Raw genomic sequence first — 72,089 nt, 5'->3', positions numbered from 1 at the left:
GACTCGTACCGCGAGAGCTTCTGAAGGGTCAAAGATTCTCATTAAGACTCGGCAATAAGTTTTAAGTATTGTGTAAATCTGGTTTTAAAAGCACAATGCTAAGAATATTAATAGATTCTGCGCATGTGCGGGAACTTGACTTAAAATTTCGATAAAGTATAGAAATATTTTAAATTTATAATATTGTTTTGAAATATATGATTTGGAATGATTCATAGTAACTCTATGAATAATGGAGAAATAAAGATAAAATTTATTTAAAAAAAAGAAAAATTATAAATTATTTGTCGATCTCGAGATTCGAACAGAAGAGCAGCAAAATACAATGACACACCCTGCCGATCTAGCCACCAAGACTCGTACCTCGAGAGCTTCTGAAGGGTCAATGATTCTCATTAAGACTCGGCAATAAATTTTAAGTATTGTGTAAATCTAGTTTTAAAAGCACAATGCTAAGAATAATAATAGATTCTGCGCATGTGCGCGAACTTGACTCTTAAAATTCCGATAAAATATAGAAATATTTTAAATTTATAATATTGTTTTAAAATATATGATTTGGAATGATTCATAGTAACTCTATGAATGTTGGAAAAATATAGATAAAATTTATTTAAAAAAAAGAAAATTTATAAATTATTTTTCGATCTCGAGATTCGAACAGAAGACCAGCAAAACACAATGACACACCCTGCGATCTAGCCACCAAGACTATACCGCGAGAGCTTCTGAAGGGTCAAAGATTCTCATTAAGACTCGGCAATAAGTTTTAAGTATTGTGTAAATCTGGTTTTAAAAGCACAATGCTAAGAATATTAATAGATTCTGTGCATGTGCGGGAACATGACTCTTAAAATTCCGATAAAGTATAGAAATATTTTAAATTTATAATATTGTTTTGAAATATATGATTTGGAATGATTCATAGTAACTCTATGAATAATGGAGAAATAATGATAAAATTTATTTAAAAAAAAGAAAAATTATAAATTATTTGTCGATCTCGAGATTCGAACAGAAGACCAGCAAAATACAATGACACACCCTGCCGATCTAGCCACCAAGACTCGTACCCCGAGAGCTTCTGAAGGGTCAATGATTCTCATTAAGACTCGGCAATAAATTTTAAGTATTGTGTAAATCTAGTTTTAAAAGCACAATGCTAAGAATAATAATAGATTCTGCGCATGTGCGCGAACTTGACTCTTAAAATTCCGATAAAATATAGAAATATTTTAAATTTATAATATTGTTTTAAATTTTTTATTTGGAATGATTCATAGTAACTCTATGAATGTTGGAAAAATATAGATAAAATTTATTTAAAAAAAAAGAAAATTTATAAATTATTTTTCGATCTCGAGATTCGAACAGAAGACCAGCAAAACACAATGACACACCCTGCCGATCTAGCCACCAAGACTCGTACCGCGAGAGCTTCTGAAGGGTCAAAGATTCTCATTAAGACTCGGCAATAAGTTTTAAGTATTGTGTAAATCTGGTTTTAAAAGCACAATGCTAAGAATATTAATAGATTCTACGCATGTGCGGGAACTTGACTTAAAATTTCGATAAAGTATAGAAATATTTTAAAGTTATAATATTGTTTTGAAATATATGATTTGGAATGATTCATAGTAACTCTATGAATAATGGAGAAATAAAGATAAAATTTATTTAAAAAAAAGAAAAATTATAAATTATTTGTCGATCTCGAGATTCGAACAGAAGACCAGCAAAATACAATGACACACCCTGCCGATCGAGCCACCAAGACTCGTACCGCGAGAGCTTCTGAAGGGTCAAAGACTCTTATTACGACTCGGCAATAAGTTTCAAGTATTGTGTAAATCTGGTTTTAAAAGCACAAATCTAAGAATATTAATAGATTCTGCGCATGTGCGGGAACTTGACTCTTAAAATTCCGATAAATTATAGAAATATTTTAAATTTATAATATTGTTTTGAAATATATGATTTTTAATGATTCATAGTAACTCTATGAATAATGGAGAAATATAGATAAAATTTATTTAGAAAAAAGAAAAATTATAAATTATTTGTCGATCTCTAGATTCGAACAGAAGACCAGCAAAATACAATGACACACCCTGCCGATCTCGCCACCAAGACTCGTACCTCGAGAGCTTCTGAAGGGTCAAAGATTCTCATTAAGAGTCGGCAATAAATTTTAAGTATTGTGTAAATCTGGTTTTAAAAGCACAATGCTAAGAATATTAATAGATTCTGCGCATGTGCGGGAACTTGACTTAAAATTTCGATAAAGTATAGAAATATTTTAAATTTATAATATTGTTTTGAAATATATGATTTGGAATGATTCATAGTAACTCTATGAATAATGGAGAAATAAAGATAAAATTTATTTAAAAAAAAGAAAAATTATAAATTATTTGTCGATCTCGAGATTCGAACAGAAGACCAGCAAAATACAATGACACACCCTGCCGATCGAGCCACCAAGACTCGTACCGCGAGAGCTTCTGAAGGGTCAAAGACTCTTATTACGACTCGGCAATAAGTTTCAAGTATTGTGTAAATCTGGATTTAAAAGCACAATGCTAAGAATATTAATAGATTCTGCGCATGTGCGGGAACTTGACTCTTAAAATTCCGATAAATTATAGAAATATTTTAAATTTATAATATTGTTTTGAAATATATGATTTGGAATGATTCATAGTAACTCTATGAATGTTGGAAAAATATAGATAAAATTTATTTAAAAAAAAGAAAATTTATAAATTATTTTTCGATCTCGAGATTCGAACAGAAGACCAGCAAAACACAATGACACACCCTGCCGATCTAGCCACCAAGACTCGTACCGCGAGAGCTTCTGAAGGGTCAAAGATTCTCATTAAGACTCGGCAATAAGTTTTAATTATTGTGTAAATCTGGTTTTAAAAGCACAATGCTAAGAATATTAATAGATTCTGCGCATGTGCGGGAACTTGACTTAAAATTTCGATAAAGTATAGAAATATTTTAAATTTATAATATTGTTTTGAAATATATGATTTGGAATGATTCATAGTAACTCTATGAATAATGGAGAAATAAAGATAAAATTTATTTAAAAAAAAGAAAAATTATAAATTATTTGTCGATCTCGAGATTCGAACAGAAGACCAGCAAAATACAATGACACACCCTGCCGATCGAGCCACCAAGACTCGTACCGCGAGAGCTTCTGAAGGGTCAAAGACTCTTATTACGACTCGGCAATAAGTTTCAAGTATTGTGTAAATCTGGATTTAAAAGCACAATGCTAAGAATATTAATAGATTCTGCGCATGTGCGGGAACTTGACTCTTTAAATTCCGATAAAGAATAGAAATATTTTAAATTTATAATATTGTTTTGAAATTTATGATTTGTTATGTTTCATAGTAACTTTATGAATAATGTAGAAATAAAGATAAAATTTATTTAAAAAAAAGAAAAATTATAAATTATTTGTCGATCTCGAGATTCGAACAGAAGAGCAGCAAAATACAATGACACACCCCTCCGATCTAGCCACCAAGACTCGTACTGCGAGAGCTTCTGAATGGTCAAAGATTCTCATTAAGACTCGGCAATAAGTTTTAAGTATTGTGTAAATCTGGTTTTAAAAGCACAATGCTAAGAATATTAATAGATTCTGCGCATGTGCGGGAACTTGACTCTTAAAATTCCGATAAATTATAGAAATATTTTAAATTTATCATATTGTTTTGAAATATATGATTTGGAATGATTCATAGTAACTCTATGAATAATGGAGAAATATAGATAAAATTTATTTAAAAAAAAGAAAAATTATAAATTATTTGTCGATCTCGAGATTCGAACAGAAGAGCAGCAAAATACAATGACACACCCTGCCGATCTAGCCACCAAGACTCGTACCCCGAGAGCTTCTGAAGGGTCAATAATTCTCATTAAGACTCGGCAATAAATTTTAAGTATTGTGTAAATCTAGTTTTAAAAGCACAATGCTAAGAATAATAATAGATTCTGCGCATGTGCGCGAACTTGACTCTTAAAATTCCGATAAAATATAGAAATATTTTAAATTTATAATATTGTTTTAAAATATATGATTTGGAATGATTCATAGTAACTCTATGAATGTTGGAAAAATATAGATAAAATTTATTTAAAAAAAAGAAAATTTATAAATTATTTGTCGATCTCGAGATTCGAACAGAAGACCAGCAAAATACAATGACACACCCTGCCGATCGAGCCACCAAGACTCGTACCGCGAGAGCTTCTGAAGGGTCAAAGACTCTTATTACGACTCGGCAATAAGTTTAAAGTATTGTGTAAATCTGGATTTAAAAGCACAATGCTAAGAATATTAATAGATTCTGCGCATGTGCGGGAACTTGACTCTTTAAATTCCGATAAAGAATAGAAATATTTTAAATTTATAATATTGTTTTGAAATTTATGATTTGTTATGTTTCATAGTAACTTTATGAATAATGTAGAAATAAAGATAAAATTTATTTAAAAAAAAGAAAAATTATAAATTATTTGTCGATCTCGAGATTCGAACAGAAGAGCAGCAAAATACAATGACACCCCCTGCCGATCTAGCCACCAAGACTCGTACTGCGAGAGCTTCTGAATGGTCAAAGATTCTCATTAAGACTCTGCAATAAGTTTTAAGTATTGTGTAAATCTGGTTTTAAAAGCACAAATCTAAGAATATTAATAGATTCTGCGCATGTGCGGGAACTTGACTCTTAAAATTCCGATAAATTATAGAAATATTTTAAATTTATAATATTGTTTTGAAATATATGATTTGGAATGATTCATAGTAACTCTATGAATAATGGAGAAATATAGATAAAATTTATTTAGAAAAAAGAAAAATTATAAATTATTTGTCGATCTCTAGATTCGAACAGAAGACCAGCAAAATACAATGACACACCCTGCCGATCTCGCCACCAAGACTCGTACCTCGAGAGCTTCTGAAGGGTCAAAGATTCTCATTAAGACTCGGCAATAAATTTTAAGTATTGTGTAAATCTGGTTTTAAAAGCACAATGCTAAGAATATTAATAGATTCTGCGCATGTGCGGGAACTTGACTTAAAATTTCGATAAAGTATAGAAATATTTTAAATTTATAATATTGTTTTGAAATATATGATTTGGAATGATTCATAGTAACTCTATGAATAATGGAGAAATAAAGATAAAATTTATTTAAAAAAAAGAAAAATTATAAATTATTTGTCGATCTCGAGATTCGAACAGAAGACCAGCAAAATACAATGACACACCCTGCCGATCGAGCCACCAAGACTCGTACCGCGAGAGCTTCTGAAGGGTCAAAGACTCTTATTACGACTCGGCAATAAGTTTCAAGTATTGTGTAAATCTGGATTTAAAAGCACAATGCTAAGAATATTAATAGATTCTGCGCATGTGCGGGAACTTGACTCTTAAAATTCCGATAAATTATAGAAATATTTTAAATTTATAATATTGTTTTGAAATATATGATTTGGAATGATTCATAGTAACTCTATGAATGTTGGAAAAATATAGATAAAATTTATTTAAAAAAAAGAAAATTTATAAATTATTTTTCGATCTCGAGATTCGAACAGAAGACCAGCAAAACACAATGACACACCCTGCCGATCTAGCCACCAAGACTCGTACCGCGAGAGCTTCTGAAGGGTCAAAGATTCTCATTAAGACTCGGCAATAAGTTTTAATTATTGTGTAAATCTGGTTTTAAAAGCACAATGCTAAGAATATTAATAGATTCTGCGCATGTGCGGGAACTTGACTTAAAATTTCGATAAAGTATAGAAATATTTTAAATTTATAATATTGTTTTGAAATATATGATTTGGAATGATTCATAGTAACTCTATGAATAATGGAGAAATAAAGATAAAATTTATTTAAAAAAAAGAAAAATTATAAATTATTTGTCGATCTCGAGATTCGAACAGAAGACCAGCAAAATACAATGACACACCCTGCCGATCGAGCCACCAAGACTCGTACCGCGAGAGCTTCTGAAGGGTCAAAGACTCTTATTACGACTCGGCAATAAGTTTCAAGTATTGTGTAAATCTGGATTTAAAAGCACAATGCTAAGAATATTAATAGATTCTGCGCATGTGCGGGAACTTGACTCTTAAAATTCCGATAAAATATAGAAATATTTTAAATTTATAATATTGTTTTAAAATATATGATTTGGAATGATTCATAGTAACTCTATGAATGTTGGAAAAATATAGATAAAATTTATTTTAAAAAAAGAAAATTTATAAATTATTTTTCGATCTCGAGATTCGAACAGAAGACCAGCAAAACACAATGACACACCCTGCCGATCTAGCCACCAAGACTCGTACCGCGAGAGCTTCTGAAGGGTCAAATATTCTCATTAAGACTCGGCAATAAGTTTTAAGTATTGTGTAAATCTGGTTTTAAAAGCACAATGCTAAGAATATTAATAGATTCTGCGCATGTGCGGGAACTTGACTTAAAATTTCGATAAAGTATAGAAATATTTTAAATTTATAATATTGTTTTGAAATATATGATTTGGAATGATTCATAGTAACTCTATGAATAATGGAGAAATAAAGATAAAATTTATTTAAAAAAAAGAAAAATTATAAATTATTTGTCGATCTCGAGATTCGAACAGAAGACCAGCAAAATACAATGACACCCCCTGCCGATCTAGCCACCAAGACTCGTACTGCGAGAGCTTCTGAATGGTCAAAGATTCTCATTAAGACTCTGCAATAAGTTTTAAGTATTGTGTAAATCTGGTTTTAAAAGCACAAATCTAAGAATATTAATAGATTCTGCGCATGTGCGGGAACTTGACTCTTAAAATTCCGATAAATTATAGAAATATTTTAAATTTATAATATTGTTTTGAAATATATGATTTGGAATGATTCATAGTAACTCTATGAATAATGGAGAAATATAGATAAAATTTATTTAGAAAAAAGAAAAATTATAAATTATTTGTCGATCTCTAGATTCGAACAGAAGACCAGCAAAATACAATGACACACCCTGCCGATCTCGCCACCAAGACTCGTACCTCGAGAGCTTCTGAAGGGTCAATAATTCTCATTAAGACTCGGCAATAAGTTTTAAGTATTGTGTAAATCTGGTTTTAAAAGCACAATGCTAAGAATATTAATAGATTCTGCGCATGTGCGGGAACTTGACTCTTAAAATTCCGATAAATTATAGAAATATTTTAAATTTATCATATTGTTTTGAAATATATGATTTGGAATGATTCATAGTAACTCTATGAATAATGGAGAAATATAGATAAAATTTATTTAAAAAAAAGAAAAATTATAAATTATTTGTCGATCTCGAGATTCGAACAGAAGAGCAGCAAAATACAATGACACACCCTGCCGATCTAGCCACCAAGACTCGTACCCCGAGAGCTTCTGAAGAGTCAATGATTCTCATTAAGACTCGGCAATAAATTTTAAGTATTGTGTAAATCTAGTTTTAAAAGCACAATGCTAAGAATAATAATAGATTCTGCGCATGTGCGCGAACTTGACTCTTAAAATTCCGATAAAATATAGAAATATTTTAAATTTATAATATTGTTTTAAAATATATGATTTGGAATGATTCATAGTAACTCTATGAATGTTGGAAAAATATAGATAAAATTTATTTAAAAAAAAGAAAATTTATAAATTATTTTTCGATCTCGAGATTCGAACAGAAGACCAGCAAAACACAATGACACACCCTGCCGATCTAGCCACCAAGACTCGTCCCGCGAGAGCTTCTGAAGGGTCAAAGATTCTCATTAAGACTCGGCAATAAGTTTTAAGTATTGTGTAAATCTGGTTTTAAAAGCACAATGCTAAGAATATTAATAGATTCTGCGCATGTGCGGGAACTTGACTTAAAATTTCGATAAAGTATAGAAATATTTTAAATTTATAATATTGTTTTGAAATATATGATTTGGAATGATTCATAGTAACTCTATGAATAATGGAGAAATAAAGATAAAATTTATTTAAAAAAAAGAAAAATTATAAATTATTTGTCGATCTCGAGATTCGAACAGAAGACCAGCAAAATACAATGACACACCCTGCCGATCGAGCCACCAAGACTCGTACCGCGAGAGCTTCTGAAGGGTCAAAGACTCTTATTACGACTCGGCAATAAGTTTAAAGTATTGTGTAAATCTGGATTTAAAAGCACAATGCTAAGAATATTAATAGATTCTGCGCATGTGCGGGAACTTGAGTCTTTAAATTCCGATAAAGAATAGAAATATTTTAAATTTATAATATTGTTTTGAAATTTATGATTTGTTATGTTTCATAGTAACTTTATGAATAATGTAGAAATAAAGATAAAATTTATTTAAAAAAAAGAAAAATTATAAATTATTTGTCGATCTCGAGATTCGAACAGAAGAGCAGCAAAATACAATGACACCCCCTGCCGATCTAGCCACCAAGACTCGTACTGCGAGAGCTTCTGAATGGTCAAAGATTCTCATTAAGACTCTGCAATAAGTTTTAAGTATTGTGTAAATCTGGTTTTAAAAGCACAAATCTAAGAATATTAATAGATTCTGCGCATGTGCGGGAACTTGACTCTTAAAATTCCGATAAATTATAGAAATATTTTAAATTTATAATATTGTTTTGAAATATATGATTTGGAATGATTCATAGTAACTCTATGAATAATGGAGAAATATAGATAAAATTTATTTAGAAAAAAGAAAAATTATAAATTATTTGTCGATCTCTAGATTCGAACAGAAGACCAGCAAAATACAATGACACACCCTGCCGATCTCGCCACCAAGACTCATACCTCGAGAGCTTCTGAAGGGTCAATAATTCTCATTAAGACTCGGCAATAAGTTTTAAGTATTGTGTAAATCTGGTTTTAAAAGCACAATGCTAAGAATATTAATAGATTCTGCGCATGTGCGGGAACTTGACTCTTAAAATTCCGATAAATTATAGAAATATTTTAAATTTATCATATTGTTTTGAAATATATGATTTGGAATGATTCATAGTAACTCTATGAATAATGGAGAAATATAGATAAAATTTATTTAAAAAAAAGAAAAATTATAAATTATTTGTCGATCTCGAGATTCGAACAGAAGAGCAGCAAAATACAATGACACACCCTGCCGATCTAGCCACCAAGACTCGTACCCCGAGAGCTTCTGAAGGGTCAATGATTCTCATTAAGACTCGGCAATAAATTTTAAGTATTGTGTAAATCTAGTTTTAAAAGCACAATGCTAAGAATAATAATAGATTCTGCGCATGTGCGCGAACTTGACTCTTAAAATTCCGATAAAATATAGAAATATTTTAAATTTATAATATTGTTTTAAAATATATGATTTGGAATGATTCATAGTAACTCTATGAATGTTGGAAAAATATAGATAAAATTTATTTAAAAAAAAAGAAAATTTATAAATTATTTTTCGATCTCGAGATTCGAACAGAAGACCAGCAAAACACAATAACACACCCTGCCGATCTAGCCACCAAGACTCGTACCGCGAGAGCTTCTGAAGGGTCAAAGATTCTCATTAAGACTCGGCAATAAGTTTTAAGTATTGTGTAAATCTGGTTTTAAAAGCACAATGCTAAGAATATTAATAGATTCTGCGCATGTGCGGGAACTTGACTTAAAATTTCGATAAAGTATAGAAATATTTTAAATTTATAATATTGTTTTGAAATTTATGATTTGTTATGTTTCATAGTAACTTTATGAATAATGTAGAAATAAAGATAAAATTTATTTAAAAAAAAAGAAAAATTATAAATTATTTGTCGATCTCGAGATTCGAACAGAAGAGCAGCAAAATACAATGACACACCCTGCCGATCTAGCCACCAAGACTCGTACTGCGAGAGCTTCTGAATGGTCAAAGATTCTCATTAAGACTCTGCAATAAGTTTTAAGTATTGTGTAAATCTGGTTTTAAAAGCACAAATCTAAGAATATTAATAGATTCTGCGCATGTGCGGGAACTTGACTCTTAAAATTCCGATAAATTATAGAAATATTTTAAATTTATAATATTGTTTTGAAATATATGATTTGGAATGATTCATAGTAACTCTATGAATAATGGAGAAATATAGATAAAATTTATTTAGAAAAAAGAAAAATTATAAATTAATTGTCGATCTCTAGATTCGAACAGAAGACCAGCAAAATACAATGACACACCCTGCCGATCGAGCCCCCAAGACTCGTACCCCGAGAGCTTCTGAAGGGTCAATGATTCTCATTAAGACTCGGCAATAAATTTTAAGTATTGTGTAAATCTAGTTTTAAAAGCACAATGCTAAGAATAATAATAGATTCTGCGCATGTGCGCGAACTTGACTCTTAAAATTCCGATAAAATATAGAAATATTTTAAATTTATAATATTGTTTTAAAATATATGATTTGGAATGATTCATAGTAACTCTATGAATGTTGGAAAAATATAGATAAAATTTATTTAAAAAAAAAGAAAATTTATAAATTATTTTTCGATCTCGAGATTCGAACAGAAGACCAGCAAAACACAATGACACACCCTGCCGATCTAGCCACCAAGACTCGTACCGCGAGAGCTTCTGAAGGGTCAAAGATTCTCATTAAGACTCGGCAATAAGTTTTAAGTATTGTGTAAATCTGGTTTTAAAAGCACAATGCTAAGAATATTAATAGATTCTGCGCATGTGCGGGAACTTGACTTAAAATTTCGATAAAGTATAGAAATATTTTAAATTTATAATATTGTTTTGAAATTTATGATTTGTTATGTTTCATAGTAACTTTATGAATAATGTAGAAATAAAGATAAAATTTATTTAAAAAAAAAGAAAAATTATAAATTATTTGTCGATCTCGAGATTCGAACAGAAGAGCAGCAAAATACAATGACACACCCTGCCGATCTAGCCACCAAGACTCGTACTGCGAGAGCTTCTGAATGGTCAAAGATTCTCATTAAGACTCTGCAATAAGTTTTAAGTATTGTGTAAATCTGGTTTTAAAAGCACAAATCTAAGAATATTAATAGATTCTGCGCATGTGCGGGAACTTGACTCTTAAAATTCCGATAAATTATAGAAATATTTTAAATTTATAATATTGTTTTGAAATATATGATTTGGAATGATTCATAGTAACTCTATGAATAATGGAGAAATATAGATAAAATTTATTTAGAAAAAAGAAAAATTATAAATTATTTGTCGATCTCTAGATTCGAACAGAAGACCAGCAAAATACAATGACACACCCTGCCGATCGAGCCCCCAAGACTCGTACCCCGAGAGCTTCTGAAGGGTCAATGATTCTCATTAAGACTCGGCAATAAATTTTAAGTATTGTGTAAATCTAGTTTTAAAAGCACAATGCTAAGAATAATAATAGATTATGCGCATGTGCGCGAACTTGACTCTTAAAATTCCGATAAAATATAGAAATATTTTAAATTTATAATATTGTTTTAAAATATATGATTTGGAATGATTCATAGTAACTCTATGAATGTTGGAAAAATATAGATAAAATTTATTTAAAAAAAAAGAAAATTTTTAAATTATTTTTCGATCTCGAGATTCGAACAGAAGACCAGCAAAACACAATGACACACCCTGCCGATCTAGCCACCAAGACTCGTACCGCGAGAGCTTCTGAAGGGTCAAAGATTCTCATTAAGACTCGGCAATAAGTTTTAAGTATTGTGTAAATCTGGTTTTAAAAGCACAATGCTAAGAATATTAATAGATTCTGCGCATGTGCGGGAACTTGACTTAAAATTTCGATAAAGTATAGAAATATTTTAAATTTATAATATTGTTTTGAAATTTATGATTTGTTATGTTTCATAGTAACTTTATGAATAATGTAGAAATAAAGATAAAATTTATTTAAAAAAAAAGAAAAATTATAAATTATTTGTCGATCTCGAGATTCGAACAGAAGAGCAGCAAAATACAATGACACACCCTGCCGATCTAGCCACCAAGACTCGTACTGCGAGAGCTTCTGAATGGTCAAAGATTCTCATTAAGACTCTGCAATAAGTTTTAAGTATTGTGTAAATCTGGTTTTAAAAGCACAAATCTAAGAATATTAATAGATTCTGCGCATGTGCGGGAACTTGACTCTTAAAATTCCGATAAATTATAGAAATATTTTAAATTTATAATATTGTTTTGAAATATATGATTTGGAATGATTCATAGTAACTCTATGAATAATGGAGAAATATAGATAAAATTTATTTAGAAAAAAGAAAAATTATAAATTAATTGTCGATCTCTAGATTCGAACAGAAGACCAGCAAAATACAATGACACACCCTGCCGATCGAGCCCCCAAGACTCGTACCCCGAGAGCTTCTGAAGGGTCAATGATTCTCATTAAGACTCGGCAATAAATTTTAAGTATTGTGTAAATCTAGTTTTAAAAGCACAATGCTAAGAATAATAATAGATTCTGCGCATGTGCGCGAACTTGACTCTTAAAATTCCGATAAAATATAGAAATATTTTAAATTTATAATATTGTTTTAAAATATATGATTTGGAATGATTCATAGTAACTCTATGAATGTTGGAAAAATATAGATAAAATTTATTTAAAAAAAAAGAAAATTTATAAATTATTTTTCGATCTCGAGATTCGAACAGAAGACCAGCAAAACACAATGACACACCCTGCCGATCTAGCCACCAAGACTCGTACCGCGAGAGCTTCTGAAGGGTCAAAGATTCTCATTAAGACTCGGCAATAAGTTTTAAGTATTGTGTAAATCTGGTTTTAAAAGCACAATGCTAAGAATATTAATAGATTCTGCGCATGTGCGGGAACTTGACTTAAAATTTCGATAAAGTATAGAAATATTTTAAATTTATAATATTGTTTTGAAATTTATGATTTGTTATGTTTCATAGTAACTTTATGAATAATGTAGAAATAAAGATAAAATTTATTTAAAAAAAAAGAAAAATTATAAATTATTTGTCGATCTCGAGATTCGAACAGAAGAGCAGCAAAATACAATGACACACCCTGCCGATCTAGCCACCAAGACTCGTACTGCGAGAGCTTCTGAATGGTCAAAGATTCTCATTAAGACTCTGCAATAAGTTTTAAGTATTGTGTAAATCTGGTTTTAAAAGCACAAATCTAAGAATATTAATAGATTCTGCGCATGTGCGGGAACTTGACTCTTAAAATTCCGATAAATTATAGAAATATTTTAAATTTATAATATTGTTTTGAAATATATGATTTGGAATGATTCATAGTAACTCTATGAATAATGGAGAAATATAGATAAAATTTATTTAGAAAAAAGAAAAATTATAAATTATTTGTCGATCTCTAGATTCGAACAGAAGACCAGCAAAATACAATGACACACCCTGCCGATCGAGCCCCCAAGACTCGTACCCCGAGAGCTTCTGAAGGGTCAATGATTCTCATTAAGACTCGGCAATAAATTTTAAGTATTGTGTAAATCTAGTTTTAAAAGCACAATGCTAAGAATAATAATAGATTATGCGCATGTGCGCGAACTTGACTCTTAAAATTCCGATAAAATATAGAAATATTTTAAATTTATAATATTGTTTTAAAATATATGATTTGGAATGATTCATAGTAACTCTATGAATGTTGGAAAAATATAGATAAAATTTATTTAAAAAAAAAGAAAATTTTTAAATTATTTTTCGATCTCGAGATTCGAACAGAAGACCAGCAAAACACAATGACACACCCTGCCGATCTAGCCACCAAGACTCGTACCGCGAGAGCTTCTGAAGGGTCAAAGATTCTCATTAAGACTCGGCAATAAGTTTTAAGTATTGTGTAAATCTGGTTTTAAAAGCACAATGCTAAGAATATTAATAGATTCTGCGCATGTGCGGGAACTTGACTTAAAATTTCGATAAAGTATAGAAATATTTTAAATTTATAATATTGTTTTGAAATATATGATTTGGAATGATTCATAGTAACTCTATGAATAATGGAGAAATAAAGATAAAATTTATTTAAAAAAAAGAAAAATTATAAATTATTTGTCGATCTCGAGATTCGAACAGAAGACCAGCAAAACACAATGACACACCCTGCCGATCTAGCCACCAAGACTCGTACCGCGAGAGCTTCTGAAGGGTCAAAGATTCTCATTAAGACTCGGCAATAAGTTTCAAGTATTGTGTAAATCTGGATTTAAAAGCACAATGCTAAGAATATTAATAGATTCTGCGCATGTGCGGGAACTTGACTCTTTAAATTCCGATAAAGAATAGAAATATTTTAAATTTATAATATTGTTTTGAAATTTATGATTTGTTATGTTTCATAGTAACTTTATGAATAATGTAGAAATAAAGATAAAATTTATTTAAAAAAAGAAAAATTATAAATTATTTGTCGATCTCGAGATTCGAACAGAAGAGCAGCAAAATACAATGACACACCCTGCCGATCTAGCCACCAAGACTCGTACTGCGAGAGCTTCTGAATGGTCAAAGATTCTCATTAAGACTCTGCAATAAGTTTTAAGTATTGTGTAAATCTGGTTTTAAAAGCACAAATCTAAGGAATATTAATAGATTCTGCGCATGTGCGGGAACTTGACTCTTAAAATTCCGATAAATTATAGAAATATTTTAAATTTATAATATTGTTTTGAAATATATGATTTGGAATGATTCATAGTAACTCTATGAATAATGGAGAAATATAGATAAAATTTATTTAGAAAAAAGAAAAATTATAAATTATTTGTCGATCTCTAGATTCGAACAGAAGACCAGCAAAATACAATGACACACCCTGCCGATCTCGCCACCAAGACTCGTACCTCGAGAGCTTCTGAAGGGTCAAAGATTCTCATTAAGACTCGGCAATAAGTTTTAAGTATTGTGTAAATCTGGTTTTAAAAGCACAATGCTAAGAATATTAATAGATTCTGCGCATGTGCGGGAACTTGACTCTTAAAATTCCGATAAATTATAGAAATATTTTAAATTTATCATATTGTTTTGAAATATATGATTTGGAATGATTCATAGTAACTCTATGAATAATGGAGAAATATAGATAAAATTTATTTAAAAAAAAGAAAAATTATAAATTATTTGTCGATCTCGAGATTCGAACAGAAGAGCAGCAAAATACAATGACACACCCTGCCGATCTAGCCACCAAGACTCGTACCCCGAGAGCTTCTGAAGGGTCAATGATTCTCATTAAGACTCGGCAATAAATTTTAAGTATTGTGTAAATCTAGTTTTAAAAGCACAATGCTAAGAATAATAATAGATTCTGCGCATGTGCGCGAACTTGACTCTTAAAATTCCGATAAAATATAGAAATATTTTAAATTTATAATATTGTTTTAAAATATATGATTTGGAATGATTCATAGTAACTCTATGAATGTTGGAAAAATATAGATAAAATTTATTTAAAAAAAAAGAAAATTTATAAATTATTTTTCGATCTCGAGATTCGAACAGAAGACCAGCAAAACACAATGACACACTCTGCCGATCTAGCCACCAAGACTCGTACCGCGAGAGCTTCTGAAGGGTCAAAGATTCTCATTAAGACTCGGCAATAAGTTTTAAGTATTGTGTAAATCTGGTTTTAAAAGCACAATGCTAAGAATATTAATAGATTCTGCGCATGTGCGGGAACTTGACTTAAAATTTCGATAAAGTATAGAAATATTTTAAATTTATAATATTGTTTTGAAATATATGATTTGGAATGATTCATAGTAACTCTATGAATAATGGAGAAATAAAGATAAAATTTATTTAAAAAAAAGAAAAATTATAAATTATTTGTCGATCTCGAGATTCGAACAGAAGGCCAGCAAAATACAATGACACACCCTGCCGATCGAGCCACCAAGACTCGTACCGCGAGAGCTTCTGAAGGGTCAAAGACTCTTATTACGACTCGGCAATAAGTTTCAAGTATTGTGTAAATCTGGATTTAAAAGCACAATGCTAAGAATATTAATAGATTCTGCGCATGTGCGGGAACTTCACTCTTTAAATTCCGATAAAGAATAGAAATATTTTAAATTTATAATATTGTTTTGAAATTTATGATTTGTTATGTTTCATAGTAACTTGATGAATAATGTAGAAATAAAGATAAAATTTATTTAAAAAAAAGAAAAATTATAAATTATTTGTCGATCTCGAGATTCGAACAGAAGAGCAGCAAAATACATTGACACACCCTGCCGATCTAGCCACCAAGACTCGTACTGCGAGAGCTTCTGAATGGTCAAAGATTCTCATTAAGACTCTGCAATAAGTTTTAAGTATTGTGTAAATCTGGTTTTAAAAGCACAAATCTAAGAATATTAATAGATTCTGCGCATGTGCGGGAACTTGACTCTTAAAATTCCGATAAATTATAGAAATATTTTAAATTTATAATATTGTTTTGAAATATATGATTTGGAATGATTCATAGTAACTCTATGAATAATGGAGAAATATAGATAAAATTTATTTAGAAAAAAGAAAAATTATAAATTATTTGTCGATCTCTAGATTCGAACAGAAGACCAGCAAAATACAATGACACACCCTGCCGATCTAGCCACCAAGACTCGTACCCCGAGAGCTTCTGAAGGGTCAATGATTCTCATTAAGACTCGGCAATAAATTTTAAGTATTGTGTAAATCTTGTTTTAAAAGCACAATGCTAAGAATAATAATAGATTCTGCGCATGTGCGCGAACTTGACTCTTAAAATTCCGATAAAATATAGAAATATTTTAAATTTATAATATTGTTTTAAAATATATGATTTGGAATGATTCATAGTAACTCTATGAATGTTGGAAAAATATAGATAAAATTTATTTAAAAAAAAGAAAATTTATAAATTATTTTTCGATCTCGAGATTCGAACAGAAGACCAGCAAAACACAATGACACACCCTGCCAATCTAGCCACCAAGACTCGTACCGCGAGAGCTTCTGAAGGGTCAAAGATTCTCATTAAGACTCGGCAATAAGTTTTAAGTATTGTGTAAATCTGGTTTTAAAAGCACAATGCTAAGAATATTAATAGATTCTGTGCATGTGCGTCAACTTGACTTAAAATTTCGATAAAGTATAGAAATATTTTAAATTTATAATATTGTTTTGAAATATATGATTTGGAATGATTCATAGTAACTCTATGAATAATGGAGAAATAAAGATAAAATTTATTTAAAAAAAAGAAAAATTATAAATTATTTGTCGATCTCGAGATTCGAACAGAAGACCAGCAAAATACAATGACACACCCTGCCGATCTAGCCACCAAGACTCGCACCGCGAGAGCTTCTGAAGGGTCAAAGACTCTTATTACGACTCGGTAATAAGTTTCAAGTATTGTGTAAATCTGGATTTAAAAGCACAATACTAAGAATATTAATAGATTCTGCGCATGTGCGGGAACTTGACTCTTAAAATTCCGATAAAGTATAGAAATATTTTAAATTTATAATATTGTTTTGAAATATATGATTTGGAATGATTCATAGTAACTCTATGAATAATGGAGAAATATAGATAAAATTTATTTAAAAAAAAAGAACATTTATAAATTATTTTTCGATCTCGAGATTCGAACAGAAGACCAGCAAAATACAATGACACACCCTGCCGATCTCGCCACCAAGACTCGTGCCTCGAGAGCTTCTGAAGGGTCAAAGATTCTCATTAAGACGCGGCAATAAACTTTTAGTATTGTGTAAATCCGGTTTTAAAAGCACAATGCTAAGAATAATAACAGATTCTGCGCATGTGCGCGAACTTGACTCTTAAAATTCCGATAAAATATAGAAATATTTTAAATTTATAATATTGTTTTAAAATATATGATTTGGAATGATTCATAGGTACTCTATGAATGATGGAAAAATATAGATAAAATTTATTTAAAAAAAAGAAAATTGATAAATTATTTTTCGATCTCGAGATTCGAACAGAAGACCAGCAAAACACAATGACACACCCTGCCGATCTAGCCACCAAGACTCGTACCTCGAGAGCTTCTGAAGGGTGAAAGATTCTCATTAAGACTCGGCAATAAGTTTTAAGTATTATGTAAATCTGGTTTTAAAAGCACAATGCTAAGAATATTAATAGATTCTGCGCATGTGCGGGAACTTGACTCTTAAAATTCCGATAAAGTATAGAAATATTTTAAATTTATAATATTGTTTTAAAATATATGATTTGGAATGATTCATAGTAACTCTATGAATAATGGAGAAATAAAGATAAAATTTATTTAAAAAAAGAAAAATTATAAATTATTTGTCGATCTCGAGATTCGAACAGAAGACCAGCAAAATACAATGACACACCCTGCCGATCTAGCCACAAAGACTCGTACCTCGAGAGCTTCTGAAGGGTCAAAGATTCTCATTAAGACTCGGCAATAAGTTTTAAGTATTGTGTAAATCTGGTTTTAAAAGCACAAATCTAAGAATATTAATAGATTCTGCGCATGTGCGCGAACTTGACTCTTAAAATTCCGATAAAATATAGAAATATTTTAAATTTATAATATTGTTTTGAAATATATGATTTGGAATGATTCATAGTAACTCTATGAATAATGGAGAAATATAGATAAAATTTATTTAAAAAAAAGAAAAATTATAAATTATTTGTCGATCTCTAGATTCGAACAGAAGACCAACAAAATACAATGACACACCCTGCCGATCTCGCCACCAAGACTCGTACCTCGAGAGCTTCTGAAGTGTCAAAGATTCTCATTAAGACTCGGCAATAAGTTTTAAGTATTGTGTAAATCTGGTTTTAAAAGCACAATGCTAAGAATATTAATAGATTCTGCGCATGTGCGGGAACTTGACTCTTAAAATTCCGATAAAGTATAGAAATATTTTAAATTTATAATATTGTTTTGAAATATATGATTTGGAATGATTCATAGTAACTCTATGAATAATGGAGAAATATAGATAAAATTTATTTAAAAAAAGAAAAATTATAAATTATTTGTCGATCTCGAGATTCGAACAGAAGACCAGTAAAATACAATGACACACCCTGCCGATCTCGCCACCAAGACTCGTACCTCGAGAGCTTCTGAAGGGTCAAAGATTCTCATTAAGACTCGGCAATAAGTTTTAAGTATTATGTAATCTGGTTTTAAAAGCACAATGCTAAGAATATTAATAGATTCTGCGCATGTGCGGGAACTTGACTCTTAAAATTCCGATAAAGTATAGAAATATTTTAAATTTATAATATTGTTTTAAAATATATGATTTGCAATGATTCATAGTAACTCTATGAATAATGGAGAAATAAAGATAAAATTTATTTAAAAAAAGAAAAATTATAAATTATTTGTCAATCTCGAGATTCAAACAGAAGACCAGCAAAATACAATGACACACCCTGCCGATCTAGCCACAAAGACTCGTACCTCGAGAGCTTCTGAAGGGTCAAAGATTCTCATTAAGACTCGGCAATAAGTTTTAAGTATTGTGTAAATCTGGTTTTAAAAGCACAAATCTAAGAATATTAATAGATTCTGCGCATGTGCGCGAACTTGACTCTTAAAATTCCGATAAAATATAGAAATATTTTTAATTTATAATATTGTTTTGAAATATATGATTTGGAATGATTCATAGTAACTCTATGAATAATGGAGAAATATAGATAAAATTTATTTAAAAAAAAGAAAAATTATAAATTATTTGTCGATCTCTAGATTCGAACAGAAGACCAACAAAATACAATGACACACCCTGCCGATCTCGCCACCAAGACTCGTACCTCGAGAGCTTCTGAAGTGTCAAAGATTCTCATTAAGACTCGGCAATAAGTTTTAAGTATTGTGTAAATCTGGTTTTAAAAGCACAATGCTAAGAATATTAATAGATTCTGCGCATGTGCGGGAACTTGACTCTTAAAATTCCGATAAAGTATAGAAATATTTTAAATTTATAATATTGTTTTGAAATATATGATTTGGAATGATTCATAGTAACTCTATGAATAATGGAGAAATATAGATAAAATTTATTTAAAAAAAAGAAAAATTATAAATTATTTGTCGATCTCGAGATTCGAACAGAAGACCAGCAAAATACAATGACACACCCTGCCGATCTAGCCACCAAGACTCGTACCTCGAGAGCTTCTGAAGGGTCAAAGATTCTCATTAAGACTCGGCAATAAGTTTTAAGTATTATGTAAATCTGGTTTTAAAAGCACAATGCTAAGAATATTAATAGATTCTGCGCATGTGCGGGAACTTGACTCTTAAAATTCCGATAAAGTATAGAAATATTTTAAATTTATAATATTGTTTTAAAATATATGATTTGGAATGATTCATAGTAACTCTATGAATAATGGAGAAATAAAGATAAAATTTATTTAAAAAAAGAAAAATTATAAATTATTTGTCGATCTCGAGATTCGAACAGAAGACCAGCAAAATACAATGACACACCCTGCCGATCTCGCCACCAAGACTCGTACCTCGAGAGCTTCTGAAGTGTCAAAGATTCTCATTAAGACTCGGCAATAAGTTTTAAGTATTGTGTAAATCTGGTTTTAAAAGCACAATGCTAAGAATATTAATAGATTCTGCGCATGTGCGGGAACTTGACTCTTAAAATTCCGATAAAGTATAGAAATATTTTAAATTTATAATATTGTTTTGAAATATATGATTTGGAATGATTCATAGTAACTCTATGAATAATGGAGAAATATAGATAAAATTTATTTAAAAAAAAGAAAAATTATAAATTATTTGTCGATCTCGAGATTCGAACAGAAGACCAGCAAAATACAATGACACACCCTGCCGATCTCGCCACCAAGACTCGTACCTCGAGAGCTTCTGAAGGGTCAAAGATTCTCATTAAGACTCGGCAATAAGTTTTAAGTAATATGTAAATCTGGTTTTAAAAGCACAATGCTAAGAATATTAATAGATTCTGCGCATGTGCGGGAACTTGACTCTTAAAATTCCGATAAAGTATAGAAATATTTTAAATTTATAATATTGTTTTAAAATATATGATTTGGAATGATTCATAGTAACTCTATGAATAATGGAGAAATAAAGATAAAATTTATTTAAAAAAAGAAAAATTATAAATTATTTGTCGATCTCGAGATTCGAACAGAAGACCAGCAAAATACAATGACACACCCTGCCGATCTAGCCACAAAGACTCGTACCTCGAGAGCTTCTGAAGGGTCAAAGATTCTCATTAAGACTCGGCAATAAGTTTTAAGTATTGTGTAAATCTGGTTTTAAAAGCACAAATCTAAGAATATTAATAGATTCTGCGCATGTGCGCGAACTTGACTCTTAAAATTCCGATAAAATATAGAAATATTTTAAATTTATAATATTGTTTTGAAATATATGATTTGGAATGATTCATAGTAACTCTATGAATAATGGAGAAATATAGATAAAATTTATTTAAAAAAAAGAAAAATTATAAATTATTTGTCGATCTCTAGATTCGAACAGAAGACCAACAAAATACAATGACACACCCTGCCGATCTCGCCACCAAGACTCGTACCTCGAGAGCTTCTGAAGTGTCAAAGATTCTCATTAAGACTCGGCAATAAGTTTTAAGTATTGTGTAAATCTGGTTTTAAAAGCACAATGCTAAGAATATTAATAGATTCTGCGCATGTGCGGGAACTTGACTCTTAAAATTCCGATAAAGTATAGAAATATTTTAAATTTATAATATTGTTTTGAAATATATGATTTGGAATGATTCATAGTAACTCTATGAATAATGGAGAAATATAGATAAAATTTATTTAAAAAAAAGAAAAATTATAAATTATTTGTCGATCTCGAGATTCGAACAGAAGACCAGCAAAATACAATGACACACCCTGCCGATCTCGCCACCATGACTCGTACCTCGAGAGCTTCTGAAGGGTCAAAGATTCTCATTAAGACTCGGCAATAAGTTTTAAGTATTATGTAAATCTGGTTTTAAAAGCACAATGCTAAGAATATTAATAGATTCTGCGCATGTGCGGGAACTTGACTCTTAAAATTCCGATAAAGTATAGAAATATTTTAAATTTATAATATTGTTTTGAAATATATGATTTGGAATGATTCATAGTAACTCTATGAATAATGGAGAAATATAGATAAAATTTATTTAAAAAAAAAAGAAAATTTATAAATTATTTTTCGATCTCGAGATTCGAACAGAAGACCAGCAAAACACAATGACACACCCTGCCGATCTAGCCACCAAGACTCGTACCGCGATAGCTTCTGAAGGGTCAAAGATTCTCATTAAAACTCGGCAATAAGTTTTAAGTATTGTGTAAATCTGGTTTTAAAAGCACAATGCTAAGAATATTAATAGATTCTGCGCATGTGCGGGAACATGACTCTTAAAATTCCGATAAAATATAGAAATATTTTAAATTTATAATATTGTTTTGAAATATACAATTTGGAATGATTCATAGTAACTCTATGAATAATGGAGAAACATAGGTAAAATTTATTTAAAATAAAGAAAAATTATAAATTATTTGTCCATCTCGAGATTCGAACAGAAGACCAGCAAAATACAATGACACACCCTGCCGATCTCGCCACCAAGACTCGTACCTCGAGAGCTTCTGAAGGGTCAAAGATTCTCATTAAGACTCGGCAATAAGTTTTAAGTATTATGTAAATCTGGTTTTAAAAGCACAATGCTAAGAATATTAATAGATTCTGCGCATGTGCGGGAACTTGACTCTTAAAATTCCGATAAAGTATAGAAATATTTTAAATTTATAATATTGTTTTGAAATATATGATTTGGAATGATTCATAGTAACTCTATGAATAATGGAGAAATATAGATAAAATTTATTTAAAAAAAAGAAAAATTATAAATTATTTGTCGATCTCGAGATTCGAACAGAAGACCAGCAAAATACAATGACACACCCTGCCGATCTCGCCACCATGACTCGTACCTCGAGAGCTTCTGAAGGGTCAAAGATTCTCATTAAGACTCGGCAATAAGTTTTAAGTATTATGTAAATCGGGTTTTAAAAGCACAATGCTAAGAATATTAATAGATTCTGCGCATGTGCGGGAACTTGACTCTTAAAATTCCGATAAAGTATAGAAATATTTTAAATTTATAATATTGTTTTGAAATATATGATTTGGAATGATTCATAGTAACTCTATGAATAATGGAGAAATATAGATAAAATTTATTTAAAAAAAAAAGAAAATTTATAAATTATTTTTCGATCTCGAGATTGGAACAGAAGACCAGCAAAACACAATGACACACCCTGCCGATCTAGCCACCAAGACTCGTACCGCGATAGCTTCTGAAGGGTCAAAGATTCTCATTAAAATTTGGCAATAAGTTTTAAGTATTGTGTAAATCTGGTTTTAAAAGCACAATGCTAAGAATATTAATAGATTCTGCGCATGTGCGGGAACATGACTCTTAAAATTCCGATAAAATATAGAAATATTTTAAATTTATAATATTGTTTTGAAATATACAATTTGGAATGATTCATAGTAACTCTATGAATAATGGAGAAACATAGGTAAAATTTATTTAAAATAAAGAAAAATTATAAATTATTTGTCGATCTCGAGATTCGAACAGAAGACCAGCAAAATACAATGACACACCCTGCCGATCTCGCCACCAAGACTCGTACCTCGAGAGCTTCTGAAGGGTCAAAGATTCTCATTAAGACTCGGCAATAAGTTTTAAGTATTATGTAAATCTGGTTTTAAAAGCACAATGCTAAGAATATTAATAGATTCTGCGCATGTGCGGGAACTTGACTCTTAAAATTCCGATAAAGTATAGAAATATTTTAAATTTATAATATTGTTTTGAAATATATGATTTGGAATGATTCATAGTAACTCTATGAATAATGGAGAAATATAGATAAAATTTATTTAAAAAAAAGAAAATTTATAAATTATTTTTCGATCTCGAGATTCGAACAGAAGACCAGCAAAACACAATGACACACCCTGCCGATCTAGCCACCAAGACTCGTACCGCGATAGCTTCTGAAGGGTCAAAGATTCTCATTAAAACTCGGCAATAAGTTTTAAGTATTGTGTAAATCTGGTTTTAAAAGCACAATGCTAAGAATATTAATAGATTCTGCGCATGTGCGGGAACTTGACTCTTAAAATTCTGATAAAATATAGAAATATTTTAAATTTATAATATTGTTTTGAAATATACAATTTGGAATGATTCATAGTAACTCTATGAATAATGGAGAAACATAGATAAAATTTATTTAAAATAAAGAAAAATTATAAATTATTTGTCGATCTCGAGATTCGAACAGAAGACCAGCAAAATACAATGACACACCCTGCCGATCTAGCCACCAAGACTCGTACTGCGAGAGCTTCTGAATGGCCAAAGATTCTCATTAAGACTCGGCAATAAGTTTTAAGTATTGTGTAAATCTGGTTTTAAAAGCACAATGCTAAGAATATTAATAGATTCTGCGCATGTGCGGGAACTTGACTCTTAAAATTCCGAGAAATTATAGAAATATTTTAAATTTATAATATTGTTTTGAAATATATGATTTGGAATGATTCATAGTAACTCTATGAATAATGGAGAAATATAGATAAAATTTATTTAAAAAAAAGAAAAATTATAAATTAATTGTAGATCTCGAGATTCGATCAGAAGACCAGCAAAATACAATGACACACCCTGCCGATCTCGCCACCAAGACTCGTACCTCGAGGGCTTCTGAAGGGTCAAAGATTCTCATTAAGACTCGGCAATAAGTTTAAAGTATTGTGCAAATCTGGTTTTAAAAGCACAATGCTAAGAATATTAATAGATTCTGCGCATGTGCGGGAACTTGACTCTTAAAATTCCGATAAAATATAGAAATATTTTAAATTTATAATATTGTTTTGAAATATATGATTTGGAATGATTCATAGTAACTCTATGAATAATGGAGAAATATAGATAAAATTTATTTAAAAAAAAAGAAAATTTATAAATTATTTTTCGATCTCGAGATTCGAACAGAAGACCAGCAAAACACAATGACACACCCTGCCGATCTAGCCACCAAGACTCGTACCGCGAGAGCTTCTGAAGGGTCAAAGACTCTTATTACGACTCGGCAATAAGTTTCAAGTATTGTGTAAATCTGGTTTTAAAAGCACAATGCTAAGAATATTAATAGATTCTGCGCATGTGCGGGAACTTGACTCTTAAAATTCCGATAAAGTATAGAAATATTTTAAATTTATAATATTGTTTTGAAATATATGATTTGGAATGATTCATAGTAACTCTATGAATAATGGAGAAATATAGATAAAATTTATTTAAAAAAAAGAAAAATTATAAATTATTTGTCGATCTCGAGATTCGATCAGAAGACCAGCAAAATACAATGACACACCCTGCCGATCTCGCCACCAAGACTCGTACCTCGAGGGCTTCTGAAGGGTCAAAGATTCTCATTAAGACTCGGCAATAAGTTTAAAGTATTGTGTAAATCTGGTTTTAAAAGCACAATGCTAAGAATATTAATAGATTCTGCGCATGTGCGCGAACTTGACTCTTAAAATTCCGATAAAATATAGAAATATTTTAAATTTATAATATTGTTTTGAAATATATGATTTGGAATGATTCATAGTAACTCTATGAATAATGGAGAAATATAGATAAAATTTATTTAAAAAAAAGAAAAATTATAAATTATTTGTCGATCTCGAGATTCGAACAGAAGACCAGCAAAATACAATGACACACCCTGCCGATCTCGCCACCAAGACTCGTACCTCGAGAGCTTCTGAAGGGTCAAAGATTCTCATTAAGACTCGGCAATAAGTTTTAAGTATTATGTAAATCTGGTTTTAAAAGCACAATGCTAAGAATATTAATAGATTCTGCGCATGTGCGTGAACTTGACTCTTAAAATTCCGATAAAGTATAGAAATATTTTAAATTTATAATATTGTTTTGAAATATATGATTTGGAATGATTCATAGTAACTCTATGAATAATGGAGAAATATAGATAAAATTTATTTAAAAAAAAAAGAAAATTTATAAATTATTTTTCGATCTCGAGATTCGAACAGAAGACCAGCAAAACACAATGACACACCCTGCCGATCTAGCCACCAAGACTCGTACCGCGATAGCTTCTGAAGGGTCAAAGATTCTCATTAAAACTCGGCAATAAGTTTTAAGTATTGTGTAAATCTGGTTTTAAAAGCACAATGCTAAGAATATTAATAGATTCTGCGCATGTGCGGGAACTTGACTCTTAAAATTCTGATAAAATATAGAAATATTTTAAATTTATAATATTGTTTTGAAATATACAATTTGGAATGATTCATAGTAACTCTATGAATAATGGAGAAACATAGATAAAATTTATTTAAAATAAAGAAAAATTATAAATTATTTGTCGATCTCGAGATTCGAACAGAAGACCAGCAAAATACAATGACACACCCTGCCGATCTAGCCACCAAGACTCGTACTGCGAGAGCTTCTGAATGGCCAAAGATTCTCATTAAGACTCGGCAATAAGTTTTAAGTATTGTGTAAATCTGGTTTTAAAAGCACAATGCTAAGAATATTAATAGATTCTGCGCATGTGCGGGAACTTGACTCTTAAAATTCCGAGAAATTATAGAAATATTTTAAATTTATAATATTGTTTTGAAATATATGATTTGGAATGATTCATAGTAACTCTATGAATAATGGAGAAATATAGATAAAATTTATTTAAAAAAAAGAAAAATTATAAATTAATTGTAGATCTCGAGATTCGATCAGAAGACCAGCAAAATACAATGACACACCCTGCCGATCTCGCCACCAAGACTCGTACCTCGAGGGCTTCTGAAGGGTCAAAGATTCTCATTAAGACTCGGCAATAAGTTTAAAGTATTGTGCAAATCTGGTTTTAAAAGCACAATGCTAAGAATATTAATAGATTCTGCGCATGTGCGGGAACTTGACTCTTAAAATTCCGATAAAATATAGAAATATTTTAAATTTATAATATTGTTTTGAAATATATGATTTGGAATGATTCATAGTAACTCTATGAATAATGGAGAAATATAGATAAAATTTATTTAAAAAAAAAGAAAATTTATAAATTATTTTTCGATCTCGAGATTCGAACAGAAGACCAGCAAAACACAATGACACACCCTGCCGATCTAGCCACCAAGACTCGTACCGCGAGAGCTTCTGAAGGGTCAAAGACTCTTATTACGACTCGGCAATAAGTTTCAAGTATTGTGTAAATCTGGTTTTAAAAGCACAATGCTAAGAATATTAATAGATTCTGCGCATGTGCGGGAACTTGACTCTTAAAATTCCGATAAAGTATAGAAATATTTTAAATTTATAATATTGTTTTGAAATATATGATTTGGAATGATTCATAGTAACTCTATGAATGATGGAAAAATATAGATAAAATTTATTTAAAAAAAAGAAAATTTATAAATTATTTTTCGATCTCGAGATTCGAATAGAAGACCAGCAAAATACAATGACACACCCTGCCGATCTAGCCACCAAGACTCGTACTGCGAGAGCTTCTGAATGGCCAAAGATTCTCATTAAGACTCGGCAATAAGTTTTAAGTATTGTGTAAATCTGGTTTTAAAAGCACAATGCTAAGAATATTAATAGATTCTGCGCATGTGCGGGAACTTGACTCTTAAAATTCCGAGAAATTATAGAAATATTTTAAATTTATAATATTGTTTTGAAATATATGATTTGGAATGATTCATAGTAACTCTATGAATAATGGAGAAATATAGATAAAATTTATTTAAAAAAAAGAAAAATTATAAATTATTTGTCGATCTCCAGATTCGATCAGAAGACCAGCAAAATACAATGACACACCATGCCGATCTCGCCACCAAGACTCGTACCTCGAGGGCTTCTGAAGGGTCAAAGATTCTCATTAAGACTCGGCAATAAGTTTAAAGTATTGTGTAAATCTGGTTTTAAAAGCACAATGCTAAGAATATTAATAGATTCTGCGCATGTGCGGGAACTTGACTCTTAAAATTCCGATAAAATATAGAAATATTTTAAATTTATAATATTGTTTTGAAATATATGATTTGGAATGATTCATAGTAACTCTATGAATAATGGAGAAATATAGATAAAATTTATTTAAAAAAAAAGAAAATTTATAAATTATTTGTCGATCTCGAGATTCGAACAGAAGACCAGCAAAATACAATGACACACCCTGCCGATCTCGCCACCAAGACTCGTATCTCGAGAGCTTCTGAAGGGTCAAAGATTCTCATTAAGACTCGGCAATAAGTTTTAAGTATTGTGTAAATCTGGTTTTAAAAGCACAATGCTAAGAATATTAATAGATTCTGCGCATGTGCGGGAACTTGACTCCTAAAATTCCGATAAAATATAGAAATATTTTAAATTTATAATATTGTTTTGAAATATATGATTTGGAATGATTCATAGTAACTCTATGAATAATGGAGAAATATAGATAAAATTTATTTAAAAAAAAAGAAAATTTATAAATTATTTTTCGATCTCGAGATTCGAACAGAAGACCAGCAAAACACAATGACACACCCTGCCGATCTAGCCACCAAGACTCGTACCGCGAGAGCTTCTGAAGGGTCAAAGACTCTTATTACGACTCGGCAATAAGTTTCAAGTATTGTGTAAATCTGGTTTTAAAAGCACAATGCTAAGAATATTAATAGATTCTGCGCATGTGCGGGAACTTGACTCTTAAAATTCCGATAAAATATAGAAATATTTTAAATTTATATTATTGTCTTGAAATATACAATTTGGAATGATTCATAGTAACTCTATGAATAATGGAGAAATATAGATAAAATTTATTTAAAATAAAGAAAAATTATAAATTATTTGTCGATCTCGAGATTCGAACAGAAGACTAGCAAAATACAATGACACACCCTGAAGATCTACCCACCAAGACTCGTACCGCGAGAGCTTCTGAAGGGTCAAAGACTCTTATTACGACTCGGCAATAAGTTTCAAGTATTGTGTAAATCTGGTTTTAAAAGCACAATGCTAAGAATATTAATAGATTCTGCGCATGTGCGGGAACTTGACTCTTAAAATTCCGATAAAATATAGAAATATTTTAAATTTATAATATTGTTTTGAAATATACAATTTGGAATGATTCATAGTAACTCTATGAATAATGGAGAAATATAGATAAAATTTATTGAAAATAAAGAAAAATTATAAATTATTTGTCGATCTCGAGATTCGAACAGAAGACCAGCAAAACACAATGACACACCCTGCCGATCTAGCCACAAAGACTCGTACCTCGAGAGCTTCTGAAGGGTCAAAGATTCTCATTAAGACTCGGCAATAAATTTTAAGTATTGTGTAAATCTGGTTTTAAAAGCACAATGCTAAGAATAATAATAGATTCTGCGCATGTGCGGGAACTTGACTCTTAAAATTCCGATAAAGTATAGAAATATTTTAAATTTATAATATTGTTTTGAAATATATGATTTGGAATGATTCATAGTAACTCTATGAATAATGGAGAAATATAGATAAAATTTATTTAAAAAAAAAGAAAATTTATAAATTATTTTTCGATCTCGAGATTCGAACAGAAGACCAGCAAAACACAATGACACACCCTGAAGATCTAGCCACCAAGACTCGTACCGCGAGAGCTTCTGAAGGGTCAAAGACTCTTATTACGACTCGGCAGTAAGTTTCAAGTATTGTGTAAATCTGGTTTTAAAAGCACAATGCTAAGAATATTAATAGATTCTGCGCATGTGCGGGAACTTGACTCTTAAAATTCCGATAAAATATAGAAATATTTTAAATTTATAATATTGTCTTGAAATATACAATTTGGAATGATTCATAGTAACTCTATGAATAATGGAGAAATATAGATAAAATTTATTTAAAATAAAGAAAAATTATAAATTATTTGTCGATCTCGAGATTCGAACAGAAGACTAGCAAAATACAATGACACACCCTGAAGATCTACCCACCAAGACTCGTACCGCGAGAGCTTCTGAAGGGTCAAAGACTCTTATTACGACTCGGCAATAAGTTTCAAGTATTGTGTAAATCTGGTTTTAAAAGCACAATGCTAAGAATATTAATAGATTCTGCGCATGTGCGGGAACTTGACTCTTAAAATTCCGATAAAATATAGAAATATTTTAAATTTATAATATTGTTTTGAAATATACAATTTGGAATGATTCATAGTAACTCTATGAATAATGGAGAAATATAGATAAAATTAATTGAAAATAAAGAAAAATTATAAATTATTTGTCGATCTCGAGATTCGAACAGAAGACCAGCAAAACACAATGACACACCCTGCCGATCTAGCCACAAAGACTCGTACCTCGAGAGCTTCTGAAGGGTCAAAGATTCTCATTAAGACTCGGCAATAAATTTTAAGTATTGTGTAAATCTGGTTTTAAAAGCACAATGCTAAGAATAATAATAGATTCTGCGCATGTGCGGGAACTTGACTCTTAAAATTCCGATAAAGTATAGAAATATTTTAAATTTATAATATTGTTTTAAAATATATGATTTGGAATGATTCATAGTAACTCTATGAATAATGGAGAAATAAAGATAAAATTTATTTAAAAAAAGAAAAATTATAAATTATTTGTCGATCTCGAGATTCGAACAGAAGACCAGCAAAATACAATGACACACCCTGCCGATCTAGCCGCAAAGACTCGTGCCTCGAGAGCTTCTGAAGGGTCAAAGATTCTCATTAAGACATGGCAATAAGTTTTAAGTATTGTGTAAATCTGGTTTTAAAAGCACAATGCTAAGAATTTTAATAGATTCTGCGCATGTGCGGGAACTTGACTCTTAAAATTCCGATAAAGTATAGAAATATTTTAAATTTATAATATTGTTTTAAAATATATGATTTGGAATGATTCATAGTAACTCTATGAATAATGGAGAAATAAAGATAAAATTTATTTAAAAAAAGAAAAATTATAAATTATTTGTCGATCTCGAGATTCGAACAGAAGACCAGCAAAATACAATGACACACCCTGCCGATCTAGCCACAAAGACTCGTACCTCGAGAGCTTCTGAAGGGTCAAAGATTCTCATTAAGACTCGGCAATAAGTTTTAAGTATTGTGTAAATCTGGTTTTAAAAGCACAAATCTAAGAATATTAATAGATTCTGCGCATGTGCGCGAACTTGACTCTTAAAATTCCGATAAAATATAGAAATATTTTAAATTTATAATATTGTTTTGAAATATATGATTTGGAATGATTCATAGTAACTCTATGAATAATGGAGAAATATAGATAAAATTTATTTAAAAAAAAGAAAAATTATAAATTATTTGTCGATCTCTAGATTCGAACAGAAGACCAACAAAATACAATGACACACCCTGCCGATCTCGCCACCAAGACTCGTACCTCGAGAGCTTCTGAAGTGTCAAAGATTCTCATTAAGACTCGGCAATAAGTTTTAAGTATTATGTAAATCTGGTTTTAAAAGCAGAATGCTAAGAATATTAATAGATTCTGCGCATGTGCGGGAACTTGACTCTTAAAATTCCGATAAAGTATAGAAATATTTTAAATTTATAATATTGTTTTGAAATATATGATTTGGAATGATTCATAGTAACTCTATGAATAATGGAGAAATATAGATAAAATTTATTTAAAAAAAAAGAAAATTTATAAATTATTTTTCGATCTCGAGATTCGAACAGAAGACCAGCAAAACACAATGACACACCCTGCCGATCTAGCCACCAAGACTCGTACCGCGATAGCTTCTGAAGGGTCAAAGATTCTCATTAAAACTCGGCAATAAGTTTTAAGTATTGTGTAAATCTGGTTTTAAAAGCACAATGCTAAGAATATTAATAGATTCTGCGCATGTGCGGGAACATGACTCTTAAAATTCCCATAAAATATAGAAATATTTTAAATTTATAATATTGTTTTGAAATATACAATTTGGAATGATTCATAGTAACTCTATGAATAATGGAGAAACATAGGTAAAATTTATTTAAAATAAAGAAAAATTATAAATTATTTGTCGATCTCGAGATTCGAACAGAAGACCAGCAAAATACAATGACACACCCTGCCGATCTCGCCACCAAGACTCGTACCTCGAGAGCTTCTGAAGGGTCAAAGATTCTCATTAAGACTCGGCAATAAGTTTTAAGTATTGTGTAAATCTGGTTTTAAAAGCACAATGCTAAGAATATTAATAGATTCTGCGCATGTGCGGGAACTTGACTCTTAAAATTCCGAGAAATTATAGAAATATTTTAAATTTATAATATTGTTTTGAAATATATGATTTGGAATGATTCATAGTAACTCTATGAATAATGGAGAAATATAGATAAAATTTATTTAAAAAAAAGAAAAATTATAAATTATTTGTCGATCTCGAGATTCGATCAGAAGACCAGCAAAATACAATGACACACCCTGCCGATCTCGCCACCAAGACTCGTACCTCGAGGGCTTCTGAAGGGTCAAAGATTCTCATTAAGACTCGGCAATAAGTTTAAAGTATTGTGTAAATCTGGTTTTAAAAGCACAATGCTAAGAATATTAATAGATTCTGCGCATGTGCGCGAACTTGACTCTTAAAATTCCGATAAAATATAGAAATATTTTAAATTTATAATATTGTTTTGAAATATATGATTTGGAATGATTCATAGTAACTCTATGAATAATGGAGAAATATAGATAAAATTTATTTAAAAAAAATAAAAATTATAAATTATTTGTCGATCTCTAGATTCGAACAGAAGACCAACAAAATACAATAACACACCCTGCCGATCTCGCCACCAAGACTCGTACCTCGAGAGCTTCTGAAGTGTCAAAGATTCTCATTAAGACTCGGCAATAAGTTTTAAGTATTGTGTAAATCTGGTTTTAAAAGCACAATGCTAAGAATATTAATAGATTCTGCGCATGTGCGGGAACTTGACTCTTAAAATTCCGATAAAGTATAGAAATATTTTAAATTTATAATATTGTTTTGAAATATATGATTTGGAATGATTCATAGTAACTCTATGAATAATGGAGAAATATAGATAAAATTTATTTAAAAAAAAGAAAAATTATAAATTATTTGTCGATCTCGAGATTCGAACAGAAGACAAGCAAAATACAATGACACACCCTGCCGATCTCGCCACCATGACTCGTACCTCGAGAGCTTCTGAAGGGTCAAAGATTCTCATTAAAACTCGGCAATAAGTTTTAAGTATTGTGTAAATCTGGTTTTAAAAGCACAATGCTAAGAATATTAATAGATTCTGCGCATGTGCGGGAACTTGACTCTTAAAATTCCGATAAAATATAGAAATATTTTAAATTTATAATATTGTTTTGAAATATACAATTTGGAATGATTCATAGTAACTCTATGAATAATGGAGAAACATAGATAAAATTTATTTAAAATAAAGAAAAATTATAAATTATTTGTCGATCTCGAGATTCGAACAGAAGACCAGCAAAATACAATGACACACCCTGCCGATCTCGCCACCAAGACTCGTACCTCGAGAGCTTCTGAAGGGTCAAAGATTCTCATTAAGACTCGGCAATAAGTTTTAAGTATTATGTAAATCTGGTTTTAAAAGCACAATGCTAAGAATATTAATAGATTCTGCGCATGTGCGTGAACTTGACTCTTAAAATTCCGATAAAGTATAGAAATATTTTAAATTTATAATATTGTTTTGAAATATATGATTTGGAATGATTCATAGTAACTCTATGAATAATGGAGAAATATAGATAAAATTTATTTAAAAAAAAAGAAAATTTATAAATTATTTTTCGATCTCGAGATTCGAACAGAAGACCAGCAAAACACAATGACACACCCTGCCGATCTAGCCACCAAGACTCGTACCGCGATAGCTTCTGAAGGGTCAAAGATTCTCATTAAAACTCGGCAATAAGTTTTAAGTATTGTGTAAATCTGGTTTTAAAAGCACAATGCTAAGAATATTAATAGATTCTGCGCATGTGCGGGAACTTGACTCTTAAAATTCTGATAAAATATAGAAATATTTTAAATTTATAATATTGTTTTGAAATATACAATTTGGAATGATTCATAGTAACTCTATGAATAATGGAGAAATATAGATAAAATTTATTTAAAAAAAAGAAAAATTATAAATTATTTGTCGATCTCCAGATTCGATCAGAAGACCAGCAAAATACAATGACACACCATGCCGATCTCGCCACCAAGACTCGTACCTCAAGGGCTTCTGAAGGGTCAAAGATTCTCATTAAGACTCGGCAATAAGTTTAAAGTATTGTGTAAATCTGGTTTTAAAAGCACAATGCTAAGAATATTAATAGATTCTGCGCATGTGCGGGAACTTGACTCTTAAAATTCCGATAAAATATAGAAATATTTTAAATTTATAATATTGTTTTGAAATATATGATTTGGAATGATTCATAGTAACTCTATGAATAATGGAGAAATATAGATAAAATTTATTTAAAAAAAAAGAAAATTTATAAATTATTTGTCGATCTCGAGATTCGAACAGAAGACCAGCAAAATACAATGACACACCCTGCCGATCTCGCCACCAAGACTCGTACCTCGAGAGCTTCTGAAGGGTCAAAGATTCTCATTAAGACTCGGCAATAAGTTTTAAGTATTGTGTAAATCTGGTTTTAAAAGCACAATGCTAAGAATATTAATAGATTCTGCGCATGTGCGGGAACTTGACTCCTAAAATTCCGATAAAATATAGAAATATTTTAAATTTATAATATTGTTTTGAAATATATGATTTGGAATGATTCATAGTAACTCTATGAATAATGGAGAAATATAGATAAAATTTATTTAAAAAAAAAGAAAATTTATAAATTATTTTTCGATCTCGAGATTCGAACAGAAGACCAGCAAAACACAATGACACACCCTGCCGATCTAGCCACCAAGACTCGTACCGCGAGAGCTTCTGAAGGGTCAAAGACTCTTATTACGACTCGGCAATAAGTTTCAAGTATTGTGTAAATCTGGTTTTAAAAGCACAATGCTAAGAATATTAATAGATTCTGCGCATGTGCGGGAACTTGACTCTTAAAATTCCGATAAAATATAGAAATATTTTAAATTTATATTATTGTCTTGAAATATACAATTTGGAATGATTCATAGTAACTCTATGAATAATGGAGAAATATAGATAAAATTTATTTAAAATAAAGAAAAATTATAAATTATTTGTCGATCTCGAGATTCGAACAGAAGACTAGCAAAATACAATGACACACCCTGAAGATCTACCCACCAAGACTCGTACCGCGAGAGCTTCTGAAGGGTCAAAGACTCTTATTACGACTCGGCAATAAGTTTCAAGTATTGTGTAAATCTGGTTTTAAAAGCACAATGCTAAGAATATTAATAGATTCTGCGCATGTGCGGGAACTTGACTCTTAAAATTCCGATAAAATATAGAAATATTTTAAATTTATAATATTGTTTTGAAATATACAATTTGGAATGATTCATAGTAACTCTATGAATAATGGAGAAATATAGATAAAATTTATTGAAAATAAAGAAAAATTATAAATTATTTGTCGATCTCGAGATTCGAACAGAAGACCAGCAAAACACAATGACACACCCTGCCGATCTAGCCACAAAGACTCGTACCTCGAGAGCTTCTGAAGGGTCAAAGATTCTCATTGAGACTCGGCAATAAATTTTAAGTATTGTGTAAATCTGGTTTTAAAAGCACAATGCTAAGAATAATAATAGATTCTGCGCATGTGCGGGAACTTGACTCTTAAAATTCCGATAAAGTATAGAAATATTTTAAATTTATAATATTGTTTTGAAATATATGATTTGGAATGATTCATAGTAACTCTATGAATAATGGAAAAATATAGATAAAATTTATTTAAAAAAAAAGAAAATTTATAAATTATTTTTCGATCTCGAGTTTCGAACAGAAGACCAGCAAAACACAATGACACACCCTGCCGATCTAGCCACCAAGACTCGTACCCCGAGAGCTTCTGAAGGGTCAAAGATTCTCATTAAAACTCGGCAATAAATTTTAAGTATTGTGTAAATCTGGTTTTAAAAGCACAATGCTAAGAATAATAATAGATTCTGCGCATGTGCGCGAACTTGACTCTTAAAATTCCGATAAAATATAGAAATATTTTAAATTTATAATATTGTTTTGAAATATATGATTTGGAATGATTCATAGTAACTCTATGAATAATGGAGAAATACAGATAAAATTTATTTAAAAAAAAAGAAAATTTATAAATTATTTTTCGATCTCGAGATTCGAACAGAAGACCAGCAAAACACAATGACACACCCTGAAGATCTAGCCACCAAGACTCGTACCGCGAGAGCTTCTGAAGGGTCAAAGACTCTTATTACGACTCGGCAGTAAGTTTCAAGTATTGTGTAAATCTGGTTTTAAAAGCACAATGCTAAGAATATTAATAGATTCTGCGCATGTGCGGGAACTTGACTCTTAAAATTCCGATAAAATATAGAAATATTTTAAATTTATAATATTGTCTTGAAATATACAATTTGGAATGATTCATAGTAACTCTATGAATAATGGAGAAATATAGATAAAATGTATTTAAAATAAAGAAAAATTATAAATTATTTGTCGATCTCGAGATTCGAACAGAAGACTAGCAAAATACAATGACACACCCTGAAGATCTACCCACCAAGACTCGTACCGCGAGAGCTTCTGAAGGGTCAAAGACTCTTATTACGACTCGGCAATAAGTTTCAAGTATTGTGTAAATCTGGTTTTAAAAGCACAATGCTAAGAATATTAATAGATTCTGCGCATGTGCGGGAACTTGACTCTTAAAATTCCAATAAAATATAGAAATATTTTAAATTTATAATATTGTTTTGAAATATACAATTTGGAATGATTCATAGTAACTCTATGAATAATGGAGAAATATAGATAAAATTTATTGAAAATAAAGAAAAATTATAAATTATTTGTCGATCTCGAGATTCGAACAGAAGACCAGCAAAACACAATGACACACCCTGCCGATCTAGCCACAAAGACTCGTACCTCGAGAGCTTCTGAAGGGTCAAAGATTCTCATTAAGACTCGGCAATAAATTTTAAGTATTGTGTAAATCTGGTTTTAAAAGCACAATGCTAAGAATAATAATAGATTCTGCGCATGTGCGGGAACTTGACTCTTAAAATTCCGATAAAGTATAGAAATATTTTAAATTTATAATATTGTTTTAAAATATATGATTTGGAATGATTCATAGTAACTCTATGAATAATGGAGAAATAAAGATAAAATTTATTTAAAAAAAGAAAAATTATAAATTATTTGTCGATCTCGAGATTCGAACAGAAGACCAGCAAAATACAATGACACACCCTGCCGATCTAGCCGCAAAGACTCGTGCCTCGAGAGCTTCTGAAGGGTCAAAGATTCTCATTAAGACATAGCAATAAGTTTTAAGTATTGTGTAAATCTGGTTTTAAAAGCACAATGCTAAGAATTTTAATAGATTCTGCGCATGTGCGGGAACTTGACTCTTAAAATTCCGATAAAATATAGAAATATTCTCAATTTATAATATTGTTTTTAAATATATGATTTGGAATGATTCATAGTAACTCTATGAATAATGGAGAAATAAAGATAAAATTTATTTAAAAAAATGAAAAATTATAAATTATTTGTCGATCTCGAGATTTGAACAGAAGACCAGCAAAATACAATGACACACCCTGCCGATCTAGCCACCAAGACTCGTACCGCGAGAGCTTCTGAAGGGTCAAAGACTCTTATTACGACTCGGCAATAAGTTTCAAGTATTGTGTAAATCTGGTTTTAAAAGCACAATGCTAAGAATTTTAATAGATTCTGCGCATGTGCGGGAACTTGACTCTTAAAATTCCGATAAAGTATAGAAATATTTTAAATTTAAAATATGGTTTTTAAATATATGATTTGGAATGATTCATAGTAACTCTATGAATAATGGAGAAATAAAGATAAAATTTATTTAAAAAAAAGAAAAATTATAAATTATTTGTCGATCTCGAGATTCGAACAGAAGACCAGCAAAATACAATGACACACCCTGCCGATCGAGCCACAAAGACTCGTACCTCGAAAGCTTCTGAAGGGTCAAAGATTCTCATTAAGACATGGCAATAAGTTTTAAGTATTGTGTAAATCTGGTTTTAAAAGCACAATGCTAAGAATTTTAATAGATTCTGTGCATGTGCGGGAACTTGACTCTTAAAATTCCGATAAAGTATAGAAATATTTTAAATTTAAAATATGGTTTTTAAATATATGATTTGGAATGATTCATAGTAACTCTATGAAAAATGGAGAAATAAAAATAAAATTTATTTAAAAAAAAGAAAAATTATAAATTATTTGTCGATTTCGAGATTCGAACAGAAGACCAGCAAAATACAATGACACACCCTACCGATCTCGCCACCAAGACTCGTACCCCGAGAGCTTCTGAAGGTCAATTATTCTCATTAAGACTCGGCAATAAATTTTAAGTATTGTGTAAATCTGGTTTTAAAAGCACAATGCTAAGAATTTTAATAGATTCTGTGCATGTGCGGGACCTTGACTCTTAAAATTCCGATAAAGTATAGAAATATTTTAAATTTAAAATATGGTTTTTAAATATATGATTTGGAATGATTCATAGTAACTCTATGAAAAATGGAGAAATAAAGATAAAATTTATTTAAAAAAAAGAAAAATTATAAATTATTTGCCGATTTCGAGATTCGAACAGAAGACCAGCAAAATACAATGACACACCCTACCGATCTCGCCACCAAGACTCGTACCCCGAGAGCTTCTGAAGGTCAATTATTCTCATTAAGACTCGGCAATAAATTTTAAGTATTGTGTAAATCTGGTTTTAAAAGCACAATGCTAAGAATATTAATAGATTCTGCGCATGTGCGGGAACTTGACTCTTAAAATTCCGATAAAGTATAGAAATATTTTAAATTTATAATATTGTTTTGAAATATATGATTTGGAATGATTCATAGTAACTCTATGAATAATGGAGAAATATAGATAAAATTTATTTTAAAAAAAAGAAAATTTATAAATTATTTTTCGATCTCGAGATTTGAACAGAAGACCAGCAAAACACAATGACACACCCTGCCGATCTAGCCACCAAGACTCGTACCCCGAGAGCTTCTGAAGGTCAATGATTCTCATTAAGACTCGGCAATAAATTTTAAGTATTGTGTAAATCTAGTTTTAAAAGCACAATGCTAAGAATAATAATAGATTCTGCGCATGTGTGCGAACTTGACTCTTAAAATTCCGATAAAATATAGAAATATTTTAAATTTATAATATTGTTTTAAAATATATGATTTGGAATGATTCTTTGTAACTCTATGAATAATGGAAAAAAATAGATAAAATTTATTTAAAAAAAAAGAAAATTTATAAATTATTTTTCGATCTCGAGATTCGAACAGAAGACCAGCAAAACACAATGACACACCCTGAAGATCTAGCCACAAAGACTCGTACCTCGAGAGCTTCTGAAGGGTCAAAGATTCTCATTAAGACATGGCAATAAGTTTTAAGTATTGTGTAAATCTGGTTTTAAAAGCACAATGCTAAGAATTTTAATAGATTCTGTGCATGTGCGGGAACTTGACTCTTAAAATTCCGATAAAGTATAGAAATATTTTAAATTTAAAATATGGTTTTTAAATATATGATTTGGAATGATTCATAGTAACTCTATGAAAAATGGAGAAATAAAGATAAAATTTATTTAAAAAAAAGAAAAATTATAAATTATTTGTCGATTTCGAGATTCGAACAGAAGACCAGCAAAATACAATGACACACCCTACCGATCTCGCCACCAAGACTCGTACCTCGAGAGCTTCTGAATGGTCAAAGATTCTCATTAAGACATGGCAATAAGTTTTAAGTATTGTGTAAATCTGGTTTTAAAAGCACAATGGTAATAATATTAATAGATTCTGCGCATGTGCGGGAACTTGACTCTTAAAAGTCCGATAAAGTATAGAAATATTTTAAATTTATAATATTGTTTTGAAATATATGATTTGGAATGATTCATAGTAACTCTATGAATAATGGAGAAATATAGATAAAATTTATTTTAAAAAAAAGAAAATTTATAAATTATTTTTCGATCTCGAGATTCGAACAGAAGACCAGCAAAACACAATGACACACCCTGCCGATCTAGCCACCAAGACTCGTACCCCGAGAGCTTCTGAAGGTCAATGATTCTCATTAAGACTCGGCAATAAATTTTAAGTATTGTGTAAATCTAGTTTTAAAAGCACAATGCTAAGAATAATAATAGATTCTGCGCATGTGTGCGAACTTGACTCTTAAAATTCCGATAAAATATAGAAATATTTTAAATTTATAATATTGTTTTAAAATATATGATTTGGAATGATTCTTTGTAACTCTATGAATAATGGAAAAATATAGATAAAATTTATTTAAAAAAAAAGAAAATTTATAAATTATTTTTCGATCTCGAGATTCGAACAGAAGACCAGCAAAACACAATGACACACCCTGAAGATCTAGCCACCAAGACTCGTACCGCGAGAGCTTCTGAAGGGTCAAAGATTCTCATTAAGACTCGGCAATAAGTTTTAAGTATTGTGTAAATCTGCTTTTAAAAGCACAATGCTAAGAATATTAATAGATTCTGCGCATGTGCGGGAACTTGACTCTTAAAATTCCGATAAAGTATAGAAATATTTTAAATTTATAATATTGTTTTGAAATATATGATTTGGAATGATTCATAGTAACTCTATGAATAATGGAGAAATATAGATAAAATTTATTTTAAAAAAAAGAAAATTTATAAATTATTTTTCGATCTCGAGATTTGAACAGAAGACCAGCAAAACACAATGACACACCCTGCCGATCTAGCCACCAAGACTCGTACCCCGAGAGCTTCTGAAGGTCAATGATTCTCATTAAGACTCGGCAATAAATTTTAAGTATTGTGTAAATCTAGTTTTAAAAGCACAATGCTAAGAATAATAATAGATTCTGCGCATGTGTGCGAACTTGACTCTTAAAATTCCGATAAAATATAGAAATATTTTAAATTTATAATATTGTTTTAAAATATATGATTTGGAATGATTCTTTGTAACTCTATGAATAATGGAAAAAAATAGATAAAATTTATTTAAAAAAAAAGAAAATTTATAAATTATTTTTCGATCTCGAGATTCGAACAGAAGACCAGCAAAACACAATGACACACCCTGAAGATCTAGCCACAAAGACTCGTACCTCGAGAGCTTCTGAAGGGTCAAAGATTCTCATTAAGACATGGCAATAAGTTTTAAGTATTGTGTAAATCTGGTTTTAAAAGCACAATGCTAAGAATTTTAATAGATTCTGTGCATGTGCGGGAACTTGACTCTTAAAATTCCGATAAAGTATAGAAATATTTTAAATTTAAAATATGGTTTTTAAATATATGATTTGGAATGATTCATAGTAACTCTATGAAAAATGGAGAAATAAAGATAAAATTTATTTAAAAAAAAGAAAAATTATAAATTATTTGTCGATTTCGAGATTCGAACAGAAGACCAGCAAAATACAATGACACACCCTACCGATCTCGCCACCAAGACTCGTACCTCGAGAGCTTCTGAATGGTCAAAGATTCTCATTAAGACATGGCAATAAGTTTTAAGTATTGTGTAAATCTGGTTTTAAAAGCACAATGGTAATAATATTAATAGATTCTGCGCATGTGCGGGAACTTGACTCTTAAAAGTCCGATAAAGTATAGAAATATTTTAAATTTATAATATTGTTTTGAAATATATGATTTGGAATGATTCATAGTAACTCTATGAATAATGGAGAAATATAGATAAAATTTATTTTAAAAAAAAGAAAATTTATAAATTATTTTTCGATCTCGAGATTCGAACAGAAGACCAGCAAAACACAATGACACACCCTGCCGATCTAGCCACCAAGACTCGTACCCCGAGAGCTTCTGAAGGTCAATGATTCTCATTAAGACTCGGCAATAAATTTTAAGTATTGTGTAAATCTAGTTTTAAAAGCACAATGCTAAGAATAATAATAGATTCTGCGCATGTGTGCGAACTTGACTCTTAAAATTCCGATAAAATATAGAAATATTTTAAATTTATAATATTGTTTTAAAATATATGATTTGGAATGATTCTTTGTAACTCTATGAATAATGGAAAAATATAGATAAAATTTATTTAAAAAAAAAGAAAATTTATAAATTATTTTTCGATCTCGAGATTCGAACAGAAGACCAGCAAAACACAATGACACACCCTGAAGATCTAGCCACCAAGACTCGTACCGCGAGAGCTTCTGAAGGGTCAAAGATTCTCATTAAGACTCGGCAATAAGTTTTAAGTATTGTGTAAATCTGCTTTTAAAAGCACAATGCTAAGAATATTAATAGATTCTGCGCATGTGCGGGAACTTTACTCTTAAAATTCCGATAAAATATAGAAATATTTTAAATTTATAATATTGTTTTGAAATATACAATTTGGAATGATTCATAGTAACTCTATGAATAATGGAGAAATATAGATAAAATTTATTTAAAAAAAAGAAAAATTATAAATTATTTGTCGATCTCGAGATTCGAGCAGAAGACCAGCAAAACACAATGACACACCCTGCCGATCTAGCCACCAAGACTCGTACCCCGAGAGCTTCTGAAGGGTCAAAGATTCTCATTAAAACTCGGCAATAAATTTTAAGTATTGTGTAAATCTGGTTTTAAAAGCACAATGCTAAGAATCATAATAGATTCTGCGCATGTGCGCGAACTCGACTCTTAAAATTCCGATAAAATATAGAAATATTTTCAATTTAAAATATGGTTTTTAAATATATGATTTGGAATGATTCATAGTAACTCTATGAATAATGGAGAAATAAAGATAAAATTTATTTAAAAAAAGAAAAATTATAAATTATTTGTCGATCTCGAGATTCGAACAGAAGACCAGCAAAATACAATGACACACCCTGCCGATCTAGCCACAAAGACTCGTACCTCGAGAGCTTCTGAAGGGTCAAAGATTCTCATTAAGACATGGCAATAAGTGTTAAGTATTGTGTAAATCTGGTTTTAAAAGCACAATGCTAAGAATATTAATAGATTCTGCGCATGTGCGGGAACTTGACTCTTAAAATTCCGATAAAGTATAGAAATATTTTAAATTTATAATATTGTTTTGAAATATATGATTTGGAATGATTCATAGTAACTCTATGAATAATGGAGAAATATAGATAAAATTTATTTTTAAAAAAAGAAAATTTATAAATTATTTTTCGATCTCGAGATTCGAACAGAAGACCAGCAAAACACAATGACACACCCTGCCGATCTAGCCACCAAGACTCGTACCCCGAGAGCTTCTGAAGGTCAATGATTCTCATTAAGACTCGGCAATAAATTTTAAGTATTGTGTAAATCTAGTTTTAAAAGCACAATGCTAAGAATAATAATAGATTCTGCGCATGTGTGCGAACTTGACTCTTAAAATTCCGATAAAATATAGAAATATTTTAAATTTATAATATTGTTTTAAAATATATGATTTGGAATGATTCTTTGTAACTCTATGAATAATGGAAAAATATAGATAAAATTTATTTAAAAAAAAAGAAAATTTATAAATTATTTTTCGATCTCGAGATTCGAACAGAAGACCAGCAAAACACAATGACACACCCTGAAGATCTAGCCACAAAGACTCGTACCTCGAGAGCTTCTGAAGGGTCAAAGATTCTCATTAAGACATGGCAATAAGTTTTAAGTATTGTGTAAATCTGGTTTTAAAAGCACAATGCTAAGAATTTTAATAGATTCTGTGCATGTGCGGGAACTTGACTCTTAAAATTCCGATAAAGTATAGAAATATTTTAAATTTAAAATATGGTTTTTAAATATATGATTTGGAATGATTCATAGTAACTCTATGAAAAATGGAGAAATAAAGATAAAATTTATTTAAAAAAAAGAAAAATTATAAATTATTTGTCGATTTCGAGATTCGAACAGAAGACCAGCAAAATACAATGACACACCCTACCGATCTCGCCACCAAGACTCGTACCTCGAGAGCTTCTGAATGGTCAAAGATTCTCATTAAGACATGGCAATAAGTTTTAAGTATTGTGTAAATCTGGTTTTAAAAGCACAATGGTAATAATATTAATAGATTCTGCGCATGTGCGGGAACTTGACTCTTAAAATTCCGATAAAGTATAGAAATATTTTAAATTTATAATATTGTTTTGAAATATATGATTTGGAATGATTCATAGTAACTCTATGAATAATGGAGAAATATAGATAAAATTTATTTTAAAAAAAAGAAAATTTATAAATTATTTTTCGATCTCGAGATTCGAACAGAAGACCAGCAAAACACAATGACACACCCTGCCGATCTAGCCACCAAGACTCGTACCCCGAGAGCTTCTGAAGGTCAATGATTCTCATTAAGACTCGGCAATAAATTTTAAGTATTGTGTAAATCTAGTTTTAAAAGCACAATGCTAAGAATAATAATAGATTCTGCGCATGTGTGCGAACTTGACTCTTAAAATTCCGATAAAATATAGAAATATTTTAAATTTATAATATTGTTTTAAAATATATGATTTGGAATGATTCTTTGTAACTCTATGAATAATGGAAAAATATAGATAAAATTTATTTAAAAAAAAGAAAATTTATAAATTATTTTTCGATCTCGAGATTCGAACAGAAGACCAGCAAAACACAATGACACACCCTGAAGATCTAGCCACCAAGACTCGTACCGCGAGAGCTTCTGAAGGGTCAAAGATTCTCATTAAGACTCGGCAATAAGTTTTAAGTATTGTGTAAATCTGCTTTTAAAAGCCCAATGCTAAGAATAATAATAGATTCTGCGCATGTGCGCGAACTTGACTCTTAAAATTCCGATAAAATATAGAAATATTTTCAATTTAAAATATGGTTTTTAAATATATGATTTGGAATGATTCATAGTAACTCTATGAATAATGGAGAAATAAAGATAAAATTTATTTAAAAAAAAGAAAAATTATAAATTATTTGTCGATCTCGAGATTCGAACAGAAGACCAGCAAAATACAATGACACACCCTGCCGATCGAGCCACAAAGACTCGTACCTCGAGAGCTTCTGAAGGGTCAAAGATTCTCATTAAGACATGGCAATAAGTTTTAAGTATTGTGTAAATCTGGTTTTAAAAGCACAATGCTAAGAATTTTAATAGATTCTGTGCATGTGCGGGAACTTGACTCTTAAAATTCCGATAAAGTATAGAAATATTTTAAATTTAAAATATGGTTTTTAAATATATGATTTGGAATGATTCATAGTAACTCTATGAAAAATGGAGAAATAAAGATAAAATTTATTTAAAAAAAAGAAAAATTATAAATTATTTGTCGATTTCGAGATTCGAACAGAAGACCAGCAAAATACAATGACACACCCTACCGATCTCGCCACCAAGACTCGTACCTCGAGAGCTTCTGAATGGTCAAAGATTCTCATTAAGACATGGCAATAAGTTTTAAGTATTGTGTAAATCTGGTTTTAAAAGCACAATGGTAATAATATTAATAGATTCTGCGCATGTGCGGGAACTTGACTCTTAAAATTCCGATAAAGTATAGAAATATTTTAAATTTATAATATTGTTTTGAAATATATGATTTGGAATGATTCATAGTAACTCTATGAATAATGGAGAAATATAGATAAAATTTATTTTAAAAAAAAGAAAATTTATAAATTATTTTTCGATCTCGAGATTCGAACAGAAGACCAGCAAAACACAATGACACACCCTGCCGATCTAGCCACCAAGACTCGTACCCCGAGAGCTTCTGAAGGTCAATGATTCTCATTAAGACTCGGCAATAAATTTTAAGTATTGTGTAAATCTAGTTTTAAAAGCACAATGCTAAGAATAATAATAGATTCTGCGCATGTGTGCGAACTTGACTCTTAAAATTCCGATAAAATATAGAAATATTTTAAATTTATAATATTGTTTTAAAATATATGATTTGGAATGATTCTTTGTAACTCTATGAATAATGGAAAAATATAGATAAAATTTATTTAAAAAAAAGAAAATTTATAAATTATTTTTCGATCTCGAGATTCGAACAGAAGACCAGCAAAACACAATGACACACCCTGAAGATCTAGCCACAAAGACTCGTACCTCGAGAGCTTCTGAAGGGTCAAAGATTCTCATTAAGACATGGCAATAAGTTTTAAGTATTGTGTAAATCTGGTTTTAAAAGCACAATGCTAAGAATTTTAATAGATTCTGTGCATGTGCGGGAACTTGACTCTTAAAATTCCGATAAAGTATAGAAATATTTTAAATTTAAAATATGGTTTTTAAATATATGATTTGGAATGATTCATAGTAACTCTATGAAAAATGCAGAAATAAAGATAAAATTTATTTAAAAAAAAGAAAAATTATAAATTATTTGTCGATTTCGAGATTCGAACAGAAGACCAGCAAAATACAATGACACACCCTACCGATCTCGCCACCAAGACTCGTACCTCGAGAGCTTCTGAATGGTCAAAGATTCTCATTAAGACATGGCAATAAGTTTTAAGTATTGTGTAAATCTGGTTTTAAAAGCACAATGGTAATAATATTAATAGATTCTGCGCATGTGCGGGAACTTGACTCTTAAAATTCCGATAAAGTATAGAAATATTTTAAATTTATAATATTGTTTTCAAATATATGATTTGGAATGATTCATAGTAACTCTATGAATAATGGAGAAATATAGATAAAATTTATTTTAAAAAAAAGAAAATTTATAAATTATTTTTCGATCTCGAGATTCGAACAGAAGACCAGCAAAACACAATGACACACCCTGCCGATCTAGCCACCAAGACTCGTACCCCGAGAGCTTCTGAAGGTCAATGATTCTCATTAAGACTCGGCAATAAATTTTAAGTATTGTGTAAATCTAGTTTTAAAAGCACAATGCTAAGAATAATAATAGATTCTGCGCATGTGTGCGAACTTGACTCTTAAAATTCCGATAAAATATAGAAATATTTTAAATTTATAATATTGTTTTAAAATATATGATTTGGAATGATTCTTTGTAACTCTATGAATAATGGAAAAATATAGATAAAATTTATTTAAAAAAAAAGAAAATTTATAAATTATTTTTCGATCTCGAGATTCGAACAGAAGACCAGCAAAACACAATGACACACCCTGAAGATCTAGCCACCAAGACTCGTACCGCGAGAGCTTCTGAAGGGTCAAAGATTCTCATTAAGACTCGGCAATAAGTTTTAAGTATTGTGTAAATCTGCTTTTAAAAGCACAATGCTAAGAATATTAATAGATTCTGCGCATGTGCGGGAACTTTACTCTTAAAATTCCGATAAAATATAGAAATATTTTAAATTTATAATATTGTTTTGAAATATACAATTTGGAATGATTCATAGTAACTCTATGAATAATGGAGAAATATAGATAAAATTTATTTAAAAAAAAGAAAAATTATAAATTATTTGTCGATCTCGAGATTAAAACAGAAGACCAGCAAAACACAATGACACACCCTGCCGATCTAGCCACCAAGACTCGTACCCCGAGAGCTTCTGAAGGTCAATTATTCTCATTAAGACTCGGCAATAAATTTTAAGTATTGTGTAAATCTGGTTTTAAAAGCACAATGCTAAGAATATTAATAGATTCTGCGCATGTGCGGGAACTTGACTCTTAAAATTCCGATAAAGTATAGAAATATTTTAAATTTATAATATTGTTTTGAAATATATGATTTGGAATGATTCATAGTAACTCTATGAATAATGGAAAAATATAGTTAAAATTTATTTAAAAAAAAAGAAAATTTATAAATTATTTTTCGATCTCGAGATTCGAATAGAAGACCAGCAAAACACAATGACACACCCTGCCGATCTAGCCACCAAGACTCGTACCCCGAGAGCTTCTGAAGAGTCAAAGATTCTCATTAAAACTCGGCAATAAATTTTAAGTATTGTGTAAATCTGGTTTTAAAAGCACAATGCTAAGAATAATAATAGATTCTGCGCATGTGCGCGAACTTGACTCTTAAAATTCCGATAAAATATAGAAATATTTTCAATTTAAAATATGGTTTTTAAATATATGATTTGGAATGATTCATAGTACCTCTATGAATAATGGAGAAATAAAGATAAAATTTATTTAAAAAAAGAAAAATTATAAATTATTTGTCGATCTCGAGATTCGAACAGAAGACCAGCAAAATACAATGACACACCCTGCCGATCTAGCCACAAAGACTCGTACCTCGAGAGCTTCTGAAGGGTCAAAGATTCTCATTAAGACATGGCAATAAGTTTTAAGTATTGTGTAAATCTGGTTTTAAAAGCACAATGCTAAGAATTTTAATAGATTCTGCGCATGTGCGGGAACTTGACTCTTAAAATTCCGATAAATTATAGAAATATTTTAAATTTATAATATTGTTTTGAAATATATGATTTGGAATGATTCATAGTAACTCTATGAATGTTGGAAAAATATAGATAAAATTTATTTAAAAAAAAAGAAAATTTATAAATTATTTTTCGATCTCGAGATTCGAATAGAAGACCAGCAAAACACAATGACACACCCTGCCGATCTAGCCACCAAGACTCGTACCCCGAGAGCTTCTGAAGGGTCAAAGATTCTCATTAAAACTCGGCAATAAATTTTAAGTATTGTGTAAATCTGGTTTGAAAAGCACAATGCTAAGAATAATAATAGATTCTGCGCATGTGCGCGAACTTGACTCTTAAAATTCCGATAAAATATAGAAATATTTTCAATTTAAAATATGGTTTTTAAATATATGATTTGGAATGATTCATAGTAACTCTATGAAAAATGGAGAAATAAAGATAAAATTTATTTAAAAAAAAGAAAAATTATAAATTATTTGTCGATCTCGAGATTCGAACAGAAGACCAGCAAAATACAATGACACACCATACCGATCTCGCCACCAAGACTCGTACCTCGAGAGCTTCTGAATGGTCAAAGATTCTCATTAAGACATGTCAATAAGTTTTAAGTATTGTGTAAATCTGGTTTTAAAAGCACAATGGTAATAATATTAATAGATTCTGCGCATGTGCGGGAACTTGACTCTTAAAATTCCGATAAAGTATAGAAATATTTTAAATTTATAATATTGTTTTGAAATATATGATTTGGAATGATTCATAGTAACTCTATGAATAATGGAAAAATATAGATAAAATTTATTTAAAAAAAAGAAAATTTATAAATTATTTTTCGATCTCGAGATTCGAACAGAAGACCAGCAAAACACAATGACACACCCTGAAGATCTAGCCACCAAGACTCGTACCGCGAGAGCTTCTGAAGGGTCAAAGATTCTCATTAAGACTCGGCAATAAGTTTTAAGTATTGTGTAAATCTGGTTTTAAAAGCACAATGCTAAGAATATTAATAGATTCTGCGCATGTGCGGGAACTTTACTCTTAAAATTCCGATAAAATATAGAAATATTTTAAATTTATAATATTGTTTTGAAATATACAATTTGGAATGATTCATAGTAACTCTATGAATAATGGAGAAATATAGATAAAATTTATTTAAAAAACAGAAAAATTATAAATTATTTATCGATCTCGAGATTCGAACAGAAGACCAGCAAAATACAATGACACACCCTGCCGATCTAGCTAAAAGACTCGTACCTCGAGAGCTTCTGAAGGGTCAAAGATTCTCATTAAGACATGGCAATAAGTTTTAAGTATTGTGTAAATCTGGTTTTAAAAGCACAATGCTAAGAATATTAATAGATTCTGCGCATGTGCGGGAACTTGACTCTTAAAATTCCGATAAAGTATAGAAATATTTTAAATTTATAATATAGTTTTGAAATATATGATTTGGAATGATTCATAGTAACTCTATGAATAATGGAAAAATATAGATAAAATTTATTTAAAAAAAAGAAAATTTATAAATTATTTTTCGATCTCGAGATTCGAATAGAAGACCAGCAAAACACAATGACACACCCTGCCGATCTAGCCACCAAGACTCGTACCCCGAGAGCTTCTGAAGGGTCAAAGATTCTTATTTAAACTCGGCAATAAATTTTAAGTATTGTGTAAATCTGGTTTGAAAAGCACAATGCTAAGAATATTAATAGATTCTGCGCATGTGCGGGAACTTGACTGTTAAAATTCCGATAAAATATAGAAATATTTTAAATTTATAATATTGTTTTGAAATATACAATTTGGAATGATTCATAGTAACTCTATGAATAATGGAGAAATATAGATAAAATTTATTTAAAATAAAGAAAAATTATAAATTATTTGTCGATCTCGAGATTCGAACAGAAGACCAGCAAAATACAATGACACACCCTGCCGATCTAGCCACAAAGACTCGTACCTCGAGAGCTTCTGAAGGGTCAAAGATTCTCATTAAGACATGGCAATAAGTTTTAAGTATTGTGTAAATCTGGTTTTAAAAGCACAATGCTAAGAATATTAATAGATTCTGCGCATGTGCGGGAACTTGACTCTTAAAATTCCGATAAAGTATAGAAATATTTTAAATTTATAATATTGTTTTGAAATATATGATTTGGAATGATTCATAGTAAGTCTATGAATAATGGAAAAATATAGATAAAATTTATTTAAAAAAAAAGAAAATTTATAAATTATTTTTCGATCTCGAGATTCGAATAGAAGACCAGCAAAACACAATGACACACTCTGCCGATGTAGCCACCAAGACTCGTACCCCGAGAGCTTCTGAAGGGTCAAAGATTCTCATTAAAACTCGGCAATAAATTTTAAGTATTGTGTAAATCTGGTTTTAAAAGCACAATGCTAAGAATATTAATAGATTCTGCGCATGTGCGGGAACTTGACTCTTAAAATTCCGATAAAGTATAGAAATATTTTAAATTTATAATATTGTTTTGAAATATATGATTTGGAATGATTCATAGTAAGTCTATGAATAATGGAAAAATATAGATAAAATTTATTTAAAAAAAAGAAAAATTATAAATTATTTGTCGATCTCGAGATTCGAACAGAAGACCAGCAAAATACAATGACACACCCTACCGATCTCGCCACCAAGACTCGTACCTCGAGAGCTTCTGAATGGTCAAAGATTCTCATTAAGACATGTCAATAAGTTTTAAGTATTGTGTAAATCTGGTTTTAAAAGCACAATGGTAATAATATTAATAGATTCTGCGCATGTGCGGGAACTTGACTCTTAAAATTCCGATAAAGTATAGAAATATTTTAAATTTATAATATTGTTTTGAAATATATGATTTGGAATGATTCATAGTAACTCTATGAATAATGGAGAAATATAGATAAAATTTATCTTAAAAAAAAGAAAATTTATAAATTATTTTTCGATCTCGAGATTCGAACAGAAGACCAGCAAAACACAATGACACACCCTGCCGATCTAGCCACCAAGACTCGTACCCCGAGAGCTTCTGAAGGTCAATGATTCTCATTAAGACTCGGCAATAAAGTTTAAGTATTGTGTAAATCTAGTTTTAAAAGCACAATGCTAAGAATAATAATAGATTCTGCGCATGTGTGCGAACTTGATTCTTAAAATTCCGATAAAATATAGAAATATTTTAAATTTATAATATTGTTTTAAAATATATGATTTGGAATGATTCATAGTAACTCTATGAATAATGGAAAAATATAGATAAAATTTATTTAAAAAAAAAGAAAATTTATAAATTAATTTTCGATCTCGAGATTCGAACAGAAGACCAGCAAAACACAATGACACACCCTGAAGATCTAGCCACCAAGACTCGTACCGCGAGAGTTTCTGAAGGGTCAAAGATTCTCATTAAGACTCGGCAATAAGTTTTAAGTATTGTGTAAATCTGGTTTTAAAAGCACAATGCTAAGAATATTAATAGATTCTGCGCATGTGCGGGAACTTGACTCTTAAAATTCCGATAAAATATAGAAATATTTTAAATTTATAATATTGTTTTGAAATATACAATTTGGAATGATTCATAGTAACTCTATGAATAATGGAGAAATATAGATAAAATTTATTTAAAATAAAGAAAAATTATAAATTATTTGTCGATCTCGAGATTCGAACAGAAGACCAGCAAAATACAATGACACACCCTGCCGATCTAGCCACAAAGACTCGTACCTCGAGAGCTTCTGAAGGGTCAAAGATTCTCATTAAGACTCGGCAATAAGTTTTAAGTATTGTGTAAATCTGGTTTTAAAAGCACAATGCTAAGAATATTAATAGATTCTGCGCATGTGCGGGAACTTGACTCTTAAAATTCCGATAAAATATAGAAATATTTTAAATTTATAATATTGTTTTGAAATATACAATTTGGAATGATTCATAGTAACTCTATGAATAATGGAGAAATATAGATAAAATTTATTTAAAATAAAGAAAAATTATAAATTATTTGTCGATCTCGAGATTCGAACAGAAGACCAGCAAAATACAATGACACACCCTGCCGATCTAGCCACCAAGACTCGTACCGCGAGAGCTTCTGAAGGGTCAAAGACTCTTATTACGACTCGGCAATAAGTTTCAAGTATTGTGTAAATCTGGTTTTAAAAGCACAATGCTAAGAATATTAATAGATTCTGTGCATGTGCGGGAACTTGACTCTTAAAATTCCGATAAAATATAGAAATATTTTAAATTTATAATATTGTTTTGAAATATACAATTTGGAATGATTCATAGTAACTCTATGAATAATGGAGAAATATAGATAAAATTTATTTAAAATAAAGAAAAATTATAAATTATTTGTCGATCTCTAGATTCGAACAGAAGACCAGCAAAATACAATGACACACCCTGCCGATCTAGCCACAAAGACTCGTACCTCCAGAGCTTCTGAAGGGTCAAAGATTCTCATTAAGACTCGGCAATAAATTTTAAGTATTGTGTAAATCTGGTTTTAAAAGCACAATGCTAAGAATAATAATAGATTCTGCGCATGTGCGGGAACTTGACTCTTAAAATTCCGATAAAGTATAGAAATATTTTAAATTTATAATATTGTTTTGAAATATATGATTTGGAATGATTCATAGTAAGTCTATGAATAATGGAAAAATATAGATAAAATTTATTTAAAAAAAAAGAAAATTTATAAATTATTTTTCGATCTCGAGATTCGAATAGAAGACCAGCAAAACACAATGACACACTCTGCCGATCTAGCCACCAAGACTCGTACCCCGAGAGCTTCTGAAGGGTCAAAGATTCTCATTAAAACTCGGCAATAAATTTTAAGTATTGTGTAAATCTGGTTTTAAAAGCACAATGCTAAGAATATTAATAGATTCTGCGCATGTGCGGGAACTTGACTCTTAAAATTCCGATAAAGTATAGAAATATTTTAAATTTATAATATTGTTTTGAAATATATGATTTGGAATGATTCATAGTAAGTCTATGAATAATGGAAAAATATAGATAAAATTTATTTAAAAAAAAGAAAAATTATAAATTATTTGTCGATCTCGAGATTCGAACAGAAGACCAGCAAAATACAATGACACACCCTACCGATCTCGCCACCAAGACTCGTACCTCGAGAGCTTCTGAATGGTCAAAGATTCTCATTAAGACATGTCAATAAGTTTTAAGTATTGTGTAAATCTGGTTTTAAAAGCACAATGGTAATAATATTAATAGATTCTGCGCATGTGCGGGAACTTGACTCTTAAAATTCCGATAAAGTATAGAAATATTTTAAATTTATAATATTGTTTTGAAATATATGATTTGGAATGATTCATAGTAACTCTATGAATAATGGAGAAATATAGATAAAATTTATCTTAAAAAAAAGAAAATTTATAAATTATTTTTCGATCTCGAGATTCGAACAGAAGACCAGCAAAACACAATGACACACCCTGCCGATCTAGCCACCAAGACTCGTACCCCGAGAGCTTCTGAAGGTCAATGATTCTCATTAAGACTCGGCAATAAAGTTTAAGTATTGTGTAAATCTAGTTTTAAAAGCACAATGCTAAGAATAATAATAGATTCTGCGCATGTGTGCGAACTTGATTCTTAAAATTCCGATAAAATATAGAAATATTTTAAATTTATAATATTGTTTTAAAATATATGATTTGGAATGATTCATAGTAACTCTATGAATAATGGAAAAATATAGATAAAATTTATTTAAAAAAAAAGAAAATTTATAAATTATTTGTCGATCTCGAGATTCGAACAGAAGACCAGCAAAACACAATGACACACCCTGAAGATCTAGCCACCAAGACTCGTACCGCGAGAGTTTCTGAAGGGTCAAAGATTCTCATTAAGACTCGGCAATAAGTTTTAAGTATTGTGTAAATCTGGTTTTAAAAGCACAATGCTAAGAATATTAATAGATTCTGCGCATGTGCGGGAACTTGACTCTTAAAATTCCGATAAAATATAGAAATATTTTAAATTTATAATATTGTTTTGAAATATACAATTTGGAATGATTCATAGTAACTCTATGAATAATGGAGAAATATAGATAAAATTTATTTAAAATAAAGAAAAATTATAAATTATTTGTCGATCTCGAGATTCGAACAGAAGACCAGCAAAATACAATGACACACCCTGCCGATCTAGCCACAAAGACTCGTACCTCGAGAGCTTCTGAAGGGTCAAAGATTCTCATTAAGACTCGGCAATAAGTTTTAAGTATTGTGTAAATCTGGTTTTAAAAGCACAATGCTAAGAATATTAATAGATTCTGCGCATGTGCGGGAACTTGACTCTTAAAATTCCGATAAAATATAGAAATATTTTAAATTTATAATATTGTTTTGAAATATACAATTTGGAATGATTCATAGTAACTCTATGAATAATGGAGAAATATAGATAAAATTTATTTAAAATAAAGAAAAATTATAAATTATTTGTCGATCTCGAGATTCGAACAGAAGACCAGCAAAATACAATGACACACCCTGCCGATCTAGCCACCAAGACTCGTACCGCGAGAGCTTCTGAAGGGTCAAAGACTCTTATTACGACTCGGCAATAAGTTTCAAGTATTGTGTAAATCTGGTTTTAAAAGCACAATGCTAAGAATATTAATAGATTCTGTGCATGTGCGGGAACTTGACTCTTAAAATTCCGATAAAATATAGAAATATTTTAAATTTATAATATTGTTTTGAAATATACAATTTGGAATGATTCATAGTAACTCTATGAATAATGGAGAAATATAGATAAAATTTATTTAAAATAAAGAAAAATTATAAATTATTTGTCGATCTCTAGATTCGAACAGAAGACCAGCAAAATACAATGACACACCCTGCCGATCTAGCCACAAAGACTCGTACCTCCAGAGCTTCTGAAGGGTCAAAGATTCTCATTAAGACTCGGCAATAAATTTTAAGTATTGTGTAAATCTGGTTTTAAAAGCACAATGCTAAGAATAATAATAGATTCTGCGCATGTGCGGGAACTTGACTCTTAAAATTCCGATAAAATATAGAAATATTTTAAATTTATAATATTGTTTTAAAATATATGATTTGGAATGATTCATAGTAACTCTATGAATAATGGAGAAATAAAGATAAAATTTATTTAAAAAAAGAAAAATTATAAATTATTTGTCTATCTCGAGATTCGAACAGAAGACCAGCAAAATACAATGACACACCCTGCCGATCTAGCCACAAAGACTCGTACCTCGAGAGCTTCTGAAGGGTCAAAGATTCTCATTAAGACATGGCAATAAGTTTTAAGTATTGTGTAAATCTGGTTTTAAAAGCACAATGCTAAGAATATTAATAGATTCTGCGCATGTGCGGGAACTTGACTCTTAAAATTCCGATAAAGTATAGAAATATTTTAAATTTATAATATTGTTTTGAAATATATGATTTGGAATGATTCATAGTAACTCTATGAATAATGGAAAAATATAGATAAAATTTATTTTAAAAAAAAGAAAATTTATAAATTATTTTTCGATCTCGAGATTCGAATAGAAGACCAGCAAAACACAATGACACACCCTGCCGATCTAGCCACCAAGACTCGTACCCCGAGAGCTTCTGAAGGGTCAAAGATTCTCATTAAAACTCGGCAATAAATTTTAAGTATTGTGTAAATCTGGTTTTAAAAGCACAATGCTAAGAATAATAATAGATTCTGCGCATGTGCGCGAACTTGACTCTTAAAATTCCGATAAAATATAGAAATATTTTCAATTTAAAATATGGTTTTTAAATATATGATTTGGAATGATTCATAGTAACTCTATGAATAATGGAGAAATAAAGATAAAATTTATTTAAAAAAAGAAAAATTATAAATTATTTGTCGATCTCGAGATTCGAACAGAAGACCAGCAAAATACAAAGACACACCCTGCCGATCTAGCCACAAAGACTCGTACCCCGAAAGCTTCTGAAGGGTCAAAGATTCTCATTAAAACTCGGCAAGAAATTTTAAGTATTGTGTAAATCTGGTTTTAAAAGCACAATGCTAAGAATAATAATAGATTCTGCGCATGTGCGCGAACTTGACTCTTAAAATTCCGATAAAATATAGAAATATTTTCAATTTAAAATATGGTTTTTAAATATATGATTTGGAATGATTCATAGTAACTCTATGAATAATGGAGAAATAAAGATAAAATTTATTTAAAAAAAGAAAAATTATAAATTATTTGTCGATCTCGAGATTCGAACAGAAGACCAGCAAAATACAATGACACACCCTGCCGATCTAGCCACCAAGACTCGTACCGCGAGAGCTTCTGAAGGGTCAAAGACTCTTATTACGACTCGGCAATAAGTTTCAAGTATTGTGTAAATCTGGTTTTAAAAGCACAATGCTAAGAATATTAATAGATTCTGTGCATGTGCGGGAACTTGACTCTTAAAATTCCGATAAAATATAGAAATATTTTAAATTTATAATATTGTTTTAAAATATATGATTTGGAATGATTCATAGTAACTCTATGAATAATGGAGAAATAAAGATAAAATTTATTTAAAAAAAGAAAAATTATAAATTATTTGTCGATCTCGAGATTCGAACAGAAGACCAGCAAAATACAATGACACACCCTGCCGATCTAGCCACAAAGACTCGTACCTCGAGAGCTTCTGAAGGGTCAAAGATTCTCATTAAGACATGGCAATAAGTTTTAAGTATTGTGTAAATCTGGTTTTAAAGCACAATGCTAAGAATATTAATAGATTCTGCGCATGTGCGGGAACTTGACTCTTAAAATTCCGATAAAGTATAGAAATATTTTAAATTTATAATATTGTTTTGAAATATATGATTTGGAATGATTCATAGTAACTCTATGAATAATGGAGAAATAAAGATAAAATTTATGTAAAAAAAGAAAAATTATAAATTATTTGTCGATCTCGAGATTCGAACAGAAGACCAGCTAAATACAATGACACACCCTGCCGATCGAGCCACCAAGACTCGTAGCTCGAGAGCTTCCGAAGGGTGAAAGATTCTCATTAAGACACGGCAATAAGTTTTAAGTATTGTGTAAATCTGGTTTTAAAAGCACAATGCTAAGAATATTTATAGATTTTGCGCATGTGCGCGAACTTGACTCTTAAAATTCCGATAAAATATAGAAATATTTTAAATTTATAATATTGTTTTGAAATATATGATTTGGAATGATTCATAGTAACTCTATGAATAATGGAGAAATAAAGATAAAATTTATTTAAAAAAATAAAGGTTGGTTTTGTTGGTTAATTATAAATTATTTGTCGATCTCGAGATTCGAACAGAAGACCAGCAAAGTACAATAACACACCCTGCCGATCAAGCCACAAAGACTCGTACCTCGAGAGCTTCTGAAGGGTCAAAGATTCTCATTAAGACTCGGCAATAAGTTTTAAGTATTATGTAAATCTGGTTTTAAAAGCACAATGCTAAGAATATTAATAGATTCTGCGCATGTGCGGGAACTTGACTCTTAAAATTCCGATAAAGTATAGAAATATTTTAAATTTAAAATATGGTTTTTAAATATATGATTTAGAATGATTCATAGTAACTCTATGAATAATGGAGAAATAAAGATAAAATTTATTTAAAAAAAAGAAAAATTATAAAATCTTTGTCGATCTCGAGATTCGAACAGAAGACCAGCAAAATTCAATGACACACCCTGAAGATCTAGCCACCAAGACTCGTGTATTGAGAGCTTCTGAATGGTCAAAGACTCTCATTACGACTCGGCAATAAGTTTTAAGTATTGTGTAAATCTGGTTTTAAAAGCACAATGCTAAGAATATTAATAGATTCTGCGCATGTGCGGGAACTTGACTCTCAACATTCCTATAAAATATAGAAATATTTTAAATTTATAATATTGTTTTGAAATATATGATTTGGAATGATTCATAGTAATTCTATGAATAATGGAGAAATAAAGATAAAATTTATTTAAAAAAAAAGAAAAATTATAAATTATTTGTCGATCTCGAGATTCGAACAGAAGACCAGCAAAATACAATAACACACCCTGCCGATCTAGCCACAAAGACTTACCCCGAGAGCTTCTGAAGGGTCAAAGATTCTCATTAAAACTCGGCAATAAATTTTAAGTATTGTGTAAATCTGGTTTTAAAAGCACAATGCTAAGAATAATAATAGATTCTGCGCATGTGCGCGAACTTGACTCTTAAAATTCCGATAAAATATAGAAATATTTTCAATTTAAAATATGGTTTTTAAATATATGATTTGGAATGATTCATAGTAACTCTATGAATAATGGAGAAATAAAGATAAAATTTATTTAAAAAAAAAAAAATTATAAATTATTTGTCGATCTCGAGATTCGAACAGAAGACCAGCAAAATACAAAGACACACCCTGCCGATCTAGCCACAAAGACTCGTATCCCGAAAGCTTCTGAAGGGTCAAAGATTCTCATTAAAACTCGGCAAGAAATTTTAAGTATTGTGTAAATCTGGTTTTAAAAGCACAATGCTAAGAATAATAATAGATTCTGCGCATGTGCGCGAACTTGACTCTTAAAATTCCGATAAAATATAGAAATATTTTCAATTTAAAATATGGTTTTTAAATATATGATTTGGAATGATTCATAGTAACTCTATGAATAATGGAGAAATAAAGATAAAATTTATTTAAAAAAAGAAAAATTATAAATTATTTGTCGATCTCGAGATTCGAACAGAAGACCAGCAAAATACAATGACACACCCTGCCGATCTAGCCACCAAGACTCGTACCGCGAGAGCTTCTGAAGGGTCAAAGACTCTTATTACGACTCGGCAATAAGTTTCAAGTATTGTGTAAATCTGGTTTTAAAAGCACAATGCTAAGAATATTAATAGATTCTGTGCATGTGCGGGAACTTGACTCTTAAAATTCCGATAAAATATAGAAATATTTTAAATTTATAATATTGTTTTAAAATATATGATTTGGAATGATTCATAGTAACTCTATGAATAATGGAGAAATAAAGATAAAATTTATTTAAAAAAAGAAAAATTATAAATTATTTGTCGATCTCGAGATTCGAACAGAAGACCAGCAAAATACAATGACACACCCTGCCGATCTAGCCACAAAGACTCGTACCTCGAGAGCTTCTGAAGGGTCAAAGATTCTCATTAAGACATGGCAATAAGTTTTAAGTATTGTGTAAATCTGGTTTTAAAGCACAATGCTAAGAATATTAATAGATTCTGCGCATGTGCGGGAACTTGACTCTTAAAATTCCGATAAAGTATAGAAATATTTTAAATTTATAATATTGTTTTGAAATATATGATTTGGAATGATTCATAGTAACTCTATGAATAATGGAGAAATAAAGATAAAATTTATGTAAAAAAAGAAAAATTATAAATTATTTGTCGATCTCGAGATTCGAACAGAAGACCAGCTAAATACAATGACACACCCTGCCGATCGAGCCACCAAGACTCGTAGCTCGAGAGCTTCCGAAGGGTGAAAGATTCTCATTAAGACACGGCAATAAGTTTTAAGTATTGTGTAAATCTGGTTTTAAAAGCACAATGCTAAGAATATTTATAGATTTTGCGCATGTGCGCGAACTTGACTCTTAAAATTCCGATAAAATATAGAAATATTTTAAATTTATAATATTGTTTTGAAATATATGATTTGGAATGATTCATAGTAACTCTATGAATAATGGAGAAATAAAGATAAAATTTATTTAAAAAAATAAAGGTTGGTTTTGTTGGTTAATTATAAATTATTTGTCGATCTCGAGATTCGAACAGAAGACCAGCAAAGTACAATAACACACCCTGCCGATCAAGCCACAAAGACTCGTACCTCGAGAGCTTCTGAAGGGTCAAAGATTCTCATTAAGACTCGGCAATAAGTTTTAAGTATTATGTAAATCTGGTTTTAAAAGCACAATGCTAAGAATATTAATAGATTCTGCGCATGTGCGGGAACTTGACTCTTAAAATTCCGATAAAGTATAGAAATATTTTAAATTTAAAATATGGTTTTTAAATATATGATTTAGAATGATTCATAGTAACTCTATGAATAATGGAGAAATAAAGATAAAATTTATTTAAAAAAAAGAAAAATTATAAAATCTTTGTCGATCTCGAGATTCGAACAGAAGACCAGCAAAATTCAATGACACACCCTGAAGATCTAGCCACCAAGACTCGTGTATTGAGAGCTTCTGAATGGTCAAAGACTCTCATTACGACTCGGCAATAAGTTTTAAGTATTGTGTAAATCTGGTTTTAAAAGCACAATGCTAAGAATATTAATAGATTCTGCGCATGTGCGGGAACTTGACTCTCAACATTCCTATAAAATATAGAAATATTTTAAATTTATAATATTGTTTTGAAATATATGATTTGGAATGATTCATAGTAATTCTATGAATAATGGAGAAATAAAGATAAAATTTATTTAAAAAAAAAGAAAAATTATAAATTATTTGTCGATCTCGAGATTCGAACAGAAGACCAGCAAAATACAATAACACACCCTGCCGATCTAGCCACAAAGACTTACCTCGAGAGCTTCTGAAGGGTCAAAGATTCTCAGTACGACTCGGCAATAAGTTTTAAGTATTGTGTAAATCTGGTTTTAAAAGCACAATGCTAAGAATATTAATAGATTCTGCGCATGTGCGGGATTTTGACTCTTAAAATTCCGATAAAATATAGAAATATTTTAAATTTATAATATTGTTTTGAAATATATGATTTGGAATGATTCATAGTAACTCTATGAATAATGGAGAAATAAAGATAAAATTTATTAAAAAAAAGAAAAATTATAAAATCTTTGTCGATCTCGAGATTCGAACAGAAGACCAGCAAAATACAATGACACACCCTGCCGATCTAGCCACCAAGACTCGTACCTCAAGTGCTTCTGAAGGGTCAAAGATTCTCAGTACGACTCGGCAATAAGTTTTAAGTATTGTGTAAATCTGGTTTTAAAAGCACAATGCTAAGAATATTAATAGATTCTGCGCATGTGCGGGAACTTGACTCTTAAAATTCCGATAAAATATAGAAATATTTTAAATTTATAATATTGTTTTGAAATATATGATTTGGAATGATTCATAGTAACTCTATGAATAATGGAGAAATAAAGATAAAATTTATTATAAAAAAAAGAAAAATTATAAATTATTTGTCGATCTCGAGATTCGAACAGAAGACCAGCAAAATACAATGACACACCCTGCCGATCTAGCCACAAGGACTCGTACCTCGAGAGCTTCTGAAGGGTCAAAGATTCTTATTAAGACTCGGCAATAAGTAAGTTTTAAGTATTATGTAAATCTGGTTTTAAAAGAACAATGCTAAGAATATTAATAGATTCTGCGCATGTGCGGGAACTAGACTCTTAAAATTCCGATAAAATATAGAAATATTTTGAATTTAAAATATGGTTTTGAAATATATGATTTGGAATGATACATAGTAACTCTATGAATAATGGAGAAATAAAGATAAAATTTATTTAAAAAAAAAGAAAAATTATAAATTATTTGTCGATCTCGAGATTCGAACAGAAGACCAGCAAAATACAATGACACACCCTGCCAATCTAGCCACCAAGACTCGTACCTCGAGTGCTTCTGAAGGGTCAAAGATTCTCAGTACGACTCGGCAATAAGTTTTAAGTATTGTGTAAATCTGGTTTTAAAAGCACAATGCTAAGAATATTAATAGATTCTTCGCATGTGCACGAATTTGACTCTTAAAATTCCGATAAAATATAGAAATATTTTAAATTTATAATATTGTTTTGAAATATATGATTTGGAATGATTCATAGTAATTCTATGAATAATGGAGAAATAAAGATAAAATTTATTTTAAAAAAAAGAAAAATTATAAAATCTTTGTCGATCTCGAGATTCGAACAGAAGACCAGCAAAATACAATGACACACCCTGCCGATCTAGCCACCAAGTCTCGTACCTCGAGATCTTCTGAAGGGTCAAAGATTCTCATTACGACTCGGCAATAAGTTTTAAGTATTGTGTAAATCTGGTTTTAAAAGCACAATGCTAAGAATATTAATAGATTCTGCGCATGTGCGGGATTTTGACTCTTAAAATTCCGATAAAATATAGAAATATTTTAAATTTATAATATTGTTTTGAAATATATGTTTTGGAATGATTCATAGTAACTCTATGAATAATGGAGAAATAAAGATAAAATTTATTAAAAAAAAGAAAAATTATAAAATCTTTGTCGATCTCGAGATTCGAACAGAAGACCAGCAAAATACAATGACACACCCTGCCGATCTAGCCACCAAGACTCGTACCTCAAGGGCTTCTGAAGGGTAAAGATTCTCAGTACGACTCGGCAATAAGTTTTAAGTATTGTGTAAATCTGGTTTTAAAAGCACAATGCTAAGAATATTAATAGATTTTGTCCATGTGCGCGAACTTGACTCTTAAAATTCCGATAAAGTATAGAAATATTTTAAATTTATAATATTGTTTGTAAATATATGATTTGGAATGATTCATAGTAACTCTATGAATAATGGAGAAATAAAGATAAAATTTATTTAAAAAAAAAAGAAAAATTATAAATTATTTGTCGATCTCGAGATTCGAAGAGAAGACCAGCAAAATACAATGACACACCCTGCCAATCTAGCCACCAAGACTCGTACCTCGAGTGCTTCTGAAGGGTGAAAGATTCTCATTACGACTCGGCAATAAGTTTTAAGTATTGTGTAAATCTGGTTTTAAAAGCACAATGCTAAGAATATTAAAAGATTCTGCGCATGTGCGCGAACTTGACTCTTAAAATTCCTATAAAATATAGAAATATTTTTAATTTAAAATATGGTTTTCAAATATATGATTTGGAATGATTCATAGTAACTCTATGAATAATGGAGAAATAAAGATAAAATTTATTTAAAAAAAAAGAAAAATTATAAATTATTTGTCGATCTCGAGATTCGAACAGAAGACCAGCAAAATACAATGACACACCCTGCCAATCTAGCCACCAAGACTCGTACCTCGAGTGATTCTGAAGGGTCAAAGATTCTCAGTACGACTCGGCAATAAGTTTTAAGTATTGTGTAAATCTGGTTTTAAAAGCACAATGCTAAGAATATTAATAGATTCTGCGCATGTGCGGGAACTTGACTCTTAAAATTCCGATAAAATATAGAAATATTTTGAATTTAAAATATGGTTTTGAAATATATGATTTGGAATGATACATAGTAACTCTATGAATAATGGAGAAATAAAGATAAAATTTATTTAAAAAAAAAGAAAAATTATAAATTATTTGTCGATCTCGAGATTCGAACAGAAGACCAGCAAAATACAATGACACACCCTGCCAATCTAGCCACCAAGACTCGTACCTCGAGTGCTTCTGAAGGGTCAAAGATTCTCAGTACGACTCGGCAATAAGTTTTAAGTATTGTGTAAATCTGGTTTTAAAAGCACAATGCTAAGAATATTAATAGATTCTTCGCATGTGCACGAATTTGACTCTTAAAATTCCGATAAAATATAGAAATATTTTAAATTTATAATATTGTTTTGAAATATATGATTTGGAATGATTCATAGTAATTCTATGAATAATGGAGAAATAAAGATAAAATTTATTTTAAAAAAAAGAAAAATTATAAAATCTTTGTCGATCTCGAGATTCGAACAGAAGACCAGCAAAATACAATGACACACCCTGCCGATCTAGCCACCAAGTCTCGTACCTCGAGATCCTCTGAAGGGTCAAAGATTCTCATTACGACTCGGCAATAAGTTTTAAGTATTGTGTAAATCTGGTTTTAAAAGCACAATGCTAAGAATATTAATAGATTCTGCGCATGTGCGGGAACTTGACTCTTAAAATTCCGATAAAATATAGAAATATTTTAAATTTATAATATTGTTTTGAAATATATGATTTGGAATGATTCATAGTAATTCTATGAATAATGGAGAAATAAAGATAAAATTTATTTAAAAAAAAAGAAAAATTATAAAATCTTTGTCGATCTCGAGATTCGAACAGAAGACCAGCAAAATACAATGACACACCCTGCCGATCTAGCCACCAAGACTCGTACCTCAAGTGTTTCTGAAGGGTCAAAGATTCTCTGTACGACTCGGCAATAAGTTTTAAGTATTGTGTAAATCTGGTTTTAAAAGCACAATGCTAAAAATATTAATAGATTCTGCGCATGTGCGGGAACTTGACTCTTAAAATTCCGATAAAATATAGAAATATTTTAAATTTATAATATTGTTTTGAAATATATGATTTGGAATGATTCATAGTAACTCTATGAATAATGGAGAAATAAAGATAAAATTTATTATAAAAAAAGAAAAATTATAAATTATTTGTCGATCTCGAGATTCGAACAGAAGACCAGCAAAATACAATGACACACCCTGCCGATCTAGCCACCAAGACTCGTACCTCAAGTGCTTCTGAAGGGTCAAAGATTCTCAGTACGACTCGGCAATAAGTTTTAAGTATTGTGTAAATCTGGTTTTAAAAGCACAATGCTAAGAATATTAATAGATTCTGCGCATGTGCGGGAACTTGACTCTTAAAATTCCGATAAAATATAGAAATATTTTAAATTTATAATATTGTTTTGAAATATAGATTTGGAATGATTCATAGTAACTCTATGAATAATGGAGAAATAAAGATAAAATTTATTATAAAAAAAGAAAAATTATAAATTATTTGTCGATCTCGAGATTCGAACAGAAGACCAGCAAAATACAATGACACACCCTGCCGATCTAGCCACAAGGAATCGTACCTCGAGAGCTTCTGAAGGGTCAAAGATTCTTATTAAGACTCGGCAATAAGTTTTAAGTATTTTGTAAATCTGGTTTTAAAAGCACAATGCTAAAAATATTAATAGATTTTGTGCATGTGCGCGAACTTGACTCTTAAAATTCCGATAAAGTATAGAAATATTTTAAATTTATAATATTGTTTGTAAATATATGATTTGGAATGATTCATAGTAACTCTATGAATAATGGAGAAATATAGATAAAATTTATTTAAAAAAAAGAAAAATTATAAATTATTTGTCGATCTCTAGATTCGAACAGAAGACCAACAAAATACAATGACACACCCTGCCGATCTCGCCACCAAGACTCGTACCTCGAGAGCTTCTGAAGTGTCAAAGATTCTCATTAAGACTCGGCAATAAGTTTTAAGTATTGTGTAAATCTGGTTTTAAAAGCACAATGCTAAGAATATTAATAGATTCTGCGCATGTGCATGAATTTGACTCTTAAAATTCCGATAAAATATAGAAATATTTTAAATTTATAATATTGTTTTGAAATATATGATTTGGAATGATTCATAGTAATTCTATGAATAATGGAGAAATAAAGATAAAATTTATTTAAAAAAAAGAAAAATTATAAATTATTTGTCGATCTCGAGATTCGAACAGAAGACCAGCAAAATACAATGACACACCCTGCCGATCTAGCCACCAAGACTCGTACCTCAAGTGTTTCTGAAGGGTCAAAGATTCTCTGTACGACTCGGCAATAAGTTTTAAGTATTGTGTAAATCTGGTTTTAAAAGCACAATGCTAAAAATATTAATAGATTCTGCGCATGTGCGGGAACTTGACTCTTAAAATTCCGATAAAATATAGAAATATTTTAAATTTATAATATTGTTTTGAAATATATGATTTGGAATGATTCATAGTAACTCTATGAATAATGGAGAAATAAAGATAAAATTTATTATAAAAAAAGAAAAATTATAAATTATTTGTCGATCTCGAGATTCGAACAGAAGACCAGCAAAATACAATGACACACCCTGCCGATCTAGCCACCAAGACTCGTACCTCAAGTGCTTCTGAAGGGTCAAAGATTCTCAGTACGACTCGGCAATAAGTTTTAAGTATTGTGTAAATCTGGTTTTAAAAGCACAATGCTAAGAATATTAATAGATTCTGCGCATGTGCGGGAACTTGACTCTTAAAATTCCGATAAAATATAGAAATATTTTAAATTTATAATATTGTTTTGAAATATAGATTTGGAATGATTCATAGTAACTCTATGAATAATGGAGAAGTAAAGATAAAATTTATTATAAAAAAAGAAAAATTATAAATTATTTGTCGATCTCGAGATTCGAACAGAAGACCAGCAAAATACAATGACACACCCTGCCGATCTAGCCACAAGGAATCGTACCTCGAGAGCTTCTGAAGGGTCAAAGATTCTTATTAAGACTCGGCAATAAGTTTTAAGTATTTTGTAAATCTGGTTTTAAAAGCACAATGCTAAAAATATTAATAGATTTTGTGCATGTGCGCGAACTTGACTCTTAAAATTCCGATAAAGTATAGAAATATTTTAAATTTATAATATTGTTTGTAAATATATGATTTGGAATGATTCATAGTAACTCTATGAATAATGGAGAAATAAAGATAAAATTTATTTAAAATAAAAGAAAAATTATAAATTATTTGTCGATCTCGAGATTCGAACAGAAGACCAGCAAAATACAATGACACACCCTGCCAATCTAGCCACCAAGACTCGTACCTCGAGTGCTTCTGAAGGGTGAAAGATTCTCATTACGACTCGGCAATAAGTTTTAAGTATTGTTTAAATCTGGTTTTAAAAGCACAATGCTAAGAATATTAAAAGACTCTGCGCATGTGCGCGAACTTGACTCTTAAAATTCCTATAAAATATAGAAATATTTTTAATTTAAAATATGGTTTTCAAATATATGATTTGGAATGATTCATAGTAACTCTATGAATAATGGAGAAATAAAGATAAAATTTATTTAAAAAAAAAGAAAAATTATAAATTATTTGTCGATCTCGAGATTCGAACAGAAGACCAGCAAAATACAATGACACACCCTGCCAATCTAGCCACCAAGACTCGTACCTCGAGTGCTTCTGAAGGGTCAACGATTCTCAGTACAACTCGGCAATAAGTTTTAAGTATTGTGTAAATCTGGTTTTAAAAGCACAATGCTAAGAATATTAATAGATTCTGCGCATGTGCACGAATTTGACTCTTAAAATTCCGATAAAATATAGAAATATTTTAAATTTATAATATTGTTTTGAAATATATGATTTGGAATGATTCATAGTAATTCTATGAATAATGGAGAAATAAAGATAAAATTTATTTAAAAAAAAAGAAAAATTATAAAATCTTTGTCGATCTCGAGATTCGAACAGAAGACCAGCAAAATACAATGACACACCCTGCCGATCTAGCCACCAAGTCTCGTACCTCGAGATCTTCTGAAGGGTCAAAGATTCTCATTACGACTCGGCAATAAGTTTTAAGTATTGTGTAAATCTGGTTTTAAAAGCACAATGCTAAGAATATTAATAGATTCTGCGCATATGCATGAATTTGACTCTTAAAATTCCGATAAAATATAGAAATATTTTAAATTTATAATATTGTTTTGAAATATATGATTTGGAATGATTCATAGTAACTCTATGAATAATGGAGAAATAAAGATAAAATTTATTTAAAAAAAAGAAAAATTATAAAATCTTTGTCGATCTCGAGATTCGAACAGAAGACCAGCAAAATACAATGACACACCCTGCCGATCTAGCCACAAGGAATCGTACCTCGAGAGCTTCTGAAGGGTCAAAGATTTTTATTAAGACTCGGCAATAAGTTTTAAGTATTGTGTAAATCTGGTTTTAAAAGCACAATGCTAAAAATATTAATAGATTTTGTGCATGTGCGCGAACTTGACTCTTAAAATTCCGATAAAGTATAGAAATATTTTAAATTTATAATATTGTTTGTAAATATATGATTTGGAATGATTCATAGTAACTCTATGAATAATGGAGAAATAAAGCTAAAATTTATTTAAAAAAAAGAAAAATTATACATTATTTGTCGATCTCGAGATTCGAACAGAAGACCAGCAAAATACAATGACACACCCTGCCGATCTAGCCACAAGGAATCGTACCTCGAGAGCTTCTGAAGGGTCAAAGATTTTTATTAAGACTCGGCAATAAGTTTTAAGTATTGTGTAAATCTGGTTTTAAAAGCACAATGCTAAAAATATTAATAGATTTTGTGCATGTGCGCGAACTTGACTCTTAAAATTCCGATAAAGTATAGAAATATTTTAAATTTATAATATTGTTTGTAAATATATGATTTGGAATGATTCATAGTAACTCTATGAATAATGGAGAAATAAAGCTAAAATTTATTTAAAAAAAAGAAAAATTATACATTATTTGTCGATCTCGAGATTCGAACAGAAGACCAGCAAAATACAATGACACACCCTGCCAATCTAGCCACCAAGACTCGTACCTCGAGTGCTTCTGAAGGGTGAAAGATTCTCATTACGACTCGGCAATAAGTTTTAAGTATTGTGTAAATCTGGTTTTAAAAGCACAATGCTAAGAATATTAAAAGATTCTGCGCATGTGCGCGAACTTGACTCTTAAAATTCCTATAAAATATAGAAATATTTTTAATTTAAAATATGGTTTTCAAATATATGATTTGGAATGATTCATAGTAACTCTATGAATAATGGAGAAATAACAATAAAATTTTTTAAAAAAAAAAGAAAAATTATAAATTATTTGTCGATCTCGAGATTCGAACAGAAGACCAGAAAAATACAATGACACACTGCCGATCTAGCCACCAAGACTCGTACCTCAAGTGCTTCTGAAGGGTCAAAGATTCTCATTACGACTCGGCAATAAGTTTTAAGTATTGTGTAAATCTGGTTTTAAAAGCACAATGCTAAGAATATTAATAGATTCTGCGCATGTGCATGAATTTGACTCTTAAAATTCCGATAAAATATAGAAATATTTTAAATTTATAATATTGTTTTGAAATATATGATTTGGAATGATTCATAGTAATTCTATGAATAATGGAGAAATAAAGATAAAATTTATTTAAAAAAAAGAAAAATTATAAATTATTTGTCGATCTGGAGATTCGAACAGAAGACCAGCAAAATACAATGACACACCCTGCCGATCTAGCCACAAGGACTCGTACCTCGAGAGCTTCTGAAGGGTCAAAGATTCTTATTAAGACTCGGCAATCAGTTTTAAGTATTGTGTAAATCTGGTTTTAAAAGCACAATGCTAAAAATATTAATAGATTTTGCGCATGTGCGCGAACTTGACTCTTAAAATTCCGATAAAATATAGAAATATTTTAAATTTATAATATTGTTCTGAAATATATGATTTGGAATGTTTCATAGTAACTCTATGAATAATGGAGAAATAAAGATAAAATTTATTTAAAAAAAGAAAAATTATAAAATCTTTGTCGATCTCGAGATTCGAACAGAAGACCAGCAAAATACAATGACACACCCTGCCGATCTAGCCACAAGGAATCGTACCTCGAGAGCTTCTGAAGGGTCAAAGATTCTTATTAAGACTCGGCAATAAGTTTTAAGTATTGTGTAAATTTGGTTTTAAAAGCACAATGCTAAAAATATTAATAGATTTTGTGCATGTGCGCGAACTTGACTCTTAAAATTCCGATAAAGTCTAGAAATATTTTAAATTTATAATATTGTTTGTAAATATATGATTTGGAATGATTCATAGTAACTCTATGAATAATGGAGAAATAAAGCTAAAATTTATTTAAAAAAAAGAAAAATTATACATTATTTGTCGATCTCGAGATTCGAACAGAAGACCAGCAAAATACAATGACACACCCTGCCAATCTAGCCACCAAGACTCGTACCTCGAGTGCTTCTGAAGGGTGAAAGATTCTCATTACGACTCGGCAATAAGTTTTAAGTATTGTGTAAATCTGGTTTTAAAAGCACAATGCTAAGAATATTAAAAGATTCTGCGCATGTGCGCGAACTTGACTCTTAAAATTCCTATAAAATATAGAAATATTTTTAATTCAAAATATGGTTTTCAAATATATGATTTGGAATGATTCATAGTAACTCTATGAATAATGGAGAAATAACAATAAAATTTTTAAAAAAAAAAAGAAAAATTATAAATTATTTGTCGATCTCGAGATTCGAACAGAAGACCAGAAAAATAGAATGACACACTGCCGATCTAGCCACCAAGACTCGTACCTCAAGTGCTTCTGAAGGGTCAAAGATTCTCATTACGACTCGGCAATAAGTTTTAAGTATTGTGTAAATCTGGTTTTAAAAGCACAATGCTAAGAATATTAATAGATTCTGCGCATGTGCATGAATTTGACTCTTAAAATTCCGATAAAATATAGAAATATTTTAAATTTATAATATTGTTTTGAAATATATGATTTGGAATGATTCATAGTAATTCTATGAATAATGGAGAAATAAAGATAAAATTTATTTAAAAAAAAGAAAAATTATAAATTATTTGTCGATCTGGAGATTCGAACAGAAGACCAGCAAAATACAATGACACACCCTGCCGATCTAGCCACAAGGACTCGTACCTCGAGAGCTTCTGAAGGGTCAAAGATTCTTATTAAGACTCGGCAATAAGTAAGTTTTAAGTATTATGTAAATCTGGTTTTAAAAGAACAATGCTAAGAATATTAATAGATTCTGCGCATGTGCGGGAACTAGACTCTTAAAATTCCGATAAAATATAGAAATATTTTGAATTTAAAATATGGTTTTGAAATATATGATTTGGAATGATACATAGTAACTCTATGAATAATGGAGAAATAAAGATAAAATTTATTTAAAAAAAAAGAAAAATTATAAATTATTTGTCGATCTCGAGATTCGAACAGAAGACCAGCAAAATACAATGACACACCCTGCCAATCTAGCCACCAAGACTCGTACCTCGAGTGCTTCTGAAGGGTCAAAGATTCTCAGTACGACTCGGCAATAAGTTTTAAGTATTGTGTAAATCTGGTTTTAAAAGCACAATGCTAAGAATATTAATAGATTCTTCGCATGTGCACGAATTTGACTCTTAAAATTC

This window comes from Argiope bruennichi, chromosome 5, assembly GCF_947563725.1.
Source record: "Argiope bruennichi chromosome 5, qqArgBrue1.1, whole genome shotgun sequence".
NCBI classification, from domain to species: Eukaryota; Metazoa; Arthropoda; class Arachnida; order Araneae; family Araneidae; genus Argiope; species Argiope bruennichi.
Note: the sequence above shows the minus strand (reverse complement) of the source record.